We start from the raw sequence: 72,089 nt of genomic DNA on the forward strand, positions 1-72,089 counted from the left end.
AAACCCATCTTCAGGCTGTGCTCCTTGAGGCATCCATATGAATTATGGAAACCTCCATTTAGCATTTATGTCTTGTCATACGCTTGCCCCATTTTTGAATAAGGAGTCGCCTCTTTTTCCATTTACTGGAAAAGTTTGCAGAAGATTGGTACTATTTTCTCATTAAATGCTTCTCAAGCTTCAGCCGTGCAGCCATCTGGGCCTGTGAGTTGTTTTTGTAGGATGGTGTTTATTAACAGCTTCAAGATATTCATAGCTTATACATTATCTTTGAATCTATTATGAAATTATGTTTAATTGTATGGTTTTCTAACAAAAATGTAGCAGTTAGCAATTATATTTTCCATACACTATACTTTTCAATAAGCAATATATAATTTTCTTTTAATCCTCAATCTAGAGTTCACCAATCATTTCATTTCAAAACTCCACTATTTGTGATTCTTAAGTTCTATTTTGTTTTTTTCAGCTGGCTGGATTACAACGCCAAGTACATTTAAAAAAAATACTTCACAGATATTAAATTCCTATACCATGTAGATAGATGAGAATACTTTCTTTTTTCTTGACTTGTGAATAATATCTGGTACATTATTCCATTGTCTTCTGTCACTTAATATTACTAAGACTTCTGACGTTAGTATGAAATATTTTATTTTACTTTTTAATTTAATTGTTGTTTTATTTTATTATTTTATTTTATTTTATTTTATTTTATTTTATTTTATTTTATTTTATTTTATTTTACTTTAATTTCATTATTTTATTTTACTTTTCCCATGAAGCTGGCCTACTTTTTATGTTTGGTTGCTGCAAGTTTATAAATATTATTTATTGATGTATTTAAATCTTAATCATTTCTCTTTATTTTTCTTTGAACGTAAGTTGTGGCAGAGTCTCATTTATCTGCTCAGAGTCTTGGAGATTTTACCATTTTACCGCTTCTGCTCCCTTCAGGTGCTTCTGTGGGCTTTTGGAAGCCATATCAGCACCTTCTTTTTGGAGGACTGGCTTGGGCCCCTGGAGCCATTCTACCAGTAAGCAGGGAGAACTAATATACCCAATTTACATCTTTCACCCCTTTTGCCTGTTCATCTGCTCCCGAGGCAGCAGTTAACCAATGACTACACTTTCCTTCCTTTTCCTTGGAAACCATAAGGCATCATTTATACTTTATAGCTCTTCTAGTGGATCCAGTTCATGCTGGTCCTCTGCAGGACATTTTCGTGACACTCTATTCTGGCGTGGCCTTCTACTCTCATTCTTCTCTGGTTCCTCTGAAGGTGCTTTCTTAATCAATAATTTGCACACAGAACCTAAGTTGAATATATGTTTCTGGGACACCAAAATGGAGTCATACTTTTCTTTAAAAAAATTTTTTTTGTTTATATATTTTTTTGAGACAGAGAGAGACAGAGCATGAGCGGGGGAGAGGGAGAGAGAGAGGGAGACACAGAATCTGAAGCAGGCTCCAGGAGCTGAGCTGTCAGCACAAAGCCCCATGTAGGGCTCAAACCCATGAACTGCGAGATCATGACCTGAGCCAAAGTTGGACGCTCAACCCGCTCAGCCACCCAGGTGTCCCTGGAGTTAATCTTTTCTTAAATCTACATTTTATGTATATATGTATGTATATATATATATATATACATATACATATACATATATATATATACATACATATATATGTATATATATGTGTGTATATATATATATATACACACACATATATATATACATATATGTGTGTATATATATATATATATATATATATATATGTTCAATAGTAGCTTAACAATGTATCACAATGCCTCCATCATTCACCTCGCTCCAGTCATCACATAGGCATTTTATCATCTCACATCATCACAAGATGAAGGGTGAATACAGTACAATAAGATATTTAGAGAGAGAGAGAGAGATCACATTTCACATAACTTTCATTACAGTATATTGTTATAATTGTTGTATTCGTAGTTATTGTTGTTAATCTCTTATTATGCCTATTTATAACTTAAACTTTATCATAGGTATGTATAGGAAAAGCGTGGTGTAAATGGGGTTTGGTACTATTGGCAGTTGCAGGCACCCTGTGGGTCTCGGACCACATGCCCCAGGGACAAGGGGAGGTTATTGTGGTTTATTAGTCATGGGTTAGTCCTCGAGAGGACACATGCACCATATAGGGCTACATGGGCGTTGTACTCAAGAGTAGTGGAAACAACCCGGGACCGTGGGAGGCAGATTTTGTATCAAAAGGGTGAAGTGAGCCCTGGTTCCCAGGGGCAGTTACAATATTGGCCTGTTGAATAATTCCTGGAGCTGGCAGCTAATTGAAACCTGCTATTTAGGGGTAGTTGGAAAAGAGGGTGGTTTGGCCAGGGGGCTTTGTTCATAGGAGCAGACTAGGGAGGGGAACCGTGGTGAGGCCACTGAAGACCTCCCCAGTCCCACCAGAGATTAAGACCAGCATAATATCTTATTTCATGGTCTTAATTTTAAACCTTATACCACATTTCTGAGACTCTTTCCTTTTTTTTTTTTTTTTTTGTTCATTCATTTATTTATGTTGAGAGAGAGAGAGAGAGAGCATGAACAGGGGAGGGGCAGAGACAGAAGGAGAGAGAGAATACCAAGCAGGCTCAATACTGCCAACATGGAACCTGACATGGGGCTTGAACTCATGAACTGCAAAATCGTGATCTGAGCTGAAATCAACAGTTAGACGCTTAACTGATTGAGCCACCCAGGTTCTCCTGAAACTCGTTCGTATTTAACTGTTCATTGAATTTTAAATGTATAGTCAATGTAACCATCACCATCCATGATACAGCGTGAATGCAAGGGCCACTTGAACATTTCCAGAGATAATTTTCAGAGAGATTTCTTGGTGTCCCTATAGAGAAAAGAAAGTCTGGGATTGTGATATGAGAAGGAACTGAGGTATGACAATCCCATGCTTTGGAAAGTGATCACTTGCTCTCTAAATTCCTCTTTGTTTCTGAAATGCAGTTCTATGAGACAGTTTATTTTATTTATTTATTTTTTAATTCTGAGTTTGTTTTCTTGTTTCCCATAGCAAAGCTAAGTGTCTTATCTATGCCCATACCACCCAGAACCCACACTTATCTACCTTTTCTCATTCTAATACTATGGATGTGCTAAAGACTTCATATCACGAGATTTTGGGTCATTTTGCTCTTGTCCATCACCTCTCATGTATGTAATAGACTCACTGATACAACTCATATATCCTGTAACTCCACACGATACCTCACAGACATTTCATACTCAACGTGCCCCAAATCAGATATCAGATAGAGTCCACCACAAAACTACTCTTTCTGCAGTATTTTGGTCTTAGTAAGTGGTCACTACATTCTTCTAGTTTAGTTCTGGGGGTAAAATTTGAATTATTGTTGTGTTTTTTTTTTCCAAACACTTTATTACCAAGCCATCAGGAAATCTCAAATCCTATTGGCTCTCCCTTTAAAATCTACCTAGAATTGAATCATTTCATACTTCCTCCTCCATCAGTACACCAACCAAGATACCGTAACTGCTTTCCTCTCTTGCAATCATTTCATAAGTGTTCACCCTGGTGTTAGAGTCTATTGTCCGCACAGTAGTTGGAGAGATAATTTTAAAGTGCACATCTGATAATATCATTCTTTTGCTCAGGAATCTCACCTCATTCCAAATAAAGTAAAGTTCTCACCATGGTCTATATGGACCTAAAATACCTGGCCTGTGATGATGTGTCCAATCCCCCACTGGCTATGGTAACCTCCTTGCTCTGCTTCAAGTATTCCCTAAATGATCCATTCCAGTCACTTTGAACTTACTTTTTCTTTCTGCCTAAGAATTCCATTCCCCAGCTATCTTCTTAGTTTGCTGTCACTCTTCAGGCTGGTGCTGATTAACTATCACCTCCTTAGAGAGGCCTTTCTCACCCACCCATCTAAAATGACACTTGTCACCCACCACTTCCAATTTGATTTCTCAGCTTTATTTTTTTCATTGCATTTATCACCACCTGATACATTACATAGTCGGTTATTTTTAATAACTAACACTAAAGTAAAACGTAAACTCTAAGGAAGTCAAGGAATCTGACTGTGTTGATCTCTTTCTGTTTGCCAATATTAGCAACTGATAGTAGCTAAGTTCAGTCACTGAATGAATGAATGAATGAATGAATGAATGCATAGTTAAAACTAATCGGCCCAATTGCATTTTAACCGATGCCTCTAGTGTTTGGAGATGGATTCATTTTATTTTAAATACTTTAAGAATGCACCACATTTCGTTTTTAACCTTTGCTTAAAGCAAATGCTCTTCAAATGTTGAACACAAAAAGACAATTCAGCTGAGGATCTTTGAGGCACCATAATTTCTAGGTTAACATGGCTCAAACTATTGGGGTTTCTCAGTTGCAGCCTGTCCCTGCTCATTAGATTTGTCGCCTTACAGAATTATTCAGACAGGTACTAAGTAGGTACCTATCGATGACTTGGGAGAAACAGAGCTGGGTCCCTTCCCTAATCTTTTTCTTTGCATGAATTTTAGCAACTCATATGGTTTCATCTCCTGTAAACAAGGCAAACTATGAACTATGTTGGTCAGCAGTGGTATATTTTGCTTTTATAACCACTTATATTGAAAATATGATATTAATCATAATAAATCAGATCTTGCTGTCTTTTCTTTTCAAAATTAAACTCATCTACGTTTCACATCTATAGCATTCCTCGTAATAGATTTTTATTTTTATTTTCTTTTTTAACATTTATTTATTTTTGAGACAGAGAGAGACAGAGCATGAATGGGGGAGAGTCAAAGAGAGAGGGAGACACAGAATCTGAAACAGGCTCCAGGCTCTGAGCGGTCAGCACAGAGCCCGAAACCGGGCTCGAACTCACGGACCTCGAGATTATGACCTGAGCCAAAGTCCGACGCTTAGCTGACTGAGCCACCCAGGCGCCCCCTCATAATAGATTTTAAATAACACTTAATTACAGTTTCTCTTTCATATTATATAAAATCCCTCTTTAGCATTTCTTAAATTGTTAAGGATTCTGAGGTTAACAGGTTTACATCTGCTCTAATGCTTTGAAACTAGATTTATTTATACCATGTTGCAACATTGAGCTAGAGTTACTATTGTTCACTTCACACATTTTGTTCAAGATACTATCCAAAACAAAAGTAAAGAAATGAAAAGGGAAATGCCTTTCTTTATTTTAGGAAATTAGAAGCCCTTACACACAGATTCATGGCTTTCTCAGTATTCCTCTCAGAGCATCAGGGATTTGTCCCAAGGGAGTGTTCTCAGCTGTCCAGATGGTGATGTAGAGTGTTTAAAAATTATAGAATTTTTAAAATTAATGTTTCCATTTTAAGCAGTTTATTTTTTCTGGATTTATAAATAGCAATTTGCGTATTGTTTATAGAGATTATTTTGAATTTCTCACTTGCTTATTTGAAGTCATTCCGTAAAACAACATAAAAATTTAACATTTTATTCTTAGAACTGACATCTACAAATTACAAAGGAAAAGTGTCTAAGAACAATTCAACAAGAGGAGATTTTTCAAATATGCTGTTCTTTCCAGTACTCCTTCATTCATTTCATAAATATTTGTTATGCTGTGGACAGGGAACATTGTTATGTGCTAAGAACACACACACACACACACACGCGGAGAGAGAGACAGAGAGAGAGAGAGAGAGAGAGAGAGAGAGAGAGAGAGAGAGGGAGGAAGGGAGAGAGAAGACATTTCCCCTACTTTTAATCTGAGTGATGGCCATGTGTAAAAAGAACAAAGACTTCCATTCTTGACATACATTAACTTCTAACAAAAATACCTACTATAATTATCTCCAGTTTGTAGATGGAGAGACTGAGGAAAAAGGAAGTTAAATAATTTGCTGAAGTCAGACAGCTGGAAAGGACATAATTTGAAATTTGGCTTATTTTCTGTCTCTTAACCACTAGAGCACATTTCTTCTCTTAGAAAGATGTTCTAAGATAAATCTGTGTATCTTCCCGGTGGTGCATGGCATTGTGTTTCGACTGGAAGGTGAACTCTACAAGAATTCTGCAGTTGACATTGTATGATAACAATTAATTTGATAAAAATTTTGTCTCTGTTTAGGTACTTTTGTGAGTTGATCACATTCAGAAAATGTATCTGCTGAGACTGGAAGATGGACACGTGGTTGAGAGTGATGGTGGGAGGCACTGGTTAATGCTATTCCAGAGAGAGGGTCACTATGAACTAGCAAAGAGAGGCTGGAATGTTCAGAAAAATAAGTCATTCAGGCATGCCTAGAATATGGGGCAGAGAAGCCTAGAATACAGACCAGACAAGAGCAGATGCAGTGCTGAGATAGGAAAGCTTCTGTAGAGAAAGATGTGCAAAGAGACGCATAAGTGAGGGCCATGTGTGCCGTGGTAAGTGGTTCAGGCTTTATTGCAGAAGAACAAGGGAGCCATGAAATATTTTAAATGTGTGTGATTGAGGGGGAGGGGATTCAGTAGGAAAATAACTTCAAAGTCATCGCATGATTTGGCCATGACATCAATGCAGCCTGCACCAAGGCTCCTGCCGTGGGGACACGGGAGGGGATGCCATTTGAATGTTAAAATGAAAACGCAGAAGAGGGGGATTTAAGTGCGAAGACGTGAAATGGTGGGGAAGTCAGTAGTGGTTGCCAGATATTTTGCCTTGGTTGTATCTACCTACGTTAAACAAGAACAAAAGTGAGATTAAAAAAATAGTGGTCAATATGAAGAAAGAGAAAGAGGAAGTCATGTCTATCACAAAGAGGTTACAAATAATAAGGATGTCATGAACAAATTTCTGCAATACATTCAACCACTTAGATAAAATAGATATGTTTTTTGAGAGGCATAAATTGCCAAAGCTGAATCAAGAGGAACTAGAAAACCTGAATGGCCATATATCTATTAGGTAAACTGAGTATTTTTAATTTTTTTTTTTAATGTTTATTTCTTTTTGAGACAGAGAGAAACAGAGCATGAGTGAGGGAGGGGCAGAGAGGGAGACACACACAGAATCCAAAGCAGGCTCCAGGCTCTGAGCTGTCAGCACAGGGCCCAACGCGGGGCTTGAACTCATGCACTGTGAGATCATAACCTGAGCCGAAGTCAGACGCTCAACCGACTTGGCCACCCAGTTGCCCCTCAATAAACTGAGCTTTTAATTAAAGCAAAACAAACAAACAAAAAAAACCCAGAAAACACTTCCACATAAAAACACTCAGTCTCAGCTGAGAACACTGATGAATTCTATCAATGTATTTTAAAAATAAAGGAGCAAGAAACTTCAAATCATCCTGTCAGGCAGGTGTTACCCTGAGAGGCAAACCAGCGAAAGACTACACAGAAGGGAAACTATTGGCTAATATATGAACATAGATATGACCATCCGTAAGAGCATTTTACCAAACAGTGTATATATTTTTTCATATAAAATTTTATCTCAGGGGCGCCTGGGTGGCTCAGCGGGTTGAGCGTCTGACTTCGGCTCAGGTCATGATCTCATGGTTCGTGGGTTCAAGCCCCATGTCGGGCTCTGTGTTGACAGCTCAGAGCCTGGAGCTGGCTTTGGATTCTGTATCTCCCTCTCTGTCTGCCCCTCCACTCCTCATGCTCTGTCTCTCTCGGTCTCAGAAATCAATATAAATATTTAAAAAATTTAAAAAAAGAATAAAGTTAACAAAAAATCTATATGAAGAAAATAATAAACTTAAAAAAATTATCTTAGATTTCTCTAAAAAATACAAGGTCTGTTTAATATTCAAATTTCACCAACTTATTTTCATTATATTAATAGAAGTAACAAATTAGCCTGGCATTCCAACATGTGGAGAAAAAATCATTTCAGAAATACTGACACCCATTTATGAAATGAGAAGACAAGGACTAGAGAGAGTTCCCCCCCTCTCCACCACTGGCCATAAGGATCTACAAACATCCTTGTGTTGACATTGTGCAATAACAATTAATTTGATAAAAGTCTTTGTCTCTAGGTACTCTTGTCAGTCAATCACATTCATAATACATTTTACAGAATAAAATAAAGGTATGGAGGTTTGTCAGTATCTTTAATTTCGATAGTCTGCTTTTACAGACAGATTAATCACTGGCTAAATTATTTAAAATTAATTGTGTGTTGTACTTCAGTAGAAGCTTCGACTCTCTTATTATGCAAAAACTTCATTGTCGATATCATCTGCAGCCTTCATTAGTTATCCTGTGCCCTTCAGAGACCCTCCAGCCTGCTTTTCAGGAATCAATTAACTGCACGCAGAGAACCTGCGCGTCTCAAGGGATGACAGGTGAACTCACTTCTATAGATGACACTTACCTTCCTCATACGTTCAGTGTCTGACTAATGTTTGCTTCTTAAACACCAGCCATTCAATTGCCCGGCTGCACACATATGTATCTAGGTGTACAAAAATTGTGGAGAGACTTTTAGACATTAAAAATCCTACTCTTCAAGTAGACCACGTTTCTTCATACTTAAATGCTTCTACAATGACACAAATTTAGGCTACTCATGATAGATCGCAGGAGGACAATTGACTCCTTCTTTGTATATGTGTAATCGTTTTCCAAGAAATGGTAGTATGGTAAAATTATAAATGACCCTATTTAAGCCCTAGAACACTAATTTAAAATCATTAGCCAGAATTGGCATGGAACATTGCATTTGCTTGCTTTCCTCAGCTGGACAAGAAGGGGTATACGTCACCATCCAGGTTGAATAATCTGTGCTCAGATAACTAAAAATGACATATGGATTTTTGTTTTTTTACAACATCCAACTGGACTTGGAACATATTTTTGTAGTCTGGATTTGGGGATATATGGCCATGACTTGTTTTATCTTTGACAAGGACTAATAATTATTTTCCTTTTTGTAATTCCTTAAATTGCAAAAGGCCAAAACGTTCCTAATTGACACTATGCAGACACCTTTCATCAGATCATTGAACAAAAAGAATATCCAAGACATTTAAGTTTTACCCTAAAGGCTTATCCATTCTCCTATCTCCAGCAAAGTTGGCCGAGCCATAAATAATTCATGAAAGCTCTTTTTGCTTATACCAGATGTCTGGCCACTCATGGTCTTTAGGCGCAAACCTTGGTGTTGGCCCTCTTAATTTTCTCACTCAAATAGTGAGATGTGAAAAGTCAAATCAAAGGGAAGAAAATGAGCTTAAATTTTCTAATTCATGGCCTTCCTTATGATGGCTTCCCTGGTCCTGCCGGGCTTTCCAAATGCTTGGGACCCATCCCCAAGAATGAATAACGTCAGTGCAATCTTAACATTTCATCAAATTAGAAATGCCATTAAATATAAATCAAAAAGGGAGAAAATAACACACGGAAAATAATCAATTTCTTTTTTCTTCCCCAAGAAGTCTCCATTCGTTAATACATGTTCTGACCTATATTAGAGACCTAGGCTTAAAAGCAGTACTGAGACAGGGAAACTAGAGACAGTGTGAAACAATTGATATGAATGTTCAACTTGCATAACAAAATTAGAAAAATATAGTTCTTAAACCAAACTTCTGCCTAATGAGCTTTCACTGAGCTACTAGAACTAATGTAAAATTTCAATTGACCATTATCGCACTTAGCACTCATTCTTCTTTCCTGGTGTTCCTCGAATGTCAGTGCTCTTACATGCAATGTCGCAAAGATTGGTACAATAATGTGTATGTACTACCCTCAGTTCCTCGGGAGAAATTTAAGCAGGAAGTAGTAGTATCAGTTGTTACACTGGTACTCATTTTTGCCTCATTTTTAGAATGAAATGGATGCAGAAAGCCAAAAATTTCACAGGAAGTGAAATTAAATATGAACTGCTTCATGAACAGTACTCAGGTTATTTTTCTCAGGTGATTAGTCAGCACCCCTAAATACTTTCTACCTTGGGTTCTCTGAAGTGTACAGTGCCCAGGACTGTCAGGGACTTTTTTTTCTTGTTTCCAGAGGAAACAGAAGATATCCTAAATATTAAGAAGTCGACACCACCCCCAACCTCATCCATTGAGAATTTTGGATTCCGAATCACATTTTTTCTTCATTTCCTGTCTTCTGAAATGTATCTGTTTTTCTTATTAATCCCCACCATCCTTCCCTCGTCCAAGATGCCATCATTTTTTACTGAATTGGCCACTGCTATGGGGGGACATCATACAGTGTGCGTGCACACACACACACACACACACACACACACACACACACACACTTCCTATTTTAAGCACTTTCATTAGAGACAAGAAATATCTCTCCTCTCTCTCTATACCAGCCTCGATTTGCCCTGACACTTCTGCTTTGCCACGTTGGCTCTGAACGCTCCTTCAGATACCAGTTCAATCACCTGTTCCTTAGGAACCATTTTCTAACATTCTGGTTTTGTCGATGCATTCCGTTGTATTACCTCATGCATCATGTATTTCTCCTTCACAGAATATATTATAAAGTTATTTATATATTTAAGGGATCATTTAATTCATGTCAGCCTTACCACATGACTACAAGACCCGTAAGGAAAAGAACTGATTATTTTAAAGCAATTTTATTGCCATCAATTAGCTTGGTGTGTGTGCCTGTGTGTGTGTGTGTGTGTGTGTGTGTGTGTGTGTAGATGTCAGTTTTATTTCTCTAAGATAAATGCCCAGGAGTGTGACTGATGATCCCTAAGTAAGTATATGTTTAAATTTCAAAGAAACTGAGAAATTACTTTTCCAGAGTACCTATATCATTTTACATTCTCATCAAAATATTATGGTTTAATTTTCATTTTTCTAAGGAAGAATGATCCTGAACATCTTTTTCATGTCCTTTTTAGCCATGCATATATCCACTGTCATGAAATGTACCTTTAGAGCTTTTGTCCATTTTCTATATTTTTAATGTTGAATTTTGAAATTATATATTCTAGATATGAATTCTATGTGCATACATGGTTTGAAAATATTATTTTCTTTGTGGCTTGTTTTGCTTTATTCTCTTAATAAAATCTTGGAGCAAATATTTTTAATTATAATGAAGTGCATTTTTTTTCTTTTATGGACTGTATTACTGTCTAGTTAGGGCATCCAGTACTGTGTTGAATCTAAGTAACGGAAATGAGTATCTTTATCTTATTCCTAATGTTAGAGAGGAAAGAATTCAGTCTTTCACCATGAAGTGTGACGATGACTGTAGTATTCGTGTAGGTATTATTTGTGAAATTGAGGAAGTTTTCTTCCATTCCTAGCTTTCTTAGTGGTTGTATCATGAATGTGGATTGAATTTTGGTAATTACTTTTCTGCATCAATTGATATAATCATATTATTTTCTTATTTAGCCTGTTATTATTATGGTTGATTAAATTGATTGACTCTTTCATATTGAATCAGTCTTGCATCTTTAGAATAAATCCCAAATGACCATGGTGGATGATTATTTGTATATGTTACTGAGTTTAATTTGCTAATATTTTGTTAAAGATTTTTGTGTATTTATGAAGTGCACTGTCCTGTGGATTTCTTTTTTTGGTGTTTCCCCCATCTTTGGGTATGGAATCAGAATAATGTTAGATATTTCTTTTTTTGGAGAACTAAAAAAATTTCCAGTTCAATTTATTTAATAGTTAGTAGGACCATCCAAGGTATTGAGTGATTTGTAGTAACTTGTCCTTTAAGAAAAATTGAAGCTGATTGGATTTAAAAGTAAGGCTGCTCAGATGGTCTCCAGTAACAACATGTGTATGGGGGTGGGGGGGGGGGAGGAGAATTTTGTTACCATTGGGCAGGAAGAAATTTCTAGTTCTGGTTTGGAATTGTCTGATACCACACCAGTGAAGTATTCCTCATTACAGCTGGTCCCCCACTCAACTTTCGGGGACATGGATGGGGGTGAGGCACTTTTTCTTTTTCTTCTTCTTTTTTTTTTTTTTTTTTTTTTTTTTTTTTGGTGGTGGTTTTGGCTTAATTTATGATCTAGAGGTTTTCTGCCTTCCTATACTTCCCCCTTCCTGGTCCTTTGACTGAAGAAAGCAGGTTTTAATTTACTCTTAATTCTTATGTTTTTGTCTGTGTTCAGCGGTGCTTCTGCATTTCTGGCTTCTTCAGCTCTAAGTCTGGAGCACATGAGGCATATAGAAAGCCCAGGGAACTATCTGCCTTGGTATTCTGTGGTTGTCAGTCTTCCCAGCCAGGCATTTTCTTTTCAACTTATTGTTTGTATGTTATTATGTCATAGAGTGTTTAGTTATATATGCAAAACATATAAAAGCCATCATTTTTTATCTGTGCTTAGCAGGAAGAATAAATAGGAAGACGAATATCTACTTCCTTGTGTGGAAACTGAAACAGCAATTTAATCTTGACATTCCGGAGAGTGAATCCTTCTGACTGGTGTTTATTGAGCTTCCTGTATCGCTGGGCTCTAATTTTCACCCAGTGTGAGTAATTCTCAGATGGTGTTTCAAGTATTTTTTCTCCTCCTGCCCTGTCTTATTCCAAACTCTAAATATACACGGTAGATTGACATTGCTCATAATTCGTGAGATCCTGTTTTCTGTAGCTATCTCATTGATAGAACAGTATTTTATTCCTCTTTTCTACATTTTTGTATTACTATTATTATTATTTCTCACATGGATATTTACATATAGAAAGTGCACCTAGTTGGGTGTCTGGGTGGCTCGGTGAGTTAAGCCTCTGACTCTTGATTTGGGCTCAGGTCAGGATCTCATGGTTTGTGAGATCAAGCCTTGCATCAGGCTTTGCACTGACAGGGTGGAGCCTGCTCTGGTTTCTCTCCCCCCTCTCTCAACAAATAAATAAAGCTCAAAAAATTAACAAGCATCTGTGGCTTTTATCCAAGGGTATAGTAAATTATATAAAGATCTATCTTTGTCAGGTTCAATAAAAGGCAAACAATAGAACACAACAGACAGTTTGGGTAAACAGTTCTCATTATATTTGAAAAAAATATAAATTTAATGGCAGAAGTGATTGGGTAAGTCTTATTGCTCAATTAATCACGTAAAAGCAATTGATTGATGATTTAAGACAAAAATATAAAGATTGGCTTTTGCTGCGGAGCAAATACTTTTGAGATAAATAATGTTTAATTATGATTGTAAAAACCCGAGGAGACCCTTGAAAGTTCTTGAAATATGAAGGGACTTCTTTTTCATTATGAGAGAGAGAGGGAGAGAGAAAGAGAGAGAGAGCAAGCACGAGCAGGGGAGAGTAAGAGAGAATCTTAAGCAGCCTCAATGTTCAGTGTGCCGCCCATCTTGGGGCTCCAACCCACAACCCTGGGATCACAACCTGAGTCGAATTCGAGTTGGGCACTCAACTGATTGAGCCACCCAGGCGCCCCTGAGGGACTTCTTAAACATAAAAATCATAGGAGAAATCCAGGATAATGGGTCATTTTTTGAAATTAAGGATGTTAAAATTTCCTTTTTTGTAAAATGTACCAAAATGAAATTGATATTTAAAGGACATATTGAGATTAAATGTCTATAGCAAGCATAATGGGGAAAAAAAAGGACTATCCCATGACATAAATAGCTCCTAAAGGGCTTAAGAAAAATCTACACATATAGTGTAGAGGAAATGAATAAATAGTAAGTATAAAAATGGCTGGTTGAAATAAAAAATGTTAAATTCAATGTTTAGAGAATATTTTTTAACTGTTTTTATTTGTTATACAGAATGTACAGTTTTATCATCTCTTTGGGACCTAGTTCAGCAATTTTTGTATCATTTGACCTAGTTATACAGCTTTATTCAAAGTATATTATAGCACAGATATTAAGAAATCTAGATCTGGATGAGACGCCTGGGTGGCTCAGTCAGTTAAGTGTCAGACTTTGACTCAGGTCCTGATCTCATGGTCCATGAATTTGAGCCCCGTGTCAGGCTCTACTGAGAGCTCAGAGCAGGGAGCCTGCTTCAGATTCTGTGTCTTCCTCTCTCTCTGTGCCCCTCCCCTGCTCAGGCTCTGTCTCACTCTGTCTCAAAACTAAATAAACGTTAAAACAATTCTTGAAAAAAAAAAAGTGAAAGAAAACTAGCTCTGGAGACAGTCTCCCACTGTCAAGCTGTGTGATATAAGTCATTTTTCTGGTATTGTCATCTATAGAGAGAATTTTATACATTATTGACTTGTTTAGGATATTACAGTGTTTTACTATAAAAAACATACAGTATTTAACTATTAAATTACATTTCAAACACTCTATATGATTTAGCAAACATTTATAGTATAAAATCTTGCCTTCACGAGGCTCCAAACTCATGATAAATATATACAAATGAGTTCTAGATAGTGCACAGACACCATACAGAAACACAGACACATGTGTGCCTTCACAATACATTCTCTATAGTGTGGTTAAAGGTCATTTTTGTTTTCTCTTTTGTGTCCACTATTTCTAAGAATTCCACATATTTCCATTTTCTAAAATATTCCATGTGAACATGCATTATTTATTGAGTCAGGAAATAATAAAAACAATCATTAACTTTCCAAAAATTTCTCTTTGTTCTCATCTTTGTTTTTTGTTGTTGTTGTTGTTGTTTAGCAATTACATAGTATGCCAAAACTAAAATTGCCTGGTGCTTTTTTTTATCATGGGGAGTCCATATTTACTTCTGCCATCTGGAAATGTGGTTTGCACCATGGAGAGTAGCAGATCATAATACAATGAACTACCATATGTGACAGAATTCAATTTTGTTCCAAAACACTGTATAGTAAAAATTTGATTGTATGCAGTATTATACCACCTGCATTGTCACAAAGAGGTATTTCCTTTGGTTTTGCAATAATGAAACTGTTCATTGTTTTTGTTTTTTGTTTTTTTTTTTTTACTTTTTCTTTTCCCATGGATATTAACATCATAATTCATATATTGTCTGGTTAATTGAACCAACATGCATTAAAATTAGTCTAAGATAATTACTCTTCCCGTCTCCTACACAAAGGAACAATGTCATTACATGCAATAAAAATTGTATTCCTTAAAGCAATGCAATTCACTTCAGATTTGACTTTCTATTGTGTAATTGCACTCTCTCAAGAGGAAATAGAAAACATTTTTAAAGATGTTTGCTTATTATCAGATATCAGATTTACAAAGTTGATTGAGAAAATTATTACACTCTTTGCCAAAATTTCAAGTTACATGGACATTTGTTTATAATTCAGAAAATGTTTATCTATTTTTCTCTTTACTTTATTAAAATAGAGTTCTTTACATAATATGATAAAAAGTGATCTTTTTTGAGAGTGTAGGCTAAATGGTCCTTGCCCTTCAACAGCAGAATTCATTTTCTTCTCTTTTCACCATTTCTGTTCTAATGTGACTTGGTCAGCTTCTCATCATCTCAACCATTGCTTTATGGTAGGCTATTGGAAGTTACACTTGAGCCTACGTAACTCAGTCGGTTAGATGTCTGATTCAACTTTGGCTCGGGTGATAATCTCCCGGTTCGAGAGTTCGAGCCCTGCATCAGGTTCTGTGCTGACAGTGTGGAGCCTGCTTGGGGTTCTCAATCTCTCTCACTCTCTGCCCTTCCCCCATTGGTTTTCTCTCTCTCTCTCTCTGTCTCTCTCAATAAATAAATAAACTTAAAAAAAAAAAAAAGAAAAATACCCTAAGCAGACAATGAAAACCCAAAAGTCCCTGCATCATAGGTACAAATAAGGAGAACTTGCCCCAATCCTGACAACAAAAGGTTTTTTTTTTCTTTCTTTTATTTTTTAAGCATTTTTTTTAATTTTTAATTTTTTAGAATTTTTTAAAATTTACAACCAAATTAGTTAGCGTATTGTGCAACAATGATTTCAGGAGTAGATTCCTTAGTGCCCCTTAACCATTTAGCCCATCCCCCCTCCCACAACCCCTCCAGTAACCCTGTTTGTTCTTCATATTTATGAGTCTTTTCTGTTTTGCCCCCCTCTCTGTTTTTATATTATTTTTGTTTCCTTTCTCTTATATTCATCTGTTTTGTCTCTTAAAGTCCTCATGTGGGTAAAGTTATATGATTTTTGTCTTTCTCTGACTAATTCCTTAGCATCATACCCTCCAGTTCCATCCACATAGTTGCAAATGGCAAGATTTAATTCTTTTTGATTGCCAAGTAGTACTCCATTGTGTATGTATACCACATCTTCTTTATCCATTCATCCATTGATGGACATTTGGGCTCTTTCCATACTTTGCCTATTGTTGATCGTGTGCTATAAACATGGGGGCGCATGTGTCCCTTCAAAACGGCACACCTGTATCTCATGGATAAATACCTAGTAGTGCAATTGCTGGGTCCTATGGTAGTTCTATTTTTTGTTTTTTGAGGAACCTCCATACTGTTTTCCAGAGTGGCTGCACCAGCTTGCATTGCCACCAACAATGCAAAAGAGATCCTCTTTCTCCGCATCCTCACCAACATCTATTGTTGCCTGAGTTGTTACTGTTAGCCATTCTGACAGGTGTGAGGTGGTATCTCATTGTGGTTGTGATTTCTATTTCCCTGGTGATGAGTGATATGGAGCATTTTTTCATTTGTCGGTTGGCCATCTGGATGTCTTCTCTGGAAAAGTGTCTAATCATGTCTTTTGCCCATTTCTTCACTGGATTATTTGTGTTTTGGGTGTTGAGTTTGATAAGTTCTTTATAGATTTTGGATACTAATCCTTTATTTGATATGTCGTTTGCAAATATCTTCTCCCATTCTGTCGGTTGCCTTTTAGTTTTGCTGATTGTTTCCTTCACTGTGCAGAAGCTTTTTATTTTGATGAGGTCCCAGTAGTTCATTTTTGCTTTTGTTTCCCTTGCCTCCGGAGACATGTTGAGTAAGAAGTTGCTGCGGGCAAGATCAAAGAGGTTTTTGCCAGCTTTCTCCTTGAGGATTTTGATGGCTTCCTGTCTTACATTGAGGTCTTTCATCCATTTTGAGTTTATTTTTGTGTATGGTGTAAGAAAGTGGTCCAGGTTCATTTTTCTGCATGTCACTGTCCAGTTTTCCCAGTTTCTTTATTCCATTGGATATTCTTTCCTGCTTTGTCAAAGAATAGTTGGCCATACGTTTGTGGGTCCATTTCTGGGTTCTCTATTCTGTTCCATTGATCTCAGAACACTCATGTCTGTTCTTGGGCCAGTACCATACTGTCTTGATGATGACAGCTTTGTAGTATAGCTTGAAGTCTGGGATTGTGATGCCTCCTGCTTTGGTTTTCTGTTTCAAGATCGCTTTGACTCTTCAGGGTCTTTTCTGGTTCCAAACAAATTTTAGGATTATTTGTTATAGCTCTGTGAAGAATGCTGGTGTTACTTTGATAGGGATCGCATTGAATATGTAGATTGCTTTGGGTAGTATCAACATTCTAACAATATTTGTTCTTCCTATCCAGGAGCATGGAATCTTTTTCCATTTTTTTGGGTCTTCAATTTCTTTCATAAGCTTTCTATAGTTTTCAGTGTATAGAGTTTTCACCTCTTTGATTAGATTTATTCCTAGGTATTTTATGTTTTTTTTGTCCAACTGTAAATGTTATTGATTCCTTGATTTCTCTGTCACTTCATTGTTGGTGTATAGGAATGCAACCGGTTTCTGTGTGTTGATTATATATCCTGCAACTTTGCTGAATTCATGAATCAATTCTAGCAGTTTTTTGGTGGAATTTTTGGGTTTTCCACATAGAGTATCATGTCATCTGCGAAGAGTGAAAGTTTGACCTCCTCCTGGCCAATTTGGATGTGTTTTATTTCTTTGTGTTGTTTGATTGCAGAGGCTAAGACTTCCAATACTATGTTGAATAATAGTGGTGAGAGTGGACATCTTGTTCTTGACCTTAGGGGGAAAGCTCTCAGTTTTTCCCCATTAAGGATGATATTAGTGTTGGGTCGTTCATATATGGCTTTTATGATCTCGAGGTATGCTCCTTCTATCCCTACTTTCTTGAGGTTTTTATTAAGAAAGGATGCTGTATTTTGTCAGATGCTTTCTCTGCATCTATTGAGAGGATCATATGGTTCTTGTCCTTTCTTTTATTGATTTGATGAATCACGTTAATTGTTTTGCAGATATTGAACCAGCCCTGCATCCCAGGTATAAATCCTGCTTGGTCGTGGTGAATACTTTTTTTTAAATATATTTTTGGATCTGATTGGCTAATATCTTGTTGAGGATTTTTGCATCCATGTTCATCAGGGAAATTGGTCTATAGTTCTCCTTTTTAGTGGGGTCTCTGTCTGGTTTTGGAATCCAGGTAATGCTGGCTTCATAGAAAGAGTTTGGAAGTTTTCCTTCCATTTCCATTTTTGGAACAGTTTCAAGAGAATAGGTGTCAACTCTTCCTTAAATGTTTGGTAGAATTCCCCTGGAAAGCCATCTGGCCCTGGACTCTTGTTTTTTGGCAGATTTTGGATTACTGATTTGATTTCCTTACTGGTTATGGGGTCTGTTCAAATTTTCCATTTCTTCCTGGTTCAGTTTTGGTAGTGTATATGTTTCTAGGAATTTGTCCATTTCTTCCAAATTACCCATTATATTGGCATATAATTGCTCATAATATTCTCTAATTATTGTTTTTATTTCTGTTGTGTTGGTCGTGATCTCTCCTCTTTCATTCTTGATTTTATTTATATGGGTACTTTCCTTTTTCTTTTTGATCAAACTGGGTAGTGGTTTATCAATTTTGTTAATTCTTTCAGAGAACAGCTTCTGGTTTCATTGATATGTTCTACTGTTTTTTTGTTTGTTTGTTTTGTTTTTTTGTTTGTTTGTTTTTGGTTTCAATAGCATTAATTTCTGTTCTAATCCTTATTATTGCTTGCTGGTTTTGGTTTTTACTTGCTGTTCTTTTTCCAACTCCTTAAGGTGTAAGGTTAGGTTGTGTATCTGAGATCTTTCTTTCTTCTTTAGGAAGGCCTGGATTGCTATATACTTTCCTCTTATGACTGCCTTTGCTGCGTCCCAGAGGTTTTTGGTTGTGGTGTTATCATTTTCATTGACTTCCATTTACTTTTTAATTTCCTCTTTAACTGCTTGGTTAGCCCATTCATTCTTTAGTAGGATGTTCTTCAGTCTCCAAGTATTTGTTACCTTTCCAAATTTTTTCTTGTGGTTGATTTCGAGTTTCATAGCGTTGTGGTTTGAAATATGCATGGTATGATCTCAATCTTTTTGTAGTTACTTAGGGCTGATTTGTGTCACAGTATATGGTCTATTCTGGAGAACGTTCCATGTGCACTGGAGAAGAATATATATTCTGTGTCTTTAGGATGAAATGTTCTGAATATATCTGTTAAGTCCATCTGGTCCAGTGGGTCAAAGCCATTGTTTGCTTGTTGATATTTTGATTAGATGATCTGTCCATTGCTGTGAGTGGGGTGTTGAAGTCTCCTACTATTATTGTATTACTATCTATGAGTTTCTTTATGTTTGTGATTAATTGATTTTTATATTTGAGTGCTTTCACATTTGGTGCATAAATGTTTACAATTGTTAAGTCTTCTTGGTGGATAGACCCCTTGATTATGATATAACGCCCTTCTGCATCTCTTGATATAGTCTTTATTTTAAAGTCTAGATTGTCTAAGTATGGCTACTCCGGCTTTCTTTTGTTGACCATTAGAATGATAGATGGTTCTCCATCCCCTTATTTTCAATCTGAAGGTGGTCTAAAGTGGGTCTCTTGTAAGCAACATATAGATGGATCTTGTTTTCTTATCATTCTGTTACCCTATGTCTTTTGATTGGAGCATTGAGTCCACTGACGTTTAGAGTACTGAAAGATGAATTTATCGCCATTATGATGCTTGTAGAGTTAGAGTTTCTGGTGGTGTTCTCTGGTCCTTTCTAATCTTTGTTGCCTTTAGTATATATATGTATATATATTTATATACATATAAATATATATACATATATACATATATATATAAATACATGTGTATGTATATGTATACATATGTGTATGTATACGCATGGTATGTATGTATGTGTATTTATATATTTATATATATTTATATATAAATATATATATGTATATGTGTATGTGTATTTATATATTTATATATATTTATATATAAATATATATTTAAATATATATTTATATATATATATATATTTTTTTTTCCATCTTTTCTCCCCTCATAGAGTCCCCCTTAAAATTTCTTGCAGGGCTGGCTTAGTGGTCACAAATTCCTTTAATTTTTGTTTGTCTGGGAAACATTTTATCTCTCCTTCTACTTTGAATGACTGCCTTGTTGGGTAAAGAATTCTTGGCTGCGTCTTTTTCTGATTCAGCACACTGAATATATCCTGCCACTTCTTTCTGGCCTGCCAAGTTTCTGTGGATAGGTCTGTTGCAAATCTGTCTTTCCTTGTATGTTAGGGACTTTTTTTCCCCTGCTGCTTTCATGATTTTCTCCTTGCCTGACTTTTGTGAATTTGTCTATGATATGCCTTGTTGATGGTCAGTTTTTGTGGAATCCAATGGGGGTCCTCTGTGTTTCCTGGATTTTGATGTCTGTGTCTTTCCCCAAGTTAGGAAAGTTTTCCACTATGATTTGCTCATATGGCCATTCTACCCCTATTTCTCTCTCTTTCTCTTCTGGGATTCCTATGATTCTGATGTTGTTCCTTTTTAATGAATCACTGATTTCTCTAATTCTTAAATCATGCTCTTTTGCCTTAATCTCCCTCTTTTTTTTCTGCTTCATTATTCTCTATAAGTTTGTCCTCTATATCACTGATTCTCTGTTCTGCCTCATCCATCCTTGCCACCGCTGCATCCATCCATGATTGCAGCTCAGTTATGGCATTTTTAATTTGATTCTGGCTATTTTTTACTTCTTTTATCTCGGCAGAAAGGGATTCTAATCTATTTCCGACTCCAGAAACTACTGTTATTATCGTGATTCTAAATTCTGGTTCAGACCTCTTGCTTGTAGCTGTGTTGGTTAAATCCGTGGCTGTTGTTTCTTAGTGCTCTCTCTTTTGGGGTGAATTCCTTCATTTTGTCATTTTCAAGGGAGAAAATGAGTTAATGAGGTAGAAAAATTGAAATGAAAAGAAATTAAAATTAAAAATTAAACACACACACACACACACACACACAAATCTAATAGATGATGCTAGATCCTACGTGTGTTTTGGTCTGGGGTTGAAAGCGGTTTGACATATTAGAAAAAAAAAAGGGGAGCGAAAGAAAAAAAGGAAATCATTCGAGAATTTGAAAAAACGAATACACTGAAGTAGAATAAAATGATATGATGGGGTAAAATAGAATTTGAAAACAATATACACAAAAGTAAAGAATATAGTAGAAAAAATAAAGAAAATATTTTTAATAAAAAATAAAAATAAATTATTTTTTTTCTTTTTCCGTATTCAAGAAAAATGAAAAGTAACGAGAAGAGAAAAAAGATTAAAAAGAAAGAAAGAACAAAAGGAAATCGTTTGAAAATTTGAAAAATGAATAGACTGTAGTAGACTAAAATGATGGAAGTAAAATAGAATTTGTAGAAATTTACATAAAAGCAAAAAATATAGTAAAAAATTAAGTAAAAATATTTTAATAGAATTTGAAAGTAAAAATGAAGTTTTTCTCTTTCTGCATTCAAGAAGAAGAAAAGAAACGAAAAAAAAAAGAAAAAGAAAACAAAAAATAAAATGGAAACTGTTTGGAAATTTGAAAAGGTGAATACAGTGAAGTAGACTAAACTACAATGATGGAAGTAAAAGAGAATTTGAAAAGATTTACACAAAAGTAAAAAATATAGTAATAAAAATTAAAGAAACATTTTTAATAAAAATTGAAAATAAAAGTGAATTTTCTTTTTCTGTATTCAAGAAAAGGAAGTGTAAAAGAGAAAAAGAAAAAAAAAAACAGAAAGAAAATTGAATCAATGAACCTGCCAACAGATTGAAGTAGGACTGAAATTACTTCGTTTTCCCCTAGAAGTCAGACCATGTAGTGCTTTATAGTCCATAAGCTAAGCCGGTGGTGAGACTTGTGTTCTTGAAGGGCCAAGTTGGCCCAGTTGGGCAGGGCTTGGTGTAACAGCTCCGCTCGCCACTAGATGGTGCTGCCAACCTCCTGGGGTGGAGTGTGGCGTGGCTCTAGGTGTGTATGCGCATGCGCAGGATCAGTGAAAAATGGCGCCAGCCAGCTGCCCAGTCTGTTTTCTCAGATCAGCAATCTCGCACCCGTCCTCTGTCTTCAGCTGTCGTCCATTCCCCGCTCTTTCACTCCCCGTGACCAGACCCCCAGGCAGTACCTCTCTCCGAGTTTTGTCTCAGACCGTGGCTGTTTTCCCCGGCCCCTTACTTCCAAAGGACTGCGGCTTTGACCCGTTCCGCCCCTCTGTGGGAGGATCTCACTGAGCAGTGGCCGAATGCTGGCAGCACCCAGGAAAGTTCCGTTACTCTGCTGCTGCCGAAGCCCAGAGACTGCGGCCGTGTGCCAGCCCGGCCCAGAAAAAGGTCACGAGACAGTGTAGCAGCAACGTTTCAGGGATTATGGAAAATCACAACACACCTCTGGCACCGGGCTTCACCCATAACGACCTTGTTCCAGCACCCGCGAATGTGGCCGCCTTCCGGGGTCCGCTGGGACCAGGGGGCTTCAACAGTCTCCACCAGATGTCCTTCCAGCCGTGGAACCGCTTCTCCCTGTGTGGCCTGAGAGCCTCCCGGACCTCCCTCTGCTCCTGGGGATTCGCCCTTCCCACCAGAGCACCACCAGGTAGGGAGCTGCCGAGTTGCAGCCTTTGCGCGCCCCTTGCTTACAGTCTTAATGGAATTTAAACCCTCTCCTTTCACCTTTCTCCCTTTTTAGTTTAGTCCCAGCGTCTGTTTCCAAATTTCCACTTTCTCTCCAGCCACTTCTGGGGAGGGGTGCTTTTCCCGTATTCTCCACACCCCCCACCCCCCAGTCTCCATCCTCTCCGCCGCCAAAGCACCTCCCTTCCCGGGGCTTCTCGCTCCCCAAGTTCACCTCTCTGCACCACGTACCTGCTGAATTCTGTGGTTCAGGTTGTGCAGATTGTTGTGTTAATCCTCCAGTCGGTTTTCTAGGTGTGTAGGATGGTTTAGTGTTGGTCTGGCTGTATTTCATGGACGCGAGACACACAAAAAGCTTCCGTGCTGTTCCGCCATCTTGGCTCCGCCCCTCTTTTTTTTTTTTTTTTTTTAAATGGAAAGCTCAAGGCTTGAGAAATGGGCATTAGATTTGGTGCTGGAACTTCCAGAAGAGCATAGTTATTCCCTCTAGCCTAAGTGCACTATCAGATAGTCCTCAATTGGAAAAGAAGGAATCAGTGAAGTATTTTGTCCATATGACTCAATATGCACTATACATATTAAGCATTGATTATTAGCAGTTTCAGGAATGAATGAAACTAAAAGAACCATCTTGAACATGGACCGAACTGGCACTGAGATGTCTTCCTGGAAAACCACTGGCAGCAAATACAACTATTGCTACTTGTAATCTTTCTTTCTTTACATTTTGAGCATTTTGTTTGTTCACCTCATTCTTTTTTCTTCTCCTGATTAGGTCACATTCATCAGATTTTGTAGTGTGGTCATGTCAAAGGTATTTCCAGAGTGATCACATTATTTTTTAACATTATAAGATAATCTGTTATTTTAAGGCATACTGTTCTCCATTATCTTTTTTTTTTTTTTATTTTGTGATCCATTTCTCTTTGAAAGATTCCACTTTTATTGTAAAAAGAAAATCTGGAATTTTATTAAGCAAACAATATAATAAATACAAGCTTAGAAACAAATGTATGCAATTACCTAGTAGGAAATAAAGTATTGTTTTGTTTTTAATTCTTCAGGTGTGACAGAAAAATCATGAATCAGGTGTAAATATTGACTCTCTGGGTGTTGTCAACTCCACATTTTTTACCAGAGGACATCTAGCCTTTTGTTCACATACATTTTATTTTTTTTTAAGTTTATTTTGTTATATATATATATATATAGAGAGAGAGAGAGAGAACTAGCAGGGTAGAGGCAGAGAGAGAGGGAGAGAAAGAGAACCCCAATCAGGCTCAGCACAGTCAGTGGAGAGCCTGATGCCAAAAGTCACAAGGGATTTCCATGTATTTTCTACTACTTTACAAATCTCACTTGTATATTTAGGCCCATAATTTATGTTGCAAAGTATGTGAGGTGGTTCAGGATTTCTTTTCCATAAAACTGCCCAATTATTCCAAAACCATTTGTTGAAATGAATATACTTCTCTCATTGGGCTTTCTTGGCACCTTTGTCAAAAATCTATTGGTCACATATGTCTGTCTTTCTGGACTTCATGCATAGATCAACATAGTGGCCCTGAAGGAATCTGTACTTTGTCTATCTACAAGGTAACCTTATTGGAAATCGGTCAAATAATTTTTTAAAAATTATGTGGGTTTCAGAATTACAGGGTAATTCATTAAGGCTTTCACATGATGGTTAAAGAAGGAATAGTCTCTGAAAATATGACTCAAAATTATAAGTCTCTAATTTACTAGAGCTGAGAACATCTTTGCACAGAGGAAAAAAAGGATAATCTCTCTTTGCACAGAGAAATAAGCAAACAGGCATATTATACACATGCAAAAGTGTGACACAATTGACTGGCAGCTCTTTATCTGGAAAAGGATTCGTCTTTGATGTTGATTATTAAAACAGTTTACTAGCATTAGTGGTCTGGTTGCTCATTAGGGCTGAAAAATAAGTCATACATGAGTTTAGCAAATACATTTGAAACATTGTTTGTCCAGAAAGTGATGAAGAGTCAATCTAAATATTCTCCAGAAAAGATGTAGACCTAAAGACACCCAGAGAGCCATCATTTATGCCTGATTTCCAATGATTTTTCTGTCACACCTGAAGAATAAACAAAACCCTTTATTTCCTAGTAGGTAATGTACACATTTGTTTCTAAGCTTGGGTTCGAACGTATAAGATGGTTTCCTTCATAAAGTTCTAGATATTTTTTAAAAAAATTAATGTTTATTTATTTATTTTTTCAACGTTTTTATTTATTTTTGGGACAGAGAGAGACAGAGCATGAACGGGGGAGGGGCAGAGAGAGAGGGAGACACAGAATCGGAAACAGGCTCCAGGCTCCGAGCCATCAGCCCAGAGCCTGATGCGGGGCTCGAACTCACGGACCGCGAGATCGTGACCTGGCTGAAGTCGGACGCTTAACCGACTGTGCCACCCAGGCGCCCCTAATGTTTATTTATTTTTGAGAGAAAGAGAGAGAGAGAACAAGGGAGAGGCAGAGAGAGAAGGAGAGACAGATCCAAAGCAGGCTCCAGGCTCTGAGCTGTCAGCACAGTGCCCAACGTGGGGCTTGAACCCATGGACCATGAGATCATGACCTGAGGCGAAGTCGGATTCTCAGTCGACTGAGCCACCCAGCTGCCACACGTTCCAGATAGTTTTACAATATAAGTGGCACCTTTTAAAGAGAAATGGGCCGCAAAATGAAAAATACATGGAGATGAGTTTGCCTTCACATAACTTATTGTCCAATTATGTTAAAAAATATGTGATCTCTCTGTGAAATATCTTTGACACCAACACTCTATAAAATCTGCTAAATGTGACCTAATAAGAGAAGACAAAAGAATGAGGTAAGCAAACAACAACAACAACAAAAATACCCCAAACACCAGAAAAGATTGGCCATGAATAGCGATGACCATATTTATTGCTAATAGATTTTGCAAGGAAGACAAACTCGGCGGGAAAATGCTAAGAAAGGGTCACCTTGGCATGTACAGAAGACAAGATGAGTTCAGGAGGGGCGAGAGAGAATTAGCAGCCCTAATTCCCTGAACACAGCATATGAAGTCATACAGGCAAAAACAAAGATAATTATCTTTACCACATATGGCTGAGTATTTTTGCCAGTTGCTCAGCATCAAATGGATGTGACTAGAATGTATTTGCCAAGATTGTCACAGAACGTACTTCATCTAGTGTAAATGGAAAGGGTCTTACAGATGCTATTTGTTGGCTGACAATTTTTGAAGGGTCCAGGAAATCAAACTTTGTGATACAGTCAGGATTTACTTGTGTTCAAACTTGAGCACATTTTTTTTAACAAAAATGATTTGATCCACTGCACACCCCTAGATGCTCAAAAAGCCAGAGGCCAGTACCAGACAACCAGCCTCTCTGCCAAAGAAAAAGTAACAGCCTCCACGATGAATATAGCTAAGAGAGAGGACAGCATGCTCTGCACCACAACTTTCAATCTTTGGAAGTGCACGCTATTTTCCCTTGTTTTGTGGCAAGACACCCTGGGAAATATCACTCTGATTCTACCCAGGGAATGCATGATTCATGAGGTAGAGAAATGCCAACATGAGATTGTGGGCTGGCAAATTTGATGGATGTTGACCAAAATATAATTTCCAATTTGTTGCATGTGATCATGCCTAATCTGGTGTTTGAACAAAGTACATATTGTTCTAACCCTAGGTAACAGAGTTTTCTTTCTCAACTAATTTAAACATAATCTTCATGAATTCCAATTGCTTTGTGTATATGATAAAGATAAATGGACTCAGTATACATGACCATAATCTTGCCTTCAAGTTCAGCTACACTTATAGGGAAAAACAAAATAAACGAAATCTGTCAGAGGAAGTACAATTAACCAAGTTATTTCTATTTTAGATGATCAAATCTTCACTGAAGCAGAATTTTTTCTTGTGAAATTTCAAAAGAGGGACTTTTCTTCGAAAATGGAAGCAAACAAGTCTATCACGTTCTAAAACATGAACAGACATTAGAAGGCTAAATATATATAATATTATGATATAATATTATTAAATAGTATTATACAATATTTACCTAATTGCTACATAATTATTTATAATATATGATTATATTATTATAAAATACATGCACTGTAGTATATTAAATATTATATATTTTTCACATGAAAAGATAATTTATAGAACTACTGCAAACCAGAACTGATGATAAAGTTGCTTCTAGAATTTGGAAAGAATATAAAGAAAGTTTTGGTCAACAGGAATTGTGGTCTGTAGAGGTCTATGTCATAAAATAAGAGATTTCCATCCAACGCAAATGAAGTGCAAATACACTTTGTTGTTCTCTGTTATTTGAGATCCCCTGTCATTCTTTTCGAAGACCCTCATAATTAAGATCAAATTATTGTTTGGTGTCCTTGTCACGTCTTTTTGAAGACCTATGTGATTAGAATCTCAGACATCCAGGAAATGTGAAAAGCAGGTAAACAAAGAAAATTAGTAGCGGATTGTTTATTGCTTGATATTGTTTTCTCCCCGTCACCAATAACCATACTGCACTCACCTTGCAAAATGCCAAGCCTTATTGAATCCAATGCTTTCTTCAATATAGCCCTGGATAAGGGTAGCTGAAAGTGAATACTCTTGCACACACTTGCCGCTCTGCTAGGAAACCCTGTACCTCTAATTCCAATGTTTCATGTATCACCTCTATGCTGATGACTCTGGGAACAGGTTTGCTCTATCCTGGGCATGCAAAAAACAATGCTGATCTCAGTAAAATCTACTTGTAAATATTGCAACGGGACTTATAGCAGCAAGATTATCTGAGGCAGTTCCTACCTAAGGATTTTTTAAAGCAGAACATGCCATTTATCTATAGTGCTTATTGAAAATAACACTGGAATGCAGAGACTTACGGGTCGAACCTGGCTAGAAAATGAAAGTTAGCTGCATGGACTATCTACCTGTATGACTGACTAATGGAGTACAGATACCAGGACCTCTTACTAAGACTACTTCTTCTGAGCTTAATTGCCCCCTGGACATAGTATCTGTTCTTTTTTCAAAATTCAATACACATCATGAGGTGGGAAACACGTCTGTTTTTGCTTTGTTTTGTTTTGTTCTATTTTGCTTTGCTTTGCTTTTATTTTATTTTGTCATGGAAGTTGTATCTGCTTGTTTTTATGGTGATCTGAGATGCTAATATTGTAAGACTGCAATTGGCCTACTTTTTGCTTTTCTCTTTCACTAGTCATTAGAAAAGTTTAATGATGAGTTAGATTTATTGTCTGTGTTCATCTGTTGAAACAGATGAACGAGCACCCCTCTCTTCTATTTTAAAATGTGGCCATAAGGGAAGCATGGGTGGCTTAGTCAGCTAAGCATCTGACTCTTGATTTCAGCTCAAGTCTTGATCTCAGGGTTCCTGAGATTGAGCCCCACGTTGGGCTCCACACTGCCAGTGCAGAACCTGCTTGGGCTTCTCTTTCTCCCTTTCTCTGCCCTTACCCAGCCCTCAAAAATAAGTAAATTAACTTAAAAAAATTTAACGTGGTCATAAAGTATCTTTTAAGGAAATCAAAGCAGTACATGTTTTTATTTATTTATTCAACCATTATTTATTAAAATCTCATCCATGGTTTCCTTTCTTATTCAGAATCAAATCTAAAGGCTGGCCCTGGCTTATTACTTATACTACTACTTTGTTTTCTCAGTTACTTTATTCCATGATAATTTAGTGTATGTAATTGTTGTCTGAGTCAAACTTCTTATGTGCCTGTTATTACACAATGTGTTATCAAGTTCCCACAAGATAGCATGTTTTGCTAGATATCAAAATAAGAAAATAAGACAAAAGAAGTATATTTTTTCACCATGAATATGGCTTATTCAGATATTTGTCTGGTAACATGAAATAGAATATTGAGGAGAAAGTTTTAAAGAAATAGCTGAGAAATATTTCCATTATTTATTTGTTTTCTATTAAACCTTATTTTCACAGGTCTCAAGATTTTGTGACATAATTTTTGTCAAGTTGTTTCCCTTGAAAAATACTGATTTTAAAAACTAACAACTTAAAACTACCCCCCACACACAAATCAAGTGTTTCTCAAAACATTTTCCTCTCAATTTGAAGGTTTTACAATGCGTTCTTATCATTCACAAGTATTTTACTGTTAAACATTTGTAACCAATTGAGACAAACAGCTCTAAAATCATTCTTCCACAATGAATTAAGACTGGGCTAGCAGGTATTAAGGGTAACAGTCATTTGGCTTTCTGAACTTTCGGGACAGAGTAAGTGACCTTGCTAGCCCCAGTAACGTTCTTGTCAACTGTTTTGATGACGCCCACAGCCTCAGTCTGTCTCATGTCCAAAGAACAAAACAACCTGGAGGAGTATCTTCAGAGAATCTCAGCTCCTATGGGCTTGCCAGGAATCATATCAATGATGCAGCATCATGAGATTTCAAGAATTTGGAGCCATCTCTGTCTTCTTCCCAGGAAAGTGATCTATCTTTTCCTTCAGATCAACAACCTTGCAAGCAATGTGAGCTCGGTGACAATCCACACAGGTGCATGGCCAGCACTGATTTGGCCTGGATGGTTCAGAATAATCACCTGAGTTGTGAAACCAGCTGTTTCCATTGATGGGCCATTTTTGCTCCTACTAGCCATGTTGCGACAACAAACACCTTTGACAGACCTGTTCTTGATGTTTAAGCTCACATTGTCCCCAGGAAGAGATTCAGTCAAAGTTCATGGTATATTTCAACCACTTTACTTTAGTTGTGATGTTGATTGGAGTAACGGTGACCACCATGTGAGGTTGGAGAACGCCAGTCTCAACTTGGTCCACAGGGATAGTACCGATGCCACCAATTTTGTAGATGTCCTAGAGGGGCAGGTGCAAGGACTTGTCATTTGGATAAGTTGGTACCAGGATACAATCCAGAGCTTCAAGCAGCATGGTTCCACTGGCACAGTTATCTATACAGGTGATTTTCCATCCCTTAAGCCAAGGTATGTTAGCACTTCACTCTAGCATGTTGTCACAGGTCCAGCCAGAAATTGGCACAAATGCTACTGTGTTGGGGTCATAGCCTATTTTCTTAAGTAGTGCTGACTTTCTTAGTGATTTCCTTGTATCTCTTACGGCTATAGGGTGTTTCAAAGGAATATATATTTTTTAACACCAAAAATTAGTTATTTCACACCCAGTGTGTAAGCCAGAAAGGCATGTTCACAAATTTGTACATTCTTGGAGATACCTACCTCAAATTTATGATATCACAAATGGTAGGATTTTCTTCTTTTTAAAGGATGAATAACATTCTATTGTATGTATATATAATATTTTTGTGATCCATTTGTCTGTCTTAGGATATTTATGTTGTTTTTTATATCTTGGCTATTGTGAACAATGTTGCAATAAACATGGGAGTGTAGATCTCTCTCCTGATTTCAAATCTTTTGGGTGTAGACTGAAAAAGTGAGGTTGCTGGATGATAGGTAGTTCTATTTTTAATTTTTTGAGGAGATTCCATACTGTTTTCCATAGAAGCTACACTATTTTATATTCCCATCAACAGTGTAGAAGTGTTCCAATTTCTCCAAAATATTACCTCTAGGTGTTGGTGAGGTGTAGAAAAGTTAAAATACAATTGGACCATTGCTCAAATGGTTAATTAAACACAACTACCGTATGATCCAGTAATTCCACTTTATGGTTTATATGCAGACAAATGGAAAACTTGTTTTTAACTGATGATAAAAAAATACATTGTATTCATACAGTAGAATTTTATTGAACCATGAAAAGGAATGGAGTTCTTAAACATGCCATAACATGGGTGAATCATACAAGCATTATACTAAGTGAAAGAAATCAATCACAAATAACCACATATTTTATTTATATGAAATGTTCAGAATAAGTAAAAAATTCTAAACAGAGTAGACTAGTTGTTTAGAGGGTCTGATGGATGGGCATGCGGTGATGGGGAGTGGCTGGTAAAGGATAATCCAATGGGATTTGTACGTCATTTGTTACCATAATTGAACTTGACAAAAACTCATGAGTTTGCTGCTTTTTTCTCTAATTTTACAAAATAAGGAACTAGTTTGAAACTCTATGTTGCATGAAAATAATGTTTATGAGTTCAGTATCACAAAGTTCCAGTATTATAAAATTTAAGACTCATACATATATTTTTTCTGGGGGGGGGGGTATTGTTAGGCTCAGTTTTATCACTCCCATATATAATTTTAAATGGTTAGCTTTTCCATTTTTATGTCACTTTTGGTGACTTGAATATGTTCAGTAAATTGAAAGAGTTTAAGTAGGTCATTAGAACTTCACTGTGTTATTTGCACAATGACTTATAACATAAAGAGTAGATATGTTTTGTAACTTTAATTTGCCAATATAGTCATTGAAGTACTGATATACTTTATTAGACATTTTTGAATATCCACTAAGATTTTAATAAATACTCTGATAAAGAGTGAAAACTCAAATTGGCTGAATAATATGTTTCACCACTACCTTAAAATGAATATTAACAATAAAATAGTGAGTTATTAGGGTTTGATAGTGATATGTTTTTTAATAAACACACACAAAAAAGTGAATTATTCCATTTCTTCCAAGCTTTTTATCAATTTTTAATTAAATTTACATGAGATTCTAGAGAAGCCATTATTACATCTTAATTTCTCAAATATTTATATGAATGATTTTTATGCTGTGCTCCTAACTGAAAGAAGAAAAAGAAATAGATTTTGATATAAATCATGTCACCCACTGTTCCTTATTTCAAATAACACATCTGATGCAATGATCTTATGATTTTCAAATATGGGATTTACAGTAGGCACAGGTTATCAGCTTACAATTAAAAAGTACTTATTGAGGAAAATATTACTTATATACAGAATGCAATATTTGATTAAAAAATAATTCTGCTACTAATAGGGTTACTAGTGGCCTAGATGGCAGATAGCTTTCATATTTTTAGAAGCATATGAGAATTTGGGATACTGATTAAAATATTACAGTTTTCAGTATTACGAAGTGAATGTGAGTTAGGCAAATATTAGAATTTAAAAAAACCTTCTGAATGTAAGTTAGGCAAATATTAGAATTAAAAAAAGCCTTCTGCATTATGAACAAATGATAAAGGCATATAATTAGCTACAATTTGACAAAAATATATTTCAGGTACTATTTTAATGTACCTGTAGAGGTATGAAAAATATTGACTTTAACTTCAGAAAGTTATGTTATTAACATAACATTATGCGTATTTAATTGAATTTAATGGCTACATGAATGTGATTTACAATGTTAATAAAAATTAAAACATACATCTTATTGTAGTTGTTCTTCTGAGAGAAGTGTGTTATGTGATTGAGTTAATAGAATATAAAAATTGAGGACAGAAAGCTGGAATTTTAACCTGACTTTGTATCCACTCCATGTTCCTTTCTGATCTCTAGATTCTTTATCTACAATGGGGATGACTGAAATATTTAAGAAGGTATTTAATACATTTTGTTCATCTTTAGTCACCGACTGGTAACAGAATACAAACTTGGGTGAATTATAATGCAAACAAAAGAAGTCAATTTTTATGTCGCAAGACACTCAAATAAAAAAGCATGGATTATACAATATCTTTCAAATTTAGACTGATAACCAAGATTATTGGCAAAAATTAATGTGGAAGAAACTCATCTATTTCTAAGATGAACTGTGTCATCACTACTGACTGTGTGATTAATGAGAAATTCTGTACTGTACCTAACTGCCTAATATTCTAGGGAAAATTATATGATACAGGTATGGCTTTTGGCATGCAATTTGAATGTTAAGCACAGCTTTCCTTCCCCCCCCCCCACCCCCCGCCATGTGGATTGTCTTTGATTATCAAAAGGTAATTTAGTTGGATAGATTTATGACTTTAAGGTAGAAGTTTACCTGGTTTCGAAAAAATGGGAAATGATTGCCTCATACTTTAAAAAAATTACATCATTCAGGAGGACCTGCCTGTTACAGATGAAGGATATATTAGAAGCTTTGCATACAATGATCTAGAAACGTTAGGAGGGAAGCACTTAGATCACTCTTCAGTGCGATATACTTCAAGTATTCATGGCAAACTCTAGCTATTGATGTTGCAAATTGGTTCTAAAAGTGTCTCTTCGCTTTTTCAAATTGATGACGCACTCAAGCCTCAGGTTCTTGAAAATTATTTGAAGGAAAACTCAGCTCTCATCCATTTTGTCTGCGGGATGAATTAAGGCAATGTTTCCTCTATGTCATGATTGAAAATCATCTTTGTAGGCTTGTGCTATTATGACTTTGTGAAAAGCCCTCATAGAAGGGTTTTGGGAATTCTTTTGATTTAATTTTCAGGGATAAGTTCCAGAAAAATACTTTGGAAACTTGTATAATATCTCTTTGCTTACTTCAAAAGAAATGAGTGAATTATATGGATCATTATCCCTTTATTTCCATCTGTACCCAGGGATGGAGATTGTTCCTCCATTTCTGGGTATGAAGACAATGCATTTTATAAAGCTTGAAATATCAATGCCCAGGGCCTCAATTGTTCCTTATTTTCCACGTTATTGTATTGGCCAGCCAGTGGCAAGCAACTTGACACCCATAAGGATTAATATGAAATGAATGAAGTAAACAAATAGTAAAAATTAAATATATTAAAATACATAATATAAACATTGCTTTCCTTAGCTGAATTTTAATGGATATATGTAATTAATTTGAAGATTTAAGTGGCTTAAGGAAATAACATAAAGAAAACACCACTCATTTCGTTTTTAATAGGGAAGATTCATATTAATGAAGAGTTTTCTCTTCAATATTGAGAGGACACTTGAAGCAAGTTTTGTCTAAATTTATGTTCCACCTTCCCTTTCTTGGCTCAAGTCTTGATACTTGTCTTCTCTCTAATTATCCACTCCCTTTTCCTTACTTTTTGATTTCTCTGCAATTCCATTTCTCTTTAATTTCCTCTTGTAGTCACCTAACAATTTCTATTATCCTTCACATTCATTCAATGGCCCTTTAATTGCCATTTATTACATAAGCCTGTCAGGAAAATGAGGAAACTAGTAATTTTTACAATCTAAAAAAGCCTCTGGTCTTAGTTACATCCGAGATAAGTTTTCCCTTGTTATATGAGTGAATATAACTTGTCACTTTTGTTGAAAGTACTTCTCTTAAAAAGAAATTAATTTTATCTTTATCTTTACAAGTAACCATTTTGAAAATGAATTATTTTCCTATCCATTGTGATATATTAGGATATATAAATGAAGTTAGAATATGAATAGAATATATATATATTTGTGTATATATGCATATGATATTTTATATACACATTTTTGTGGGTGTATAAACAGTGTTTACAACAACATAGTATCTCTTTACACACAATATACAAATATATAATTTAGTATTCATTATTAGTTCACCATCTCTATATTTTCTTTTGTCCAGTAAGATGAGAAATCTTTATGAATAACTGATGAACAGGTGGAATTTTTCAAAGGAAATACATGGGTTATTTATTAAAAATGGAAGAATAATTAGTAGATCAATTTGTGTTTAATTCCTCATATACTTTTATTCACAAAAGAAGGACTAACCCAACTTATAAAGACCTACAAATACAAATTATATGCATAAAGTATAGAGCACTGCACCGTATGTTGATTCTTTGCCAAATGTGTATATTGAAATCAACAGAACTGAAATGACATGGAAATCTCTCATCTTGATTCAATTTGATTCCATTTGAGTTTTTCTCAGATAGATTGCAAATATTGCGTTTCACAAGATTTTATTAGGGAATCTGTTGCATTTCACTAGCTTACTACCATTGACTCTAAGAAATATGAGGACAAACATGGAACCCCGATATTTCTGTTTTTACTCCCCACATACCTTGGGGGTCTCTTCTATGAAAGAAAACAATTCTTAGCTGCTCTACCTAATATCACTGCTATTATAAACAAATGCAAAATTTGACATGAAAAAAACTACACATGAGTTAGGGAAATACTATATAAATTACATTATTATTTAAGCAAGTTCAAAAATGGATATTGTTTCATATATATACATATGTGTATGTATATGTATATATATATACATATGTATACATATGTATATATATACATATACAAATATGTATATATATATATATGTTTTACTGTAAACATTTGTAGAGGGAGACACTTGAATGAATATTATGAATATTTTCATGTATTACCTACACGAGACACAAAGCCTTTAGCTGATACAGCATGAGCAATGATCAAGTCAGAATTGACTGTGGCTCTAACCAGGTAGTATAATAGCTGTGTTCAGAAGCTTTGAATATTATATTTTTTTATATTCCTAAATTCAAATTGAAATTACATGTTAAAATATCCTTGCAAATAAATGACCTCTAACATTACTATTACTTGAAGACTATGCATGCTTAAAATAAATTAGAATTCCACTAAGAAAACAGTACCATATATTCGGTACCTGTCAACACCTTTAACTGCTGTAGTCTGCAAAAGCAAAGAAACTAAGATCACACCTCCGAAAACATCAGAAATTATCTGCAGCTCAGTGTAATTCATCAGGCTGAGTTTTCTTCTAACACATACTTGACCCTTTCTTATATAATACCTCTTCTTTTCTGACTTTGGAGAATGTACATTTTGGTCCACTTCTCACATACACCATTTGGGCTTAATGATCTGACATAAGGTCATATATTTTTCTTGTCATTTAGAAACCTGTATTAGCCTCCCCCAAACCCCCTGGTAAATGTCTAATAGTTCCTGGCAGAGTATTAATGACCCAAAGTTCAGGTTTGAACATGAATATGCTGGTTGGATCTAAGATATCACACACATTTCACAAAGTGTAGCCACTTTAATGGATTAGGTGACAGTAAATACATGAATAAAAACATAAGTGAAATACATTTAATGGGTGTGACTTTTCAAAGAATATATATTTGTATTTAATACTTTTAAAATTTGATCTCTAGTCAGAATGCAAATTTACATTGTATAAAAAGAAAGTCTTTTTTTTAAACAATGGCAACACACACTGCATTCAAAAGCATAATTTATACCAAACACCATAATTTTTACCAAATGTTAGAATAACATTGAAAACAGAAAAATAAAATAATGTGATTTTTGAAACACTGAAAACTTTATAGACACGTAAGATTATATGGATAAAAGCCTCTCAGGAACATAGAAGAATCACTTTTGTCATCTTGATTTATTAAAACACTTAATAATTAAGACATTTTCTTAAAACTCACAAATATTTCACAAATTTTAAAGTCACCATTTTGCATTTTTCCAACAGAGTAAGCATAACTTAAGTATGAGTCCGTTGCTCAAGCACATCATCTTTCATATTTAGGACATTTATCACAAAATATGTTAAAAACAAATATATATTCTTTGCAGTATGTTCTCAATAATGAACACCTCCAAATACAGATTAGAATATTAAATTCACTTTTATAGGTATATTTCTGATAGTTTATAGTTGTCCATTGTTTATTTTTTTTTAATTTTTCTTCAACGTTTTTTATTTATTTTTGGGACAGAGAGAGACAGAGCATGAACGGGGGAGGGGCAGAGAGAGAGGGAGACACAGAATCGGAAACAGGCTCCAGGCTCTGAGCTATCAGCCCAGAGCCCGACGCGGGGCTCGAACTCACGGAGCGGAGCGCGAGATCGTGACCTGGCTGAAGTCAGGACGCTTAACCGACTGCGCCACCCAGGCGCCCCTATAGTTGTCCATTGTTAAATGGCATCAACTTTTAGAGATAAATAAGAGATATCCTTTCTAATACTATTTCAGAGTCTCTAAATGTGGTTAAATTCATCTTTCAATTTTATTGAAGAGTAAGAACAAAGAAGAACTCAATACACATGGAGAAACATATATCTAAAAATATATATCTATATATCTATAACCTAGATTTTTATTTCCATATCTCTGTATCAACTATCTATTTAATTTTGCATTTAAGTTTGGCTCTGCTATTTTTGTGACCCGCAGCAGATTTTCAAGACTCTGAAAGCAGCAAGATGTATAAATAGTCAATAAGTGCATATTATTAATAGCATGATAATGGGGATCCCCTGAATAATCTATAAAGGCTAAGTACAGTGAATGGAGCCCAGTAACTGCTTATTAGAATGGGCTATTTTAATATTATAATTATTGACATATTATTCTACCTTCAAGCTAAGATGTTTTGTCTTATCATTGACTAATTTTAATTAACTTAGAAAATTATATTTCCATTTTTTCATTATTTCAGAATTGTAATTTCCAAGTACGAATTCGACATTATATTCAGCTATTAATAAAAATGTTCAGATATGTGTCATTATAAAACACCTCTGGGACATTGTAGTGTTTCTGTTAATAAATAGCTTTCATGAATGAAAACATAAGATATTGTTTTAATAAAATGTGCTCTCCTTAAATCTAAAAAAAAAATAACAACTTGCAAATAGTGGTTTTCAGAAGTGATAATTATGTTTCAAAAAACACAAAATTTCAATTAGTCATATATTTCCTTGATTTCTTTGAGGAAATGTATTTTTGTAATATAGGTTTTTTTTTTTCATTTTAAGACCTAGCATTGTTCTGCCTGACTCTATTGCTACATATGATGCTATCAACTTCAAATTTTTCTGACTTTTCATCTCTGAAGTCAATATTCTTTTACTTATTTTACTGATACATTTTATTTTATTTATTTTATTCTTTTGTTTCAAGTTTTCGTTTAAATTCTAGGTAACATATAGTGTAATATTGATTTCAGAAATAGAATTTAGTGATTCATCACTTACATATAACACCCAGTGCTCATCACAGTGCCCTCCTTAGTACCCATCATCCATCTATCCTATCCCCATCTACCTTCCCTCCAGCAACCCTCAGTTTGTTCTCTGTAATTAAGACTGTTTTTTGGTTTGCTTCTGTCTTCCCCCACCCATGTTCATCTGTTTTGTTTCTTAAATTGTACGTATGAGTGAAATCATACAGTATTTGTCTTTCTCTGACTGATTTATTTCACTTAGCATAATTCACTCTAGTTCCATCCATGTCATTACAAATGGCAAGATTTCATTTTTTTTCTTTTTTAAAAAATGGTTATTCCTTTGGAGAGAGAGATAGAGCATGTGATCTGGGGAGGGGCACAGAGAGGGAGAGGGAGAATCCCAAGCAGGGATTCAAATGGCAGGCTCAAACTCATGGACTGTGAGAACATGACCTGAGCTTAAATCAAGAGTGGGATGTTCAACCCACTGAGCCACCCAGATGCCCCAAGATTTCATTAATTTTTATGGCTGAGCAATATTCCATTGTATGTGTATACCACCTCTTTATTCATTTCTCAGTTGATGGACAGTTGTCTTCTTTCCATAGTTCGTCTTTTGTTGATAGTGTAGCTATTAAACATTGAGATGCATGTGTCCTTTGAATCAATACTTTTGCATCCTTTGGGCAAATACCTAGTTCTGCAATTGCTAGGTTGTAGGGTGGTTCTATTTTTAACTTTTTGAGGAAATTCCATACTGTTTTCCAGACTGGCTGAACCAATTTGCCTTCCCACCAAGAGTGCAAGAGGCTTCCCCTGTTGTTTCTTGTGTTGTTAATTCTAGCCATTCTGACAGATGTAAGGTGATATCTCATCATAGTTTTGATTTGTATTTCCCTGATAACGAATGATGTTCCGTATCTTTTCTTGTGTCTGTTAGTCATCTGTACGTGTTCTTTGTTTAAATGTCTGTACATATCTTCTGTCCATTTCTTAACTAGGTTAATTTGTCTTCTGGGTATTGAGTTTGATAAGTTCTTAAAGAGTTTGGATACTAACCCTTTATCAGATATGTCATTTGCAAATATCTTTTCTCATTCTGTAGACTTCCTTTTGTTGATTGTTTTCTTCACTGTGCAAAAGCTTTTTATCTTGGTGCAGCTGCAATAGTTCATTTTTTGGTTTTGTTTCCTTTGCCTGCAGTGACTTGTCTAGTAAGAAGTTGCTCTGGTGAAGGTCAAAGAGGTTGCTGCCCATGTTCTCTAGGATTTTCATGGTTTGCTGTCTCATATTTACGTCTTTCATCCATTTTGAATTTATTTTTGTGTGTGGTGTAAGAGAGTGGTTCAGTTTCATTCTTCTGCATGTTGCTGTTCAGTTTTCCCAACACCATTTGTTGAAGAGACTTTGTCCTACTGAATATTCTTTCCTACTTTGTCAAAGATTAGTTGAACGTATAATTTTGGGTCCATTTCTGGATTTTCTATTCTGTTCCATTGATCTATCTGTCTGTGTTCAACATTAACTTATAAAAATAATTAGAATTCATCTCTTGGTTGTGGAAACGTTCAAAATCCTATGCCAAATTCTGCAATAATTTGTGATGCGGCAGTGTAATTACTATATCACCCAGAAGGAGATGCTTTGTATTTAGCTTTATAATGTGGAAAATCTATATAAGTATACATAAAAGTATGATTATATTATATGGATTTTTTTCATTAACATGTATAATATTAAACAATATACTTTTGTCATAAATTTGATGACAGATACAGCAATTTTCCCATAATACTTGAAACCATATTTGCATTTATGTTGAGGCAGAGAGTTTTGTATATATGTAGGAAACAAACAAAAAAAAAGGAGATATGTTGTCAAGATAAACATATACTTATAAGCAAGGAAAGAATAAAAGAGCAATGCTTTGGGGCACCTGAGTGGCTCAATTGGTTAAGTATATGACTCTCAATTTCAGCTCAAGTCAAGATCTCATGATTTCATGAGTCCAAGCCCCACAATAGGTGCTGTGCTGACAGTGTGGAGCCTGCCTGGGATTGTCTCTCTCTCCCTTTCTCTGCTCCTCCCCTGCTCATACTCTCTCTCTCTCTCTCTCTCTCTCTCTCTCTCTCTCTCTCTCTCCCAAAATAAATAAATCAACTTAAAAAACATTTAAAGAGGAATGCATTTAGGGAGTAAAATGTACCTCGAGAAATTCATTTTTTCCTGCCCCTCATGTATTTCTGCATAGTTATTTTAGAATAGTAATAATAAACATGAATAAAAATTTTATTCATGCTTTCCTTGGGCATTTATTTTACAAACTTTTTCTTCTCACCCTCTGTATCCATTATTTCTCCCATTTCTTATCTGTTTCTGGGCTTTCTTTCTTTCTCTGAATCTTAAGATGTGATTTATTGTATCTTGAGGGAACATTTGTTTTTGTAGCAATATATCTCTGGTTTCATAATGAAAAACCAATGTGAAAATATAGCTTCTTATGTTAAAATTTCCTCTATAGTTATTTTACATATAATCCCTACCAATATTATCATGACATCAAAAGGATGTTGTTACTAAGACACTTTTCAGAAATCCAATGACATATTTTTAATATTCTATAATATTTTGTCAATTGCTGGAAAAAGAATCTAATATATAGGGATCAGGAAAAAGCAATCATATTCTACTTTATTTGGATATTGATCTAATGTATTTTACTCGTTTGGTAAGGGTGCCAATCAAAATACCACAGAATAGCTGGCTTAGACAACGGAAATTTTTCTCACAGTTCTGGAGGTTGGAAATCCCAGACCAAAATGTCCCATAGCTTTGGTTTCTGCAGAGTCATTTCTCCTTCGCTTGAAGATGACTCTTTTTTCCCCTGTGTCCCCACATGTTTTAGGTGTTGTCTTTGTTCCAATCTCTGTTTCTCATAACACCAGTCATACTGAATTAAGTCCTAACCATTTGACCTCTTTTTACCTTAATACTTATTTAAAACCTTTATCGTCAAAGGGGTTAAGGCCTCCACATATGAATTTTGAGGGGAAACAATTCAGCCTATAACATTTTCCTTCATAAACATGAAGAGGTATTGTCCAAACTTTAGCTATTATGATGTTAAATATCTAATAATTATTTAAGACTGTGATATCAGAGGGTGAAAAACATATCTTTAAAAAAATTTTTTTAATATTTATTATTTTTGAGAGAGAAAGTGTGAGCGGGGGAGAGGCAGAGAGAGAAGGAGACACAGGACCCGAAGCAGGCTCCAGGCTCTGAGCTGACAGTACAAAGCCTGATGCAGGGCTCAAACTCACGAACTGTGAGATCATGACTTGAGCTGAAGTCAGACGCTTAACCGACTGAGCCACCCAGGCACCCCAGGAAAACAGTCTTAATAATAATAATAACCATCTCTTAAGGACATAGATTGTACTTTCTTCCCTATTTTGTCATTGACTTCTATCAGTTTTTCTGACGTATATGAAATGTTCAATAAATGATGGTTGGTTACATGGCTGAATGGTAGAATGCATGAATGAATGGATGTATGAATTAATGAATCATTATGAGTCAACAAGTAAAAAATGCAGAAATTTATGAATTTTAGAGTGCTATTACAGCAAATGAACTGATAAGTATACTTATGGTGTACTAATAAATCTATCGATCAATGATAGGTATATTTTAACCTTTCTACTAATAAAAGCCTGGTTCAAATGTATTCCTTTCAGGAATCTAAGTCAGTCCTGCTCTGATTATTATATTATTACTGCACTAACTCAGCACTTGTGAATTGAGCTTGGGCCATATGTTTGCTCACATCTGTTGGTATGCTACTTAAAGAAATACTGAAATCTACATGTGGATATGTTTTGTCTGTGTAAATTAATTTGTGTGATCATCAAGGCCAGAGGCTGCACTTTTTATTTCCCCCATATAACACCTAAATCGCTTTTCTATACACAGTGGTAACCCAATAAATTTTCTGCTAACTAATGCATCATCCATTCATGAGCCCCCAGTTGATATTTTTTGTCTTTTGCTGCCTGCAAGTTGAAGTGTACATTTCAATTAGAGCTCCACTTACTGAAAAGACAGATTTGTCACAGAGACCAGAGTACGCAATTTGTCATGTGGTTTTCATGAAGCCATAAAACAGTGTTTCAAACTCAAAGTGATATTTGGGGATTACTATGCCATATCCTGAAATTCATAAAATGAAATATACGTGTGCATAACGGATGAAGTGCGCTTCAAAAATGAAAATGATTGCAGTACAGAGTTTGTAAATCAATTTGTGAAGCACTTCAGGATGAAAGGCACTATACAATAAATATAGGTTGTGCAAGGATGCGTATTCGTTGCATAAATACAATCTTCTCTGCCTGGAAGTTTCTTAACCCCACAACAGTCTCCAAGACAAATTTTAAAACCTTTTTCCTTTGATGTAATTTGAACACATCTTTGAACGAAAATAATTCTTGATGTAACAGACACTGATTTCCTCCTGTCTTTTGCTTCTGGTGTCACATCACAATCAAGATGTGACTGAATTAGGTACCTTATCCCCAGAGATTCTTCTTATCATGTACTGATTTTTATTTTCTGACTTGTAATTTAGACCCCTCATGGTTGACCTCACCTCAACAATATTTTTTTTATTATTATCACTGTTACGCACAGAAAGGAGGTAAAGGAATTATTAGTACATATATTTTCATATATACATACACATACATAATATATGTGTATACGTACACACATGCATATACGTACAAATCTAAAAATTAAAAGGAACTTCTTATGTTTAGAATAAACTATATTTAAAATTGCAAACATTCTTTTTTTTAGGCTTATTTTTTTATTTATTTTGAGGGAGACAGAGATGGCATGAGTGGGGAGCGGCAGAGAGAGAAGGAGAAAGTCAGTGCAGAACCTGATGTGGGGCTCAAACCCACAGAGCCTTGAAATCATGACCTAAACACCAAACCGAGATTTGGGCACTTAACCAACTGAGCCATCCAGATATCCAAAAGTACAAACATTTCTTAGCAAAACTTTCTCCAGAAATTGGCTATAAAATGTCTTTGTACAGAAGAACTGAATGTTATAATGTTGTAGAGTTTTAAGTAGTGACATAGGGTTTACTCAGTAAAATATTCCATTAGAGTGTTAGAGACTAGTAACAAAATACTGACATCCAAGATACTGTGAAGTACATAGTACATATTATTTTTTTCCAGTGAAATGACCAAATATTTATAAATGTCAAAATGAAAATGCAATAGACAGGAGTGCCTGGGTGGCTCGGTCAGTTAGATGTCCAACACTTGATTTCAGCTCAGGTCATGATCTCACAGTTCATGAGTTCGAGTCCCACATCAGGCTCTGCGCTGAGAACATGGAGCCTGCTTAGGATTCTCTCTCTCTCTCTCTCTCTCTCTCTCTCTCTCTCTCTCTCTCTCTCTTTCTCTCTCTCTGTCTCTCTCTGTCTCTGTCTCTGTCTCTCTCTCTCTCTCTCTCTCCCTGTCTCTCTGCTTCTCTCTCCTTCTCAAAATAAATTTTAAAAAATAGAATAAAGTGTCTTAAAAAAAGAAAATCAACAGACATCCATATACACACTGATTTGATAATCCATTTTAATATTTTACTGTAATTTTCCCTGAAACATTTATAGATCATAAGAATATCCATCATAAAATATATGAGCATAAATCACCAGAAAATTATGACAGATTGTCAAACCACAACTAACAATTTAAAAATAACTTTCAACATTATTCAGTGCCCAGTGAATCTATGAGTGTCCCTCATTATCCCCAAATGTATTTACCCTTTGATATTTTCAAGCAGGCTGCAATCAAAGACAACACTTTACATTTGATTATCTATTAAGCTTTATGTAAAATTCAATATACATTCATCTAAAGACTCTCAACAAAGTAGTAACAGAAGGAACTTTCTCAATCTCACAAAATGTACCTGCAAAATATCTATAGCTACCATTATACTTAATTATGAAAGGTTAAATACTTTCCATCTAAGATCTGCAATAAGACGAAAATGTCCCCTCTCACCACTTCTTTGCAACATTATAATGGAAAGCCTAACTTGTGTAATAAATCATTCATAAACAAGTGTAATGCAGATTAGAAATGAAAATCAAACTGTCCTTATTTGAAAATGACATGATTGCTTATATAGAGAATGCCAAAGAATTTGCAAAACAACAACAAACTCCTGGAAGCCATTAATAAACAATTGGAATCAAACTTTAAAAAATGCAATAGCAAAACGCAAAAGTTATTTAAAAATCTAATAAATTTGATGCATAATCTGCATGTAGAAGCTAAAAATATTGATGAAAGAAATGAAGTAAGTGGAGAGAGGAGCCATGTTCATGAATAAGAAGATTTGGTATTTTTAGGATGTCAATTTTCCTCAATTTTAATGCAACCCTATTCAAAATGCTTGCAAGATTTTTATACCTGTGAACAGTTTGATATTTGAGTGTTAAAGTATCACTCAATTGCTGGGCTAAACTCTATTTGGTTATGATGTGTTGTCCCTTTAAGTTCTAAACTATGTTGTTTTTTCCTATATTTTTGAAGTATAAATACAGGTCATTAATTTTAGACCTTATTTTGTAATATACATTTGTAATGACACACATTTCTTTCAAAGGAACAGTTTTATCTCCATTACATATTTTATCTCCATATACACATTTTATCTACATATACATATACATATACATATTACCTGTCTTTGGGAATTTAGCATAAATAGAAAAATACGTAATTTTTTTAGGGAAGATCTCTAAAAATATCAAATGGTCAAGCTGATTAATAATGTTGTTTGGATCTTTTATAAATATATTTCTTAATGTTTAGTTGTTATGAAATGCCTCAAGAGATATATTAAAATCTATTTAGACTATGGAGTTCTCTATTGCTCTACTTACTTTTATCAGTGTTTATTTTGTGTATTTTTCTACCTTATTATTAGTTGTTTACATATTTATAACTGTAATGTTTTACTGATGAATAGGCTCTTTTACCTTTATTTCATGCCCTCCTTATTTTGGTAAGTTCCTTGATGCCTATTACAACCGGTATCAATATCATCACCTTGACTTTCTCTTGCTCATAGTTTACAAGGTGTAATTTTTTCTCTATCCAGTTTCTTTGAACTCAATTGTGTATTTATATTTAAATTGTATTTTTAGTAGAAAGCTCTGGGTAGATCTTATTAATTTATCTGTGCTGATTACCTCTGCTTTTTAATTTGAATATTTAGACCATTAATATTTAGTGTAGTTGTTGATATTATTAGTTTTCACTCTATTATGTTAGTGTTTATTTTCTATCAGTACACTTTTTTTATTGATTATTTGTTTTCCCATTCCTATATTTTTTGGACTATTATTTTAGACTAACATTTTTAATCATTAATTGAATTTTTCAGTTATGCTTCTTATCATTAAATTTTTAGTGGTTTCTGTAGAGATTACTATATATTTATATAACTATAACTATATATGTATATATATGAATATAAATGTTCACAGTGAATTCAAAGTTAATATTCTACCACCTCACTTAAACATAGGAAAATTTGCAGGGGCACCTGGGTGGATCAGTCTGTTAAGCGTTTTACTTTGGCTCAGGTCATGATCTTACGGTTTGTGGGTTCAAGCCCTGCATCTGGCTCTCTGCTGACAGTTCAGAGCCTGGAGCCTGTTTCAGATTCTCTCTCCCTCTTTGTCCCTGCCCCTATCATGCTCTGTCTCTCTGTCTCTCTCTCTCAAAACAAACAAACAAATTAAAATTATTATTTTTTTTAAATCATGGAAAAATCTGCAATCTTACATGTGTTCTTAGTGCACCCATTATAGTGAAAGCATTATAAGTATAAAATGTATCACTTCTACATACATTGTAAACATACAAATTAATACCATTATTTTTGCTCTAAAAAGTAATGTGCATTTTAAACAAATAGAGGAAAATGTATTTTAGATTTATCTGTATATTTGCTTTTTCCAATATTTATTTATTTTTGGAAATATGAGTAATTTTTGGTATTATTTTCCTTCATCATGAAGAACCTTCTTTGGCATATTTTTAATGCTTATTTTATACCCAAATTACAATTCAAGCAATAATGTGTTAAATCAGATAGCCATCAAATCACTTTGCATTAACAGTTTTCAAACTCAAATGATCTTTCAAATAACAATGTGATTTTTGCCAAGAAAAAGATTTTTTTTTAAATAACCTCATCAACTTTGGGAAAAACACCCACAAGAGAACATTGGACAAGATTATATCTCCTACACATTGCTGACTTAGCAACCAATGCGTCCATTTTATATGTAGAAACTCAGAACTTTTTCCTGCAATTTACCATCAGGTAAAAAGTGAGTCTTCTGTGACCAGTTATTAAAGTTGGTTAAGACAGTTGATAACTTAATTTTAATTAATTTCAGGTGGTAGAGTATAATAAGATTCCTCTCTACAAACTATTTAGTGTCAACTTTCAATCTACTTTAGAAATGCTTGGAAATGAGAGAGAATTTTTACATGTTCAAAGACTACCAGATGCACTGGCTTTCACCCTGTGCTCGGCACACATAGAGTGACTGCCACCAAGTGAAGACAGCATGCTCATCATGAGAAGTACAATGATGAATGAGTTTGCAAAGATTTATCCTCATGGTATATGCAATGTAGTCCAGAATGCAGATTATTGTAAACCCTAATTTTATCATCATATTACTGTGAATAGAAAAATACAAAATGCTGCATGTGTACATGTTTCAGAAGTCTAGAGCTCTGGCTCAGCAGGAGGCAGGTAGTCAAGCATGGTTGCCCTGAAATAAATTGCAGCAAAGACATTTTTACAAATTTGGATGTTAGTTGGTGGACACATAAAATCGATGTTGAAGATCTGTAGCTATTCATAACGTAGTAAATACAGTGTTTAGATGCTGAAAGAAATGAGGCTTTTCCCTTAATAAAATCGAAGAGTTGTCATCTATGGATTTTAGGCCTGTTTAAGTTTGCATTTTCATAAGATCTCACATGTTAAAGAATGTATTGGAAGTAGGTCAGGATACGTACGGGAAAAAAAATGGTATGATAGTGTTCCAGAGGAAACTCAGGTGTTTTTACTGCAGGTGGAGGAAAATGGACAGTTTCAAGAGAAATGTATAAGACAAAATTAAGAAGATTTGGAAGTCATTAGTTATTTGAGGGGAGTGGGTAGTGAGAGGAAAAAAGATACAAAGGTATATGTGTGTGTGTATATATATATATATATATATATATATTTTTTTTTTTTTGGTACAACTGGATTTTACAACTATATATATTGATGCTCCTTAGTATAATAGGTAGTGCTGGCATAGAACCACATCTGGGGTTCATCATGAACCTTTCAAATCTACGGTATCTGAATGACATTCATGAGATTTGAGGCATAAAATTCTATATGTTTGGAGAACAGGTGCAAAGCATAGTCTAATACCATTGGCTTGCATAGATAAATGATGATTGGTACTGAGAGACCACTAAAGTAAGATCTATAAAGCATCACTTCCATTAAAAGATAGGGAGGACTCAGTGTGTTCAGAGACGTAACATTAAGTTTAGAATTTGCTCGAGATCTTGTGAAAAGCAGAATGTTTCGTGTTTGTTTTCTATTCTTTTACAACCAAATGCTATTATTGACACCACAATATGTTTCTTGCTTGGGAATAAATCCTACAAGTGACAAATAGTGTAAAAGCTATTTATTACCTCCACATTTTTTTCTTATTTATCAGAATTCCAAAACACTGTGACAACAACTACCAAAATCTTAGTGCAACAACAACACAACTTGAAAAGCAAAAAAATTGGGTGCCTGGGTGGCTCCGTCAGGTAAGCATCTGACTGTTGGTTTCAGCTCAGGTCATGATCTCAGTTTGTGAGTTTGAGCCTCACAAGGAGCTCTGTGCTGATGGTGCTGAACCTGCTGGGGATTCTTTCTCTCTCTTCCTCTCTCTCTGCCCCTCCCACACACTCTGTCTCAAAATAAATAAATAAAGTTTTAAACAATTAACAATAAAAAAATAAATAAAATAAGAAATATTGAATCCTAGTCCCCATTTTTATTCTTATCAAATATGCATATGATTATTTTAAGGACAGGTTAATGTGATAATTCAAGGATGAAGAAAGTATGTGGCATACCTTATGAATATCTAAAGAGAACCATTACCTCTCTCTGATGTGATTATGGAAATATCAGGAATGAGGTAGCATTTAAAACAGCTCATGAAATATTAGTAGCACTCCTATAAATAGAAATAGAGATAAAGGAAAACATCACCAGGCAAGGATTCAATAACCAGAACAATGATGTAAAGTAGAGGAAGATATGATTTTTGTATAGTACATATTTCATTAACTGCATAGGGAGAAGCATAAGAAAAACATAGGGAATAGGGGTCCCTGGGTGGCTCAGTTAGTTAAGTGTCCCACTTTGACTCAGGTCATGATCTCATGGTTCCTGAGTTCGAGCCCTGCATCAGGCTCTCTGCTGTCAGCACAGAGCCTGCTTTGGGTCCTCCCTCCCAGTCTCTCATTCTCTCTGTCTCTCTCTGTCTCTGCCTCTCTTTCAAAACATAAATTAACATTACAGAAGTTTAAAATTAAAAAAAAAAGAAAAAACATAGTGAAATATAGTCATTCCTGTGTGTAGAAGACCATGCAAGTTAGGCTGAAGAGTTGTGTCTGTTGCACCAACTCTTATGATTGGTCTGGAAAACACATGTTACAGGTGTCTGATAAGGAAGTGAGGATTCCACAGGAATGTCAGAAGAACCGTGGCAGAAATTTGCAAAGCATAGGTAGAGTTAATAGAGAAATATCACTAACATTCCAGACCCAAACATCAGTGCAGGTGGAAAAACTGGAGAGTATTGGAGAGTCTGAGACTGTGGGTCTGTACAGGAAACCAGTTGAAACAGCAAAGAGGAATATGAGTGAGCTTTGGTGAAATCAGCCTTGACTGTGACAGGAACTCATGGAGCAGTGAATAGAGAGCACTGCGTCTAAGTAAGCTGCTGTGTTAAACTCCCAAGACCATTCAAGAATACTTCTTCTTCATGACTACCTTAAAAATTGCATGTGAGTATCGCTCCTTGGCAAACCACAGGGGAACACGATTAAAAACAAAACAAAACAAAACAAAACAAAAAACATACTTCCCAACTGTGTACAAGGCTGCTAGAGTCAAGTTGGCAAAAATCAGGCAATATGAAGCATGTGCCTGGTTTGTAGTTCTCCCTTAAACCAGTCGTTTTACGAATGAGACACTTCTGAAAGTTATGGGCATTGGAGTGAAATGAATAGGTAGAGATTTAGAGCAGTTAATGTGGTAGCACATTTCAGCATTATTTGGAAGAACATAGAAAAAGAGAACATAGAAAAATACTAGGAAGTGTCGGGTATACATATCACACATGCTTTTTCTTTCCCATACTATTTTTTGCCAGATGTTTCATTTCTGTCAAGTTTATAAGCACTATTGGCTATTGACGAATTTATGCTATCAATACAAGCTTTCTGCATGCATTTGGGAAATAACTTGTTGTAGTAGTCATTGATACTGTTAAACAAATATTTAGAGCCTCGTTTTTCCAGCACAATGGAAAAATTAAACTCTCCAGCATGTTTCAGAGTTTGTGGTAATCATGGGAATTACTTTGGTCAATGCCATGTCCATAAAAATATGCTCCTTACCTGCCAGATCTTGAAAAACCAGGGTGCATTTTACCCTATTCTCTGTTGACAGCTGTGGTGATGTAGGAAATTCGTCATACCACTTAGCAGAATCCATCTCGTCACCGACACAGGACATGTAACACGAACAAGAGAAAAACTTATTTTTTGCTATATTATTGATATTAGGCAGTTGTTAGATTCTATAGTAAAAGTTAGCTTGTTGGGCTCTGCTGACAGCACAGAGCCTGCTTGGAATTCTCTCTCTCTCCCACTTTCTGCACCTCCCCCATCTCAAAATAAATAAACATTAAAAAAAAAAGTTAGCCTATCCCAACTAATACAATGATGTTGAAAGCACATAGCCATTAGAATAAGGTAAGCGTGAGTACACATTTTCATGTGTGTGACTATGGGAAATTGAATATACCCTCTGAGTCTAAACTGGCTAGGATGTCGGAGGAAAAGATCACGCTAGGAAAGGAAACATATTTCTATGAACAGTGACACATTCTTTAGAAATCCAAAATGGGTCAGGGACACCTGGGTGGCTCAGTCTGTTAAGTGTTGGACTCTTGTTTTCGGCTCAGGACATGATGTCACAGTTTGTGAGTCTGAGCCCCCCATTGGGCTCTGTGCTGGCAGGGCGGAATATGCTTGGGATTCTCTCTCTTTCTCTCTCTTTCTGCCTCTCCCTCACTTGCTCTCTCTCTCTCTCAAAATAAATAAATAAACTTAAAAAAAAATCTGAAATGGGTCTAAGAAAAAAAAATCTATTGTTCTCCCTGAAGATTTGCTTTTCCAAAAACAAAGGTTAACATTCTCTTCATTCATATTCACTTTTCGTGTAAAGCCTGGAAATTAAATGAAACAACGTATAATGACTGTTTTCTCTGCTAAAGTTGATATCAGTGTCCAGGGTGAGCAATACTTCATGAATAACACATTGAATCATTAGCATATCAAAGAAGATTTCCTTCTGCTGTGTTTCACCAAATGTCTGTGGTCTTTGATTTGAACTAAAAGACATTTGGGCATGCTGTTACTTCACAAAGGATTAGTTAGTGTACAGAACCTAATCTCCTATCATTCGGGGCATTTCATATTAATTCAAATACTTAGAAAACAAGTCTGCAAGTGAATGTTATGCAAGATATGCTTCAGGTCCAATCTGCTTCTTTCATCCTTAAAATATTGAGTTCCATGATGACCCACTTTAGAGGAGGGATTTCTCTCTCTCTCTCTCTTTTTTTTTTTTTTTTTTTTTTGGTTACAAACAATTTCATGGTTAGATACACATTTTGTTCAAAATCACATGGAAAATCAAGAAGGAAAGACATTCCATGTAGAAAAGTTCTGCCAAAAAAATAGCACTGGGAAACATCAGCCTAATTTACTAATGACCAAGGACACATTCATTTGTTCTTTTGTTCAACCAACAGACTGCATTCCAACATCTGGGAATATGCAGATGAATAGGACACTGTAGTTCCCCATAGTTCTCATATTCTCTTAGATACGACAAGTAAATAATTTACCTAAACACTATTAGACGTGTTCAGCTGAGGCAGCTGGTATATGAGATGGTGTTCAGACAAAAATGGTGGATTAAGTTGTCTAAAGATGGCTTTACAGATTACTTAATCTTTAGGCTGGATATTACATTCAGGCAGGAAAAAAAAGTGTTTTAAAAAAGTGACATGAGAGAGAAAGAAAGAGAGGTGCATTTTGGGGCAAAGGAACAGCAAATGAAATGTATGCTTATATAAAGAAGAAAACATGGAATATGTTGAAGATTGCAAGTGTTTATTTTGGTTGGAAAGTTGGGTGCCCTTTTTAGTATCAGATATGAGAAGGCAAAAAGTCTAATTGGAGGGCCAGACCAAAAATTATCTTGGATGCAATGCCAAAAATGAATTTTTTTCCTTGTGGGCAATGAAGTAGCAATAAAATTTTTCAAGTGTAAAACAATCAGATTAGGTAGGATTTTTTGAAAGAGCATCTTGTGTGAAAGCCAACAAGACTATATGTACAATTATGTAACAGCTGAAATCATTTCTAACATAGTTTTCAGAAGAAAGCTATATATTTAAAATTTTCATAATTGATCAATATAAGCATTCCTAGCTTATTAAATTTTATAATGTATCTGTGAATAAATATTCATAACAAAGAGATTGGAATCAGTGTGTTTAAAACTTAACATTGAGTATTTTCAGTGAAAATGACTTTTAAAAAGATTTTCACCATTCCTAGAATCTAAAAGGAAAAACATGATAAAAGTGGATAAATGACTACTAATATTTGCCATCAGGTTAAAATTAAATGCGTATATAACATGAAAAAGTATGACTATGGAGCGTAATTTTTGGATAGATTTTTTAAATAGTTAAGAGTTAATTAGAATCACTAAAGTTGAAACATAATGTTTATATACTATGCAATAATTGATTTTAATATACCACTTTTTTAAATTATGAAAGTACAAGAGAACTGTTCTGTGTCTTACTCAGAATTGTGTTGACATGAATGTGAAATACAAATCCATCATCAAGCTACGTAGTCTAGATTTGAATATTTTGTTTTGCATAAGGTCACATATCAATAAACATAAAAGAAAAAATCTAGGAAGAAAAGCACAAATGCAATGAAGCACAAAAATAAAACAAGAAGAGTGGAATAAATATGTCTAAGTAAAGAAAGCTCATCTGAAACACACAAACTTTGTAATAATTGTTTAATTTTTGGGGGGCTATTTTTATACACATACATATGAAAAAAGTAGACTAGAAATCTACTACTTGTTAAAAAACACAGGAAAAGAATATAAGGAAGAAGAGATTGAGTCTTCCATGTTTGATGGTTAAAACTATTTACCTGGCATATGTGGAATACAGTTGAATGAAAGACACTAAAAAAAGTTAGGGGGAGAATACCATAATTAAAGTATCCCGTGACTGAGACTGTACTACGTGAGAGGGAAAAGGAAAAATGATATGGCATAATGCTGAAAGTAGGAAAAGTCAGAACAAAGAGAACAGCACTGACCTGATGGTAGTGTAGTTAGGAAATACACAAGATGGCACTAAGCAAGTTCAGGAGGTGGGGTGGGATGAGGGAGGAAGGAAAGGAGAGATAGGAAGAGAGGTACAGGGAGGGAGGGAGCTCTTTATTCAGTAAAAAAAAAAAAAAGGCTTCATAGAAGTATTTTGACAAGCAGAATATATGATGCTATTCCAACTTAATGAGACTAATTTAATGCAAGTGATTACCATAGCCAATTAGGAGAGGGAATTAAAGTAGGATTGTTGGTTTTTTAATGACCATTAGCAAGGAGATAAGAAAAGTGATATAAACTGTGTCCATTCCTTCACATCCTGCACAGTCTGTATGTGAGATAGGTTATAAACTAGCAGATTGAAGGTCTTTTATGTTTAGTTTATGGGAGAGAATAAGTACAAGATGAGCTGTCTCGAAGCATGTGATTCATTACCGAATAATAAAAATGAGCATCATTATAATGACAATAAAAATGGCACTAATAAGAAGACCACTTATTGCATGAGGGCTACCGGTCCCCAGGACTCTTCTAAATACTGTGATGTATTTTCGCATTTAATCTTCAAAATTATCCTATAAACCAGAAGCACAGAGCAATTGTTTTAGTGCCTGCACTACCCCTCCAGGAAGCGACGGAGGGCAGCTGTATGGGGGCTCAGAGGCAGTTTCTGCCTTTAACACATACTAAATGTCTTTCAGCTTAGTGGAATTTAAATAACAAGAGGAGCAAATCTAGCAGATGAAGGTCCAGCTTCCCATTCCACAAATGGACAATTCTAAGGAGGCACAATGCAAGCTTCTCACAGTTCTTGTGAAGTCAAACACCCTCTGCTGATAACATTTCCTATTGGTCGCTTTTCATTCCTTACTTTACTCTCCTTACTACCTCACTTGTTTCCTACGATCTCCTACATAGAATTCCTGAGCGAAATCCTTTTTAAGATTTTTTTTTTTTTGGTGTGGGGGGGATCAGATTAGGGCATAACTGTTATCCAATTTTACATGTAGAGAACACAAAGTTCAGATAGACTAAGTGATAAACCACAGTTTGCCCCATTGAAGAGTGGAAAACAAACACACTCTTAACTAATAGCAGACCAAACTCTGGGAGACCAGTGAGAGACGTAGAACAGGTGCAGGGGTGCAGAAGTCCACACCTCTATTCCCATTGGCTTCTCAGGGTGAGGAAAGACTAGGAGATACTCTTGAAACTAATTGGAGGTCTACACCACCACAGACAGGAGTGTACCTCCTGGAAAATTCTCTGGGCAGTTGTTTATAAATGCTCATTTTCAAGAGAGGTTACAGAAGAGATACTGTGTAAGTGTAAGCGCACACATGGTAAAAAGAAAAAAAAAACTTATCAGAACCAATATTTGGACCCGGATGTTTTTAAAATAATCTATAATCTACGGTCTCAACCACTGAGCACACTTACTCTCTTTACTGGAAACACGACTTAATCAGTTCCACAAATTCTGTAAACTGCCATATATATGAACTGTTATCAAAACGAATTATAGTAAAACACAGTATGCTGCAAAACTATGAAAGACAGGTGGTTTGCAAAATGCACTCATTGCCAAATATTCAAGAGCTTCAAAGTGTTTTTCATAGATCAAAGTGCAACCATTCGTGTCAGGTGATATGAAAGTGCTTGACTTTGACATCAGCGAACATGGCTTATTTTCTAGTCAAGTCTTTAGATGTTGTCTAAGAAGTTTTTAATAGCAGCTACCATTATGTAAATAAACTTTAACGAAATAACTTTTACTTGGAAAGTTTATTCAACATAAAGGCAGTGTAAGTTCTCTGTCTGAAAGGGCCTGTAATCACTTTATGAAATACCGTGCCGGAGAAAGCTTCTGAAACCAACAGATCTTGTTCATTTAATTACAGTTCTGTTAATTTAATCACCTCGGTAGGGGATGTGTTACTTGGTGGGTGATATTTTCTTCACACCCTGGGAGGCACATCCACAGTGCTTGTCTCTATTAACTTAATGAAGAAATTACAATTAGAAAAAGAGCTATGCATCGAACATTTATTTGAACACAGGGAGGAAAGTAATGGGAAGCAAGCGTGTGTGATGAGAACCTATTGTCTATGTAAACCTTTCTGGATTACAAAATCAGCAGCTGGTATTTAAGCGATTGTTCAAGAACTTTCTTACTGTCTGCAGCATTCTGTGCACCTAAGCAGAAACCAATGCCTGAAAGATTTTTAAAACATCTATGCACAAATGCACTGTTACTTTAAGAGTTTTAAAAGGATATGGAATATATATATGAAAAACAACTTTCCACATTTTTTGTTTGTTTTTTTTTTTTGTTTTTTTTTATAGGAAGTGGTTGAGACTATGTTTAATGAATGAGTGACATCTGCCTAAACCCATTGTGCTTTGATTTTTTTCCCCCTCTCTTCGGGAAAGAACTCAAATCTAGTGTGTTCTTTCAAATGAGAAAAGTTATATGTTTATTCTCTGTAGCAGCCATTCTGAAATGCATCCCTAAAGGCAAATTTGCAATAATATCCAGATGTTAGTCAAACTCTACCCTAAAATGTTCATGCTGAACAACTGCACCAAAGCAGAACAGGGAAAATACTAATTTTGATTTTTATGACAGCTTTTAGAATACAAGTAATTTGTTAGTGAACAGGAAGAGTTAACTCCCACAATTAAAGAGTAGATCAATTTGAATATAGGGGTGAATGCAATTGATTTAATGGGACAGATAGAGCCTACTGCAGACAGACCCAAACATATTCCTTCAGAATTATCCTTGACTTTAAGAATCCACTCAATACCATGACTTTCTAGCTGCTTGAGTGCTACTTTATTACTCTCTATTCTTGCCCTCCAATTTCTTTTCTGGAACATCCTTCCCTCCATTCTCAGACTAAATGACTACAACTTATTTTCAAGAGTCCAATCAGGAAAAATCTCCTCCATGATGCTGGGATGCTGGGCTCAGTTCTTTGTTCTCTGCATCTCCCACAGCCTCAGCATGCCCTTACCATGGGTCTCAAAGTGTTAATTTCATTAAATGTCTTATTTTTCTATATTGTGAGTTCCTAGAAGGCAACGATAGAGACATTGTCAGCATTTTATATGCTGAGTCAAGTAAACTATGCTGAGCCTCAGGTATGTGAAAGACAGACCTTACTTTATAATATAATAAAAAGCATTTTATATGAGGAAATTAGTCCAAGTTCGCATTGATTTCAGGAAATTGCCCAACCTACAATCATCTAGCCTCTATTTGAATATTTAAGTGTTAGATAACTTAGGAGGACAATACAGTGTTTTGTCTTTTAGCACGTTTTTATTTTAGAACCATTTTAGATTTACAGAAAAATTGTGAAGCGAGTACAGAGACTCCCCACATACCTAACACTGGGTCTCTCCTATTGTGAATATCTTATATTAGTAAAGCACAACTGTGATAATAAATGAAGCAATATTGTTACAATATTATTTTTAATGTTTACCTATTTTTGAGACAGAGAGAAAAAGAGAGAGAGAGAGAGAGCAAGCAGGGGAAGGGCAGAGAGAGAGGGAGACACAGAATCCCAAGCAGGCTTCAGGCTCTGAGCTGTCATCACAGAACCTGACATGAGGCTTGAACCCATGAACCATGAGATCATGACCTGATCAGAAGTCGAATGCTTAACTGCCTGAGCCACCCAGGTGCTCCTGTTACAATATTATTAACACAAGGGTATATATATATATATATATATATATATATATATATATATATATATATATATATAAAATCTCATTTGTTAATACCCTAATGTCCTTTTGCTGTTCCAGGATCTTATATAGCCTACTACATCCCACCTAATTGTCTGTCTCCTTAGGGTCCTCCTCTTGGCTATGACAGTTTTCAGACATCTTTCTGTGTGATGACCTTAACTTTGAGGAGTCCTGGTAAGACATTTTGTAGAATGTCCCTCAACGGGGATTTGTTTGACATTTATCTTATGGTTAGAAAAGGATTATGTGGTTTTTGAAGAAAGACTATAGAGGTAAATGTCATTTTCATCACATCATATCAAACACATCTTGTATTGACATGACATATCACTGGTCATGTTAATCTTGATCACTGGTCTCAGTGGCTTTTGTCAGGCTTCTCCACTGTAGAGTTATTCCCTCCCCCCACCCCACCCCTTACTATACTCAGTGGAAGGAAGTCACTGTGTCCGGCCAGACTTACGCAGTGAGCAGTCATGTTCTAGCTCTTCGAAGTTAGAATATGATATGCCTTATTTGGAATTCCGTGAGAGAGACTTGTCTAATGTCATTTGCTTATTTGACTTTTTTTCATTTGTTTATTTATTCGATTATTTATTTAGATCACTATGAACTCATGGATATTTATTTTGTGCTTTGTGCTAAAATGCGATGCTCCTTTATTATTTTGCTGCTCAAATTGTTCCATCATTGGGCAAGTTTCGGTTGGTTCCTGTGTTTCTTTGCTGTATCCTCATCGGGTATAAGTGTATTCAACCCTCCCTTCACTTTTTGGCACTCCAGGTTGCTCCACGCTCTCCTTGTACATCCCTTGACCCTGTCCTAGATCACCTGTTTTTAAAAGGTGCCCTGCTCCCTTTGATGGAAGAATGGCATTAGAAACCAAGATCCGGGTGTTTGGTATGTTCATTGCTCCTGGGGTGGGCCCTCTCAGCTGACAGAGCAAGAAAATATGTGCTTGTTTAATAACTGATGTATTAAAAACATGTTTATTAATATTGCTACATGGAACCATTTACATCTATATTAAGCTAAAAGTGAGTTCGTATTGATGTCGTACTGATCCATGACCACATGGATTATTCCAACCTCTGGCACTTATATTTAAATTCTACTCCAACTATGAGAAATATAGCTCTGGCCTCTTTCCATCCATTTTCCTTATTATTGAATTCCAGTATACTTGCATACCATTATCAAAATTGTTGACCCGCCACAAGGAAAATAAAAAACATAAAAATGCCAGCTGGAGTGTAATGCTTCTATTCAGTTTCTCTGCCTTTATAGACTCCACACATTTCCACAGTACTTAGATCAGCTCTTCTCCCACGCCCTGCTCCCCAATTAGGTGAATTATTTTTCATGTTCTTGTAATAATACAGTTGAATTATTTTTTATCACATTCTGAAGTCCATTCTGGAACTCCCTGGATTCCTAAGTGATTTTTGAGAAATTATATATCAAGTTACCCCTTTCTTTGCATTGTAAATTCCTGTGGGTTTTGAAAAATGTGTCCTGGTATGTCTGAGAGAAGTTTTTCTTTAAAGTTCCTCATTTCACCCTTTTAAACCCTTTTGCAACCCATGGCTATTTGCTGTTATTATGGGCTCTATAGTTAGTTGTTTACAAAGTAGAATTGGAACCATTCAATTTGTAGTTTTTCCAGTTGGGCTTATTTTACTTAGCAATAGGCATTTAAGATTTATACATATTGTTTTATAGCTTGATAGGTCATTATTTATTGCTAAAATAATTAATTGTGCAATAAAAATAATATCTCGCTATACAACAAAAATACATTGTTAACATTTCGCTTGCTGAAAACCCTCTTGGTTGCTCCCAGTTTTTGTTGATTAAACACAAACTTATAAATATTTGGGTGCAGCTATTTGTGTGAATATAATTTTAAAACTCAGGTAAATACATAGGAATAGAGTTGTTGGATCATAAAATAAAATTATTTTTAGCTTTGAAATAAACTGCCAAATTATCTCCTAAAGTTGTGGTGCCATTTGGTTTTGATTTGCATATCCCTGATGATGAGTGATGTTCAACATCTTTTCATGTGTCTGTTAGCCATCTGTATGTCTTCTTTGGAAAAATGTCTATACATGTCTTTTGCCCATTTCTTAACTGGGTTATTTGTTTTCTGGGTATTGAGTTTGATAAGTTCTTTATAGATTTTGGATACTAACCCTATATTAGACATGTAATTTGCAGATATCTTCTCCCATTCTGCAGGCTTCCTTTTAGTTTTATTGATTGTTTCCTTCATGGTGCAAAAGCTTTTTATCTTGGTGAAGCCCTAATAGTTCATGTTTGCTTTTGTTCCCCTTGCCTCTGGACATTTGTCTAGTAAGAAATTGCTCTGGCTGAGGTCAAAGAGGTTTCTGCCTGTGTTATCCTCTAGTATTTTGATGCTTTTCCATCTCACATTTAGGTCTTTCACCCATTTTGAATTTATTTTTGTGTATGGCATAAGAAAGCAGTCCGGGTTCATTCTCCTGAACGTTGCCATTCAGTTTTCCCAACACCATTTGTTGAAGAGACTGTCTTTTTTCCATTGGCTATTTTTTCCTGCTTTTTTGTTGAATATTTGTCAAGGATGAGTTGACCGTGCAGTTATGGGTCCATTTATGGGTTTTCAGTTGTGTTCCATTGATGTATGTGTCTGGTGTCTTGCCAGTACCATGCCGTCTTGATGACTACAACTTTGTAGTGCACCTTGAAGTCAGCATTGTGGTTACTCCAGTTTTGCTTTTCTTTTTCAGGATTGCTTTGGCTATTTGGGGTCTTGTAGTTCCATATAAATTTTATGATCAGTTGTTCTAGCTCTGTGAAAAATTCTGGTGATATTTTGATAGGGATTGCATTAAATGTGTAGATCGTTTTGGGGAGTATCATCATTTTAACAATGTTTGTTCTTCCAATCCATGAACATGGAATGCTTTTCCATTTCTTTATGTTCCCTTCAGTTTCTTTCATAAATGTTCTATAGTTTTCAAAATATACATTTTTTATCTCTTTATTATGGTTTATTCCTAGGTTTTATTGTTTTTAGTGTACTTGCTAATGGGATCGATTCGTTCATTTCTTTTTCTGCTATTTTGTTATTGGTGTATAGAAATGCAACAGATTTCTTTACATTGATTTTATATCGTGTGACTTTGCTGAATTAATGAATTAGCTCTGGCATTTCTTTGGTGCAGTCACTCGGGTTTTCTACATAGAGTATCATGTTGTCTCCAAACAGTGAAAATTTGACTTCATTCTTGCCAATTGGGTGCCTTTTAGTACTTTTTGTTGTCTGATTGCTGAGGCTAAGACTTCCAATACTATATTAACTGGAAACAGTGAGAGTGGACATCCTTGCCATGTTTCCAATAGTAGAGTAAATGCTCTTAGTTTTTCCCCATTGTAAATTATATTAGCTGTGGGTCTTTTGTATATGGCCTTTATGTTGAGGTCTGTTCCATCCATCCCTACTTTGTTGAGGGTTTTTATCAAGAATGGATGCTGTATTTTGTCAAATGCTTTTCCTGCATCTGTTGACAAGATCTATGCTTCTTATCCTTTCTTTTATTAACGTGGTTTATCACATTGCTTGATTTGAAAATATTGAACCAACCTTGCAGCCCAGGAATAAATCCCACTCGATCGTGGTGAATAATTCTTTTAATGTACTGTTGAATTTGATTTAATAATATCTTGCTGAGAATTTTTGCATCTATGTTCATCAGGGATATTTGCCTATAATTCTCCTTTTTAGTGGAGTCTTTGTCTGGTTTTGGAATCAAGGTAATGCTGGATTCATAAAATGAACTTGGAAGTTTTCCTTCCATTTCTATTTGTTGGAACAGTTTGAGAAGAATATTAATTCTTCTTTAAATGTCTTGTAGAATTCCCTGGGAAGCAATCTGGCCCAGGACTCATATTTGTTGGGAGATTTTGATAATAGATTCAATTTCTTTGCTGGTTATGGAGCTGTTCAAATTTTCTGTTTCTTCCTGTTTGTTGCTAGTGTGTGAGTTTCTAGGAATTTATCCATGTCTTCCAGATTGCCCAGTTTGTTGACATATAATTTTTCATAGTATTCTCTTATAATTGTATTTTTGTGGTGTTGGTTGTGATTTCTCCTTTTGCATTGTGATTTTATCTGTTTGGGTCCATTCTCTTTTCTTTTTGATAAGTCTAATTATTTCAAACACCAGTTCTAAGTTTTATTGATCTGTTCTACTGGGTTTTGTTTGTTTATTTGTTTCTATATCACTTATTTCTGCTCTAATCATTATTATTGTCCTTCTGCTGGCTTTAGGCTTTATTTGTTGTTCCTTTTCTAGCTCATTGAGGTATAAAGTTAGGTTGTGTATTTCGGACCTTTCTTGCTTCTAAATTGCTATATAATTCCCTCTTAGAACTACCTTTGCTGCATCCCAAAAGTTTTGGACTGTTGTGTTTTCATTTTCATTGGCTTCCATGTATTTTTTATTTTTCTTTAATTTCCTTTTAACCCATTCATTCTTTAGTAGGATGTTGTTTAATCTCCATGTGTTTGAAGGCTTTCCAAATATTTCTTGTGGTTGACTTCAAGTTCTGTATCATTGTATCATCTTGATCCCTTTGTACTTGTAGAAGGCTGATTTGTGACCCAGTTTTTGATCTATTCTGGAGTATGTTGCATGTGCACTTGAAAAGAATGTATATTCTGCTGTGTTAGGATGAAATATTCTGAATAGATATGTTAAGTCCATCCAGTCCAGTGTGTCAATGCCATTGTTTTCCTTGTTGATTTTCTGCTTAGATGATCTGTACATTGCTGTAGGGAGCATGTTGAAGTCCCCTACTATTATAGTATTATTATCAATGAATTTCTTTATGTTCACTATTAATTATTTTATATATTTGGGTGCCTTCAAGATGGGGGGATAAATATTTACAATTGTTAGATCTCGATGGATAGACCACTTAATTATGATATAATGCCCTTATTTTCTTTCTTTGTTCTAAAATCTAGTTTGTGGGGCGCCTGGGTGGCGCAGTCGGTTAAGCGTCCGACTTCAGCCAGGTCACGATCTCGCGGTCCGTGAGTTCCAGCCCCGCGTCAGGCTCTGGGCTGATGGTTGGGAGCCTGGAGCCTGTTTCCGATTCTGTGTCTCCCTCTCTGCCCCTCCCCCGTTCATGCTCTGTCTCTCTCTGTCCCAAAAATAAATAAAAAAACGTTGAAAAAAAATTTTTAAAATCTAGTTTGTCTTGGGGCATCTGGGTGGCTCAGTCAGTTGAGTATCTGACTCTTGATTTCAGCTCAGGTCATAATGTCATGGTTTCGTGAATTCACGCCCCACATCAGGCTCTGCATGGACAGCTCGGAAGCGGCTTGAGATTTTCGCACTCTCTGCACTTCTCTTGCTCGCACTCTCTCTTTCTCAAAGATAAAAATTAAAATTAAATAAAATTTCGTTTGTCTCACTATATATTAACTAACTTAGATTTAAATAAAATATAAAATAAAATATAAACAAAATAAAATCTGCTTTCACTCATTATATAACTAACTTAGATTTAAATAAAAATGTAAAATCAAATGTAAACAAACAAAATAAATAAAATCTAGTCTGTCTGATATAAGTGTGGCTACTCTGGCTTTCTCCCAGATGCACTCCAAGAAGGGAGGGAGTCTTTCTTAATTTGTCCCAGGGAATCCTCAGGTTATGCCTTCTGCCCCTGGGCTATCTGCTCTCCTCCACAGGAGCACTGCAACACCCTCAGGGCTTAACACCACCTAAGGTGCAGACCTCTAAAACTCTGTTCTTTGAGCTCTGCTGGTTGTAAAAACACAAAAACCAAGGTTGTAAAAACACAAAAACCAACCCTTCTTGTTTTCCCAGTCAATGGCTTTGGAGAAGTGTTTTCCTTGTGTTATCTCCTGTGTGATCCTCTCTCTCTCTCTCTCTCTCTCTCTCTCTCTCTCTCTCTCTCTCTTTCTATGTCTCTGCTTCTCTTTGTCTCTCTGTCTCTCTCTCTCTCTTTTTCTCCTCTCTCCGTGATCAGGGATCCCTCTACTCTACAACACCCATGATCCTTTTCTGCTCCATATTGTGTCTCTGCACCTCTACCTTCCATAATGTGGCCTCTTCTCTTCCTCTACTTGTGCAGTTTGTTCTATCATTCTTCAGATTGATTTCTTGGGTGTTCAGAATGATCTGATATTTATCTAGCTGTGTGCGAGGGATGAGACAAGCCTAGGATCCTAGCTCCTACTTCATCATCTTAGCTCACCTCCCCTGCCCCCTCAGCAACTTGGGTTTGAACTGTACTGATCCACTTATATATGGAATTTTTGAATAAATATATTAGAAAAGTTTTATTTATTTTAATTATATGAATTTTTCACATTATCTTTTCATTTTTGATGTCTAGTGTTAGTAGTACGTAAAACATCTATAGTGTTTCATATCATATAAGACAATATTGATGTAGGTACTAACAGATGATGCATATTATAAACAGATGCCATAAACTTATGATATCAGTAAACACATTAAAATATTGTAAACATATTTTCTCTTTCTCATGATTTTCTTAATAACATTTTCTTCTCTGTAGTTTACTTTATTGTAAGAATAGTCATATAATCCATACAATATACAAAACATATGTTAATTGACTTTTTTTTAAATCTGTAAGTCTTCTGGCCAACAGTAGGTTATTAGTATTTAAGTTTTGGGACAACCATGATTTATTAGCAGATTTATGACTGTGCTGGAGGTTGGGTCCTCACATCTTGTAGATTTATACACATCTTGTAGATTTATATCTAAATATTTTGTGTTTCTTGGTGCTATTACAAGTGCCATTGTTTTAACATTTCAAGTTCCAATTGTTTGTTATTTATGTAGGAAATCAATCAGTGTTTTATATTCACCTTGTCTCATGTGATTTTGCTGTTAGTTGTATCAGTTGTTGTTGTTGTTGTTGTTTTTTTTGTCAATTATTTGGAATTTCCTACATAGATAATCATGTCATCTGTGAATTTTTTTTTTGTTTCATGTCTTTCTTTTAATCTTTATACATTCTTTATTTTTCTAGTCTTTTTGCAATTTCAGTATGATGCTGAATAAGCCTGGTGAAAGGGGCATCCTTTCTTCTTCCTTATCTTTGAGGGACAGCATCCAGTTTTCTTCATTATGCATGATGGTATTCATAAGCCTTTGTAAATTTGTTTATCAAATTTAGGAAGTTACCACCTACTTATAATTTTCTGAGAGTTTTTACTTTGAAGAGATGTTAGACTTTACTAAGCGCTTTTCCTGAATTGATATTATATATATTTTTTCTTTTATTTTAACTTGTTAATGTGTTGGATTATATTGATTAAATTCTGAATGTTGAACCAGCCTGAATTTCTGGAACAAACCAATTTGGTCATGGTGTAGAATTATTTTTATACATTATTGGCTTGAAGTGTATTTTACAACTTTGGATGTGGCCCCACAATTATTGGATATACTGGTATTTTGTTTTGTGTTGTTTTCATTGCATTTCATTCTGGGGAGGGGGATACATCAAGCTAATTGATTTTTTTCATTGGCCATGCACAGTATTGATGAACTCATAAAAATAAAAATTTTTATTCTGTTGCATAGCTTTAGATTTCTAGCATTTTCTTCTGCTTCTTTGCATGTTTGTGTTTATATGACCCATGTGTAATTGCATGTAGTCATCATATTAATTAGGATTATTTTAAACTTTTAGTCTGGTAATTCTAACATCTATGTCACATCTTATACTGGTTTGGATGTTTGCTTTGTCTATTCAGACTTTGTTTGTTTGGCATGCTTTCTAATTTTTGGTTAAAAGCTAGATATGTTATATCAGGTAATAGGAAAATAATGAAACTTGTCTTTTGTGTGAGGTTTCATGTTAATCTACCTAGATGTTTGGCTTTTTCAAATATTTACTGTAACTATAGTCGCCCTATGCGTCAAAATTTTTTAATGTCCTTACTTTCCTCTTTCTTTTTGACTTTGGACTTTTCTGAGAATTTCTCCTCAGAAACAGGCTGTACCTTAAGGCAGTTAGTACACTGAAGTCCTATTGATGAGGAAAGATGTTGTGAGATACAGGCAGCATCTACAATCTTATGATAAAGTCTTAGCCTTTTATGGGTTTGTGACTATGGGCTCTAAGTTCTTCTGCAGCTATAGAACTCTCCCACCCTGCCCACTTAGGTAAGACAAGAAAGCTAAGCTAAGCTGCTTTTGAGAATGCTTTCCCCACAGGCTTTGTTTTTTGCTGTTGTTGTTGTTGTTGTTGTTGTTGTTGTTGTTGGTTTTCCTCAGAGACCAGGCTTTTGTGATGGAGAAACTCTGGATATATTCTACAATATTACTTTTCCACAGTGTTACTATTCCACAATATTACCCTCTCTCTGCCAGAAACGTAGGGGATTTCCTCTTATTTTATTTGTGTGAAACTAGGGAGTTCATGGAAGAAAGCCCAACAAAAGTGAGGCGGTGTTTCTAAAAGATTGTGGCCATTAATACTGTCTGACTTCCATTTTTATCCACAAGATTACCACTTAACTATCTACCAGTAGGGCTCCAGCAGTTTCTGTTCCAGGTAAGCAGATCTCTTGTGATCCTCTGGATTCCACTGTCTTTCTAGATTTGAGAGCGGTGGCTTGTCATGTGAATGTGGTCCTCTGATGTATCCAACAAAAGTTATTGATTTTCAATTTGTTCAGCTTTATTCTTGTTGGAAGTCCATGAGTGATAATTTCCAAGCTCTCTACATTTTACAGTGGAAACCAGCTGTCCACATTTGATTTATGAGAGTGACATTTTCCTAGTTGGTTTATACATTAAATTGAAGATAATCTCTCTTAAATGGCAACATTTATTGAATAACAAATCCCTAGACTCAGAATCAGGACAGTTCCTTTTCCATATAAATTCTTTCAAATATTTAAACATATTTATCTCTCCTCTCACTTCCCTAGATCAGAGTTATTATTCCCACAGTTGTTCAAGATGTATATTTCTATTTGCCTTTATCCAGTAGGGTGCTGGAGCTGGATAGTATGAATTTGGCAGAGCAGATTGTTAAATTTTCAGGAATTTGGGGGAGCTGATTTTTAAATGCAATCATTATTAAACATTAATATAATCTTAACATTGAATAAATTATTTAAAAATAAAAGCTAATAAATACACAAGACTTATCACTTCTTAATTGCTGCATTTTAATGTTATTTACATCTTTTTAGTCTGCATGGTAGAATTATATAAAATGATGCACTAATGTGCCTTTTTTTGTCAACTTTACATTCAGTTACATCAGTTGGGTATCTGGAAATCACCCACAATGTCAGTATATACACCAGAAATCAGACACTGCAAATCAGACTTGATATATTGTTTTCTAATTATCTACACTTAAAATGTGATGGAAAAATATTAAGAAGCTGTGTTTCATTAAGCTTAAACTGTAAAATATGTGTATCCATAGCTGTTTTATTATGAATAGCATATTAAGAAAATATTATCCCAGTGTTTGAAAGTTGTTCACATCATTAACAAAAATCTGTATTTATTTTTCATTTTTAATATTGCTCCTTAGTATAAAGAAAACACCAAACAACATTCATGTCACTACTATACTCATTTGTCAGTTGCAATTTTTGTTTGCATTTGGGCACAAGTGTTCAGCAAAACAATGAATGAAAGTATTCTTTGGGAACCAAATGGCTTATGAATTTATAATAGAGCAAATAAATGTTTTATTATCACTTGTAAATTTTATGATATACTCTCTTTACATTAGTAAAATTTGTAATAAAATCATGTACATAGACATACACATACTCCTCTCATCAGAGAGCCAATTAATTATGTATTTGCGCACCGCTAATTCTATCCCTGTATCATACATGCACTCTATTTAATAGTATCCTTATTTACATGAGATCAAACAAGGAGAGTGAAACAGCATCCCTCTTATTGTTAAATAAATAAACAATTATAATTTTATCAAATGTAAGCCCTCCGAAGAAAGGCTTAAAATAAATTCAGTGGATATGGGATTCCATTGGTTTTATTTGGCAGAGAGCTTTCTTTGTATGTTCGTGTTCTCTCTGTCTTCCCCTCACTGTTTTGGTTACACACAGGACACAGAGTTGGCATAATACACTCAGAGTGACCCAGTCTTAACTGTGGGGAAGCAAAATGCACTTTTAGCTTTTTTGGTAGTGTAGTTGAAATAATTTCCCCGAAAGCTAATATTCAGTATTTTATACAAGTTCAAATACAGTGATTAGACCTCTAAGTATAACCAATAACTTCTTAATAAATATCTGGAGGAAGTGATAACTAAAAATTTGATATAATTTATCGTAGGACAAATGTCCTTTAATTTTAAATATCTTTAGGACTTTATAGGTTTCACAAAGATTAAATTTATGTTAAATATTTAACTGATCTTTTTAAAATTCAGTTTTAGAATTTTTAGGATTTAGAATTCTTTCTTTCCCCTAACAGCAATCTCAGTCCAATCAAGTAGACATAACCTTCTGGGTCATAACTGTCCCAATGGGGCATGGATTTATCCATGGGGCCAAAGATTTACCTTCACCTGTTTGGGCTGCTATAACAAAATACCATAGTGAAGATGGCTTATACACAACAGGAATTTATTTCTTGCAGGTCTGGAGACTGGAAGTTCAAGAACTGTCTTCCATGCTGCAGATTACAGACCTCTTTCTGTGTTCTCACATGTAGAAAGGATGAGGGAGCTCTCTGGAGCTCTTTTATTGGGCACTAATCTCATTCATGAGGGTCATCCCCTTGACTAAGCACCTCCCAAAGGCCCCACCCCTAAATGCCATTATCTTTGGAGATTAAGGTTTCAACGTATGAATTTGGGGAGGACACAAACTTTCAACCATAGCAAGATTGAAGCTTGGTTTTTGCTCAATCAGTTCTGGACTTATACTCAGTGTGCCTTGGATCTGATGGTGGGTAGGGAAGATATGGTGATTCAGTATTTCAGTTTGGCCATATGTGTTTCACCTTGGAGTCCTGTTGACAGTAGCCTTAGTTAGATGCTGTAGAAGACAAATTTAATGGATTAATCTGCTAGTCAGATTAATGAGAGTGGTTGGTGACATCCTCATGTTAAAATTCAAGTTTATTCAAGCACCTGTCAGACCAAGCAATGGGTTTTGGGTAGGAACAATCTTCCATGGGTCTTGAATGCCCCTGTGTTCTTCTTGCTAGACATGCCAAGAATGAGGTTCTGACTGCTCCTTATCCAGGCTTCCTCAGAGTTTTACTTGCAATATACAAAGAGCAGGCTTACTAATCGTTCACTATAAAAGAGTTAGATTTCCCAAGCTCATAATTCCATATATGTAATGTGAATCCACTGCATGTGTGGAATTCCTCTGTGCTTCTTGCCTAGTATTCATGGAACTTGAAGAGTGACAGGTCATGAGGAAATGACTCAGGATGAAACTCATGTTGTTTGCTGCATTGCAATTAATAAAATCCTTTGTTTCTGACTCAAAAGCATTTCATCTTCTGTCAGTATCCACAACAGAGTAACCTGCAGACTACAAGCAAGAGTCTTTAACACTTTGCTTCCAAGAGTTTGTCTTCAAATAAGGAGTCATGTAAGACTATTTCAGATAGTGACAAATGCCCTATGCATAAGAATATAATGTCATAGAATATCATTGGAAGGGCACCTAAGACACTGTATCATAGACGAATCCTCTCTGATAAAATTATATTTAACTTGAAATTTAATGTTGAGAAAGAGTTTTTTAAGCCACATTCTGGGGGAATGTCTTTGGAGGAAGAAACAGCAGCATGGATAAAACCTTAAGATAGGAAGAGTTTGACATGCTTGCAGAACAAAAAGAAGGAGCACATGATCAGGGTGAACAAATCAGAGAGTAATATTATCTATTATAAATGAATACATTTATTTTCAAGGAAGCACCTTACTTGCTATGCAGGAAATGAATTACTCTGGGCTTAGGAGGCAGCTCTTTTGGAAGAATTGGATGAAATAATTTGCTTTGTTCTACGGTAGTCATAGTTCAAACAGAAAGAAATGTCTGGAATAAGATACATTTTGGTGGTAGAGCTAAGAGCATTTATAAATGAATTGAATGTGGTATGAGGCAAAGAGAGAAATTAATGGTTAGTCTAGGATGATTGGCCTAAGTACTTGGTTGGATTTTAATGTAACTCACAAGTGGGCAAGGCTAGAGGAACAACAACAACAAAACCAAATCAATAAACAAACAAAACGTAGAATCAGACTTGTAAATACAGAGAATACCACTGGAGGCTGACAGAGGGGGAGGGATTGGGAGGATGGGCAAAGTGGGTGAAGGGGAGTGGGAGATACCGCTTGCAGTTATGAAATGAGTAAGTCAGGGGAATAAAAGGTACAGCACAGGGAATATAGTTAATATTGTAATAGTGTTGTATGGCAACAGATGGTAGGTACCCTTGTGGTGAGCACAGCTTAATGTATAAACTTGTCGAATTACCGTGTTGTACACCTGAAACTAATGTAATGCTGACTGTCAACTATACTCAACTGAAAAAAAAATACAAATTTACTAAAGAAAAATCTCTGACTGTACTTCCCCACCAAAACTAATGCTAAACTTCACGGGCGTTCCGGAGCAAGTTTTTAAATCACTGGCAGGTTCATCTCAGTTTTACAGTCAGACATAGTAGGTAGAAGATTCATCATTTATTTTGTATGAAGGTACTAAGAAAAGAAGGAACAAACTATGCAAAGGACCATTTTCCCAGAGAATATGGAAGAAATTTCCACACTATTGCTTTCCATCTACCCAAGACTCCTGTGAAATATGTATTGTTAGCTTTATTTCACTAAGGAAGAAAAAGTTCCATAGCCTGACAATGGCTGATGATTTGTACTTTGTTTTTCTTTATTCCAAAGCCTCTACTCTTTTCACTAAAAGCCACTGTGTGTTTGCTGATTTGTATGGATGGTGCACAAAAGTTGCATTGTGCAGAGTACAGATGGAGACATAATTAATCACAACAAAGGAAGCCTTCCCTTGCTTTTAAATGTCATTTTACACTGCATAGGTTTGTCCTCTTGGATTTTCTCCCACTTTCGTATAATCTCAGGTCACATTATAATGAGTAAGATGGATGGTGTAACAAAGCATATTACTTTGCCTTCACGTATTCAGAATGTGGAGTATGAATTGGAGTCAAGTTTCTTCCCTCATGTAGGTATTTTTCGTTCTTTGAAAGTCATAGGGAAGTGGAAGACCTTCGTTGCCATCGTGGTACAGTTCAAATATATGCTGAATAGACACAGACTCTGTTCAATGTATTTCACAACTTGCTCTTGCAGTGAATAAACCATTCAGGCTCTGTGCTACCACTCACACCCTTTAATCCCATAAATGGCACATTGCCAGTTTTTCTCCTCCTCTGGAAAGCCATTGTTTTATCTAGCACTGTTCTACCTTGTTCTTTTCATCATTATTTAATGCTAAAAATGCTGCAAGTCATAAGTGACAACATTTTTGTGGCCAATACTAACAGTTGAGGAAAGATGCTGTACGTGCTTATGTTTGTTGTTAGAAAACCTTTATATTATCTAATGTAGCAGCACATACCCTACTCTAGTCCACTAAGCCACCCAAAAAGACATTTAAGTGTCTTAATAAACACAGATTTATTAGACTGACAAATGCTTACATTAGCTGCTGTGCTTCAGATACTGCGGTACAATTGTTGCATCACAGGTATTTTCTCTACAATAATGTCCATGATTGAAAATGAATACTATTTCTCTTTTTAGGAATGGATTATACTGAGAGCAGGTAAATAAAAAATATATATATATTTAAAGCATTATGTGGCATTAGGATAGTAGATAATTGTTTGGATGCTTATATCTTGGTTGGAATATTAAATGCTAGAGGTACTATGGGTCCACTAAATATAAATAAAAGAGCTGACTTCAGCTAACGACTCACTTTTGAGCATGGCTCTTTGACAGTTTTTATTGGCAATTGAAAAAAATGGCAACGCAATTTTATGACTGCGCTTGGAGGAGAGAGCCTAGTTCATAACAAGAAATCAGCCAGCAAAGCATTTCGCTAGGATCACCCCAAACCCCAAAGCAATAGGACAATGTGTTCTTAAAAGTTTCCTTTTATTAAGCTTTTTCCTATTTTTTTAAGCTTCACTGGAAACATCCCTGTCCAGAGAAAACAAGATTCTGATAGCACATCTATAATCAATCATTTAAAAAGTTCAAGAGAAAAAGGAATAAGGAAGGTGACACCCCAGTGTTTAATCTACATACTTTTAAAACATATCCAACATTAAGTTTATATGAGAAAGAGACAGTGACAGAGAGACAGAGAAAGACAGAGAAAGAACAGTCTGATAAAGGATAGGAAACTTGAGTCAACCCCCCCCCCAAAAAAAAACAATACAAATTGTATAATTATAAAGGTTATGCTGTTGGAAAAAATTAATTTAAGAAAAAGAAGAATAATACTGAGGAAAATACACATTTATTTTGCATGTAACTAACCATCCTTTGTTTGTGTTAATTTCACATTTGGGATGTGCTTTTGTGACCTTTGGTTTTAGACTTAAGGAAGTAAGTTTTGCCTTTCTCAGGGTTTGGCATAGCATTTTACAACCATCTAAGTGCTCTACAAATTTACTTACACACAACCTTGTTTCAATATAAATTCCCTATGATATTTTAGAATATGATTAAATGAATTTTTTTTCAAATTCACAGAAAGCTCATCAATATCAATCACTGTTTTTCTTCACCTCGCTTGCCACACTTTCTTTTTCTCGCAATACCATTTCATTAACTTTTTCTTTCTCCAAATCCCCCTCTTCACGTGGTTCATGCTTCTTTCTCTAGTCTTCACTACGATTTACCTCAAACTAATCTCTTCCTTATACTTATGCCATTGTAAATTTTATCAAAAATCTCTGCGTGACAATCTTCCCATATGTTTTGGTTAGCCATTTTTCCAAGCACTTATAACAATTCCATGGTCATTTTCTGGACTTCTATTTATTTGCCCTCTTTTCCACACGGTTCCAAGAAAAACCAAAAAAAAAAAATTGCCATTAACTTTAGGTCACTCTTACATCACCACCCCACTCCCAGATATCAGTTTTTGGATAGGTTAGCTTTATCTATTTAATAAACCAAGTCAAAATTCTGTGGCTTTAAAAACACATTATTTATCACTCATGAAACTTTCAGTTGGCTGGGGTCAGATAATCTAGGATGAGCCTAGGATGTAGCCTCTACTTTGAGCTATGGATTTATCTGTGCTTATCTCTTCTGTTGAGTCTAGACTCATGTCCACTCCAAATGTGTGTGATCTGGGGCTCCAACTAAGGCTCAGGGAGTATCTCTGAGGAAAGTTCTATGGAAAAGACAAAGACATTAAAAGACAAGTGGAAACATACAAGAGTTCTTGAAGTCTAGCATTTTGATGAGCTCATTTTCACCAAAAGCTACAGGTGACATTGAGCACTTTGGACAACTTCTGCCAAGGGACCAACAGGCAGGAAGGTAAAGCATCATCTAGAGAGGTTTAACTCATGGATCCTTAATTAGATGTAAGGATGCTGTCACACACTGGACTCAGGGAAAAATATGTTTGATACCATTTTGGTTCACTTGGATGT

At 35.4% G+C, this 72,089-nt stretch overlaps 1 pseudogene; it reads right to left on the bottom strand.

Moving 5' to 3' along the window:
• Positions 1-29,128: 29,128 nt before the first annotated feature.
• On the bottom strand, positions 29,129-30,142 carry LOC123381140 (annotated as a pseudogene).
• Positions 30,143-72,089: the final 41,947 nt, after the last annotated feature.

This window comes from Felis catus, chromosome D3 (assembly GCF_018350175.1).
Source record: "Felis catus isolate Fca126 chromosome D3, F.catus_Fca126_mat1.0, whole genome shotgun sequence".
Lineage (NCBI taxonomy): Eukaryota > Metazoa > Chordata > Mammalia > Carnivora > Felidae > Felis > Felis catus.